The sequence below is a fragment of the Garra rufa genome, chromosome 2, assembly GCF_049309525.1.
Source record: "Garra rufa chromosome 2, GarRuf1.0, whole genome shotgun sequence".
In the NCBI taxonomy this organism is placed as follows: domain Eukaryota; kingdom Metazoa; phylum Chordata; class Actinopteri; order Cypriniformes; family Cyprinidae; genus Garra; species Garra rufa.
The window spans coordinates 54,037,497-54,109,585 of record NC_133362.1 but is presented as its reverse complement, the minus strand read 5'-3'; the positions used below and the strand labels follow the sequence as shown (position 1 = coordinate 54,109,585).

Sequence of the window (72,089 nt, the reverse complement as noted above, 5' to 3'; positions counted from 1 at the left end):
CCGGCTCCTCGGCGCCAAGGAGTGGCTCGCGTCGGGAGCCGCTCGCAGGGGAGGGGCTCTGTCACCGATCGTGCCTCTGTGGCCCTCTCCGAACGATCTCAGCGGGAACCTTCGCCCGAGTTTTAGTTCCTACCCGGACTCTTTTAACTCACGTACCTCGGACAGTTCCGCCACAGCTGTTTGGCATTACACGCTTGATTATGTCGGCTATTTTAGGCGCAAACTTTCCTGCAGTCATCGCAAAGTCTTATCGTTCTTTATGGAGGTATTTCTGAGCGTTTTCTACTGTGTTGGATTTCCTGTGTATGACCCTGGACTGTTTACTACGTTTCTGATTACTGCTGCCTGCCTTTGTGAACATTGCTTGTGTGTTGGTTTACCCATTGGATTGTCTACTTTGCTCCCGTTTACTGGTGATTACCCTTGCTTGTCAACTACTCTTAATAAAGCCCTGCAAATGGATCCGAACGTCTCTGACCCAATGTTATACATGGTTTTTTTAAACCAAAAAACTGCACCAAAAAAACGTGGTTACTACAGTCATGGTTAACTACAGTTTTACTATAGTATTACTACAATATAACAGTAGTAAAACCATGGTATCAGAACCATGGTTTTTTAAAACCAAAAAACCGCACCAAAAAAACGTGGTTACTACAGTCATGGTTAACTACAGTTTTACTATAGTAAAACCATGGTTAATTTTCGTAAGGGTATGCGGAGGGCTTTGGCTTTTGGTGAGATGGGGTGACTGCATGTTTCCAGATGGGAGGAGGATTACCATCCTCCACCATGACTTGGAATGGGGAATCACATAAATCGAGAACAAAGTTGACAAAATCTGCTACGGGACGATAGCAATCATTAGGAGTAATCTTTTGAAACAAAAAACATCTTTGAGTCCCATCTGGAAGCATGCGTTTATCATTTTGTCACTCCATCTCACCAGATGGTAAACACTCAAAAACTCCTCCACATATTCCTCCAGCGAACGCTCACCTTGTTGAATGTTCAGGAGGAGGTCCTCAGCCCAGGTCATGTTGTTCAGGTCAGTCGATCTGTCACGATGTGCGGGGGAGACGAGGAGCCAGGAGAACAAACGCAGGAGAAGGAAATCCAATAAACACTATTTATTTACAAAACTATAAACAAAAAAATAGGGAACAAAACCATTACAAAACAAAACCCGAGGAGCAGAACAAACACCATGAGACGTTATCGACTGACATTGAAACTGAGGAAACAAACAACTTAAATAGGAGTGGCAGGGGGTGTAACAAATTACAGACAGGTGAACAAAATCAAAGCTAATAGGGACAAACCAAATGACACAGAGTAACAGGGGAAGACAAAGGGAAAAACCAACTGAAGTTCAAGTGAGGGGGGAAACACTAGGAAACACTGAACAGAACAGGCACAATCCTGACAACTGCAAAGATATAATCAATTATGTACAAGTAAGTGAACTTTGGAATCCTGTTCTTTCTTTCTTTGGAATGTTGTTGTCGTTACTCCACATCCTCCACAACATCGCTCACAGACAGTGAACACCAGAAAGCTCTCCTGTTTGGGGGCATAAAAGGACATTTTTATTATGTCATTCTTCTTTGCCTCTTCAATTCCACGGTCATGTGGTCTCAGGACAGAAGGCTCCTTCAGCTCAAACTTAGCCCGGAGGAAGTCCAGCTCGGTAAAGTGAGCATCTGCATGGGTCAGTTTGAAGAACAGGCTCCTGGAGCCACGTCACAGAATGACTGCCATCTTGCTCAGATTTGGTGCCTTCTTGGTCTTAACATTGGAGTGGCTATCCTTCCAGTTCAGCACATCAGAGTTTTTCATCTCGACCACTTCCACCTTCTTGGAGTTTGAGCTTGACACAACACTCACAAAATCCTCAGTCATACACCAATCCTCCAGGACGATTTCTCATCTCCTGCTCAACACCATGGTGAAAACTGTCAGCACTCATGAAAGTGTGTCCCTTCTCAAAGTATTTTAGAGTTATATCCTCCATGGAGGTGGTATCACCATTAACAATGCAGACCAGGGATGATAGCAGGCACCAATTCTTGTTTTGGGCTGAACAGTTATCCACCCAGAAGATGCTGTGGAACATGTCCCTTTTTTTCTTTAGTACAGTCACATAGGCCGAGGTGATCTCTGCTGCATTTCGTCCAGCCGTGCCCTCATGCCAGACCACAGATATGGTGTATTTTTTTATTTTTCTTCTTGCCTACAGAGGCAAAGGTCTCATGGAATGCCACAATACGCTTTGTGAAGATTGTTGTTTTCAAGCTAGGCATACGAGGCAACATGATTACTTTTTGAAGGTCCACACTCTTCAATAATGTGTCCTCTGGCCAGTCCTTCTCTGCATCAGCCTGGTATATTATCCTGCTCTGTATGGCAGACTCTTTATGCGCACACCACCTCTGGCATTGCAAGCAGTCCATAACATGGCCATCCCCATTATGGTGATTTTTCATGTGCTGATCCTGCAGTAGGCACTCCTCACATTCCTCCTCTCCAAGCTTTGTAAAGCTGATGTTCTTATGCTATACAGCTTTGCGGTAGCTTTCACATGAGCAGCTGTTGCCTTTTTCGAAATGATCAGCATACATGAGCTTGATGTTTATGTCGCTAAGGAGGTAACAACGATGTAGGGCATGCTCCCTTTAATAGTGGCTCACTAATGGATGGAAGGAATCAATATGGTCATACACAAGCTGCATGTCCAGCTTGTTGGCCGGTGTATGTCTTCCTCTTTGGTCTCTTGGGATCACCTCATTTCCTATCTCCTTCCCCATTACAGAAAGGACCAGGCTGTCATTCGCAGAGTGATACCTTAAAGTGGCCAAGAAGAAAGTTTTACAGATCTGCTGTGGGACCTGATCTTCATTCTTTAACCTGTAAATGAAGGACCTGCCACGACGACTTGTCTTTCCATCCACACAAAATTTTGTTGGTAGCTGGCTGACACTATGGAATATGAATGCACATCAGTCTGTATGTTCCATGTCCCAGTACCTGTTTTCGCCTCTCTTCATTAAATTTGTCTGTGCATTTTCTTCTGCATTTCTGGCCACATGGATCTCATTGGTGGAGCTTTGGAGGAAGTGAGGGTGTGCTCTGGTGCTGGCAGTAGTGTTGTGGCTGGAGTGAGGGGAAACTTCGTAAGAGAAACATGGGTGGAATCAGGTGTGCTGCAGAATAGCTCATCAGAATCAAACGCTGGGAAACTAATATCCAGGCAACTATCAAGAATCGTCCATGTTTTTGTTGTGAGTGCTGGATCACAATCAATATCCCCACAAGTAACTGGAAAGAATAGAACAGATTTACAGTTGGAGACATGCATTGGAAAATGGAACATGACAATTAAATATTTAAACAATATTAATATTATTAATAATATTGTTAATATTAATAATTCATATTAATGTTATCAAATTTGGGAAATGCCTACCACCGTCCAGAACGATCTTTTTTTTTTTTTTTGGGGAGGGGGGGGGGTGCTTCTGGACCACAAGGAATATCTCCACAAGGAACTGAAAGGAATTAGAGCAAATAATAATCAGTGTTGGATTATTAAGTTACTTCCAAAATGTAATACAAAATATATTACTAGTCACTGTAATTTGAAAGTAATTTGTTTACAATATTGAAATATTTTTGTGTTTAAATTGTAATGTCTTACACTACTTCTGTGTTACTTTTGAGTTAATTTTGAGATTGCTGTTTGTAATAACAGTAGATATAATAGGTGTGGTCTAGTAATCTAAACTGTATATCAGTACCTCTCTTTCACACAATTTTGACCATTAAGGGACAGTATTTGCCATTTAAATATATTTTCCAATGAATTGTTTTTACCTGTTTGAATACATTTTAAAAATAAATAATATTTTAAATAAAAAGGCTCAAAAGAGAACTATGCTATGATGATAAAAAAATGAAGTGATCCTTTTAATTGTTAAACTCAGTGACTTAGCACCACCTACTGGCAGTCTGGTTTGAGTGAGACGTCAAATCATTTTTTAACAAAGCCAATCGCAGTATTTATGAATCACTAATTGAATCATTGACTCACGATTCGTTCAGAGCCACAGATTCATTCACAAAAATAGCCTAGCCTAAAGGAAGTCTTGATTGATGTGAACGCCAGCAGACAGGAATAATGCCTCAGAATTCTTGTGGATTGTTGTGGATTAAACATCTCTGATGACATTCATTGCCATGGATTTTATTTGGTTACAAGAAAAGGTAGGTTATGGATTTAATTGCGAAGTGTACTGATTTTATGTGATCATGCTACATGCTATGCTGTCACGGCATTCGTGTCGACTAACGTTAGTTGGTAGCCCTAGACTGTTGAATGAAAATTAATTATGAAAAAAAAAAAAATAGAGATTACGATTACTTATTGCTGGCAATTTATCTGGTCTTTGCTTGTTAACAGTGCTTTATATGGTGCAGATTGGTAGCATATATTTATGCTATAGGCGGCTAGCTAGCTGAAGTACATTGCAATCTAATTCTTTTGTCTAATGCATCTTTTGCGTTATACAATTTCTTACCTTGAGCTTGATGTCTGCGTTTCAAAGCCATCTCAACCTGAGTTGCCTACCGAAACTTAATTAGAGCATTTCAAAACAAAGCCAAAGAGTGCTAACATGTGTTACGGTGTTATAACTTCGTTTCTCTAGGATTTTTTGAAGTTACTGTTAAGACAACGCATTATTTTCTCAAAAAAACAATGAAACTGATTCAAGATACTTATCCACATGATAAAGGAGGTGTTGAATATTCTAAAAATATCAATAACTAATTTTCGACCAAAATCGAAGTTAAGGTCTTTTGCCTTTGCACGGCAGTACAGCGCTCGCAATCCTGCTGGGTTTTAGAGCAGTGTCTGTAAAGAGTTGCAAGTGCGGAATACATTGACAAAAATCGCCAGAAAATTGTTCAGGCATGCCTACTTCAATTCAAGGTAATTTATCCATTTTATAGATTGGAAAGTGTCTCTACAAAGTGTCCTTCTTTAGTTTACAATTTTTACTGACTTTAAAATTTAAGCTATTGCTAGGTAACAGATTAACGTGAACTATACAAATTAATTCATTTGACATGCATTTTTCTTTTGATATTTTTCAAACAATTACAAATACTCCAATTCACCAGAACTATCAAGGTTATATTTAATGAAGTAATATTTGCATTCACTAATGATTGTATTATTTGTTAGCCGATATTATCATAGCTGTTGATTCCAATGTGAGTATCTTTTTTGTTTGTTTTCTGGCATTTTGCTTCTCATATCATTATGCTCAACCATTAATGCCAAATGTAAATGGTATTGCCTGTGCAATTCTTAGCATTTTTGGGGAAACTAGATATTTACTGATTTTTATTTTTTTTTTCAAACAATTTTCAAATACTTAGGACGGTCATTTGTCTCCATATGCCGTAAAGAAGAGCTTGAATGTCCATCTTTGAATCTGGTGACTTTTTATCTTCAATTTGCTTGCCATTTGGTGTGTAACACAGACTTTGTTTCAGAAATACCCCACCCTCTCTTTCTTTCCAGGATGTGCAGGACACAAAGGCTGACAGTGATGCAGACTCCTGTCCTATGACAGATAACTTGGAATCAAATTGTGCTTCTGTACGTGAAAAGTTTAACCATACTTGTTCTATTAAATGTAACAAATAACAAAATAAGAATACAAAAGCATTAAAGCAAAAATGTCAGCTTGTTTGGAGCAAGCCGTTTATCCATTGCATAGGGAATATTTTGTAGAATAATGTTTTCATGGCTACTGGAGAAAAAAAAAATCTTTCTTGTTTGAATATAATTACTGCAATGTAGCCTGTGGTAGCATTCACTGGGAACTTTCATTTAACTTTTTAACACATAGCCAGTTACTTATCTCTGTCCACGGAGGCCTTAATGTTCCAACTTGCATTAATTGAATTTTTAATTTGTGGAGTTATGCTGTTACAAGACATTTGTGAAATTAATATAGAAGTACACCTAATAAACAGGGAAAACGTAAAGACATAAAGTAAAGGATAGTTGTGAGTAAACAGGTGTAGGGTTAAGATATTACAAACATGTAGCCTATATCTACTAATCTGTAAATGTTTTTCCTTTTATGTATTCCAGACACCTGACAAGGATATAGACAAAAATAAATCACCATGCATCTCTGCACAGAGCAGTGAGGAAGAAATTAGATTCTTCACATGTTCTTTGCCACGTCAGCCATGTTTCTTTTTTATTGAAAGCAAAGACTGGCAAGTGCTAAGACAACACCAGAAAGGCAGACTTTTTCAAGGACTCCAGTGGACAAATGTAATTGCCAGTGGAATCAAATTAATTCATCCATACTGCAGCTTTGCTTTTAAGCGACACAGAAGACTACGTCGAATAGTCTGTACTGCTTAACGAAACATTGGTACAACCCTCCCTACCCTTCAAGATCTCTACTTATCCAGAGTACGAAAAAGGGCTGCCAAAATTACTCTGGACCCCTCACATCCAGCACACTCGCTTTTTGAACTGTTACCATCTGGTCGGCGCTACAGAGCACTGAGCACTAGAACGACCAGACACCGAAACAGTTTCTTTCCTCAGGCAATCCATATCATGAACACTTGATCGTGGAACATACAACACTATACACTCTTTATTAATTTTTCCGTTATTTATTTAAAGCACATACTTACTTCCATTCAAATGTCTTTGCTATTTTTGCATTGTCTGTCTTGTATACTTGTATATTGTTCTTTTTATAATATGTATCGTTTTGTCACTGTCATTCTGTAGCACTGTGGAGCTTCTGTCACAAAAACAAATTCCTAGTATGTGTAAACATACCTGGCAATAAAGCTCATTCTGATTCTGATTCTAATTTTACATGTGAGGGGTACTGTCGTTTTGAACACTGCCCAGTAGAAGTAAAAGTGGAAGTTGCTGATGAGAGCTCCCTGAAAGCAGCAGTGGTTTTTGCTGGAGGCGATGTTTGCCACAACAGCAAACAACTGCAAAGAAGGCCAGTGTGTGCAGCTGCACGACAGACAACTGCAGAAGTCCTAGAAACCAAATTACCACGGAGTTTTTAAAAGTCCATGCAAAAGATTAAACCAGTGGTCATCGATTCAGGGTGCAGGGATGATGCCCCAACTGCAAACGTGCTAAAAAACATCTCATGGAGTGAAAAGAAAAAAGCCCGATCTCATGCTGATGAGCTTCTAAGTTTAAAAGCACTGACTGATAAACAATGTGGCACAGACAATGATGTCCTGCAGAAAGTAATGATGCACCCCAAAGGAGTTATGCTGTGGTCAAATATGACACTTTCTGTCTTCTACAAAAGTTGCAAGAATGACATAGTGTACTTGGATGCGACAGGGAGTGTAATTAAAAAAAAAACAGTAGAAAGTCCATACTATGTTTATGAGATCTTTCTTAGAAATCCATCCAGGGGTGCATCACCTTTACCTAAGGCAACTTATGTTACATGCGACCACACCACAGCGTCTGTGACATATTTCTTGCAGGCTTTTCAGACTGTTGTCATAAGGATGTATGGAAATGTGGCAATCAAAAGACCTCTAATGATAATATGCGATGGATCCCTTGTGCTTATGCAGTCAGTTTCCATTACATTCTGTAGAACAGGCCTGGAGGATCTGCTGCAGAAATACTTTCTGTTAATCACTGGACAGCATCCAACAGAAACATTTGACCTCCCCATCCTTCACAGATGTTTGAGTCACATCATGAGGAATACCAAGGCTCTTTGCAAAAAACACTGTATTTATGGGGTTTGACATTAAATGCACAATAATAATAATTGTGTTGTTCTTGGCTTTTTTGTAGAATTCCCAAACACTACACACTGGCAATGCACATCTTTGGCCTCCTTGCATGTTGTTCAATGCTGAAAGATATGGATGAGGTGCTTTCTAGTTCAACAGTACTATTTTGCAGTCCATGCAGTGGACCAAATGTAGCAAAGCACTACAATAACCTGCATTTGCTTATGCAACAAAGGGGTACCTTTGAACTAATTACAAAAATGTTGCTGCTGAAGAGTACAAGGTATGAAATAATGCACATTGCCTCACAGCTATAACACAGTACACTGTAAAGTCAAAACCAACCAGACCTGCTTGCCATTGGTGAACCCACTGCAGAGTAGGGTTAATGTTTAAAATCTATTTATTAGTTTTCAAATAAGCTCATGCAGTCATAGTTGAGCCAGATTACTGTTAAATAGAATAAATGATAAATAATTAATTATGTATATCCATTTCAAATATAATAAATAATAATAATGACATGTTTTTCAGCATGATGTCAGGAACATACCAATCATGGATCATTTCACACACACACACACACACACACACACACACACACACGCACACGCACACGCACACGCACACACACACACAGATGACCCAGTTGAAACCTCTAAAGAGGAAGATTTTACAGAGGCTGACCTAAGCTTCATGGAGGCTGACACAGAGGATAAGGATTCAGAGGAGGAAGGTGGTCCTGAGAGAGAAGGCCCTGAAACCTACCGCTCCAAAAACAGGGAGATACTGTGGTGTTCAATTACACCTCCACAGACACTACACCTACACCTCTGCACGGGCAGGGGAGATCAGAAGAAATAGCCCTGGACCCACAATGTATGCCTGTGTCAGAGCTGAAGATATCAAATCCACTTTTGAGCTATTTTTTCCAAGCTCCATGCAAAAACTGCTTCTCGAGATGACAAATTTAGAGGGGCACCGAGTGTTTGGTGACGAATGGTGCAATGTTGATTGGGATGAAATCCAGGCATTTTTTGGCCTTCTTATTCTTGCTGGGGTTTTAAAATCTGAATCCGCATCCAAAAGAAAAAGATGCACAATGTGCTTGCCAAAAGATTTCAAAACAAGCATCATTTGCTCAAAGTGCAATATTGCAGTTTGTAAGGGGCACTGTGATCTGTCCCAACTGTGATCTGTAATCACAATTAGTATGTAAAAAATGTGTATATATAGTTAGGACGATATTTAAAACACTTTTTTCATTTCTCTATTTTCCATTTACTGTTTGATAATTATACTTTTGCTGTTATTTTGTTGCCAGTGCTGTTGCTATTCATAATTGCTGTGCTAAATTAGAGTTATTGTTCATTGAATTTAACAAAAAATAATTTTAATGAAAATGTAAATTATAAAAATTGTTAAGACTGAAAGAATTGCATTTTTATTCAGTTAGAATTAAAACAATGGGTAACAAAATGCTTTCCATTGTTTCTCTTTCTAATGCAATGTTCAGGTTTGACTGTATTATAAAGTAAAACTGGCGCTTAAAATTACCAGTTAAACAAAAAACAAACAAACAAAAAACTTGGCAAAAAAAAAAAAGTCTTTGATAATCTCATATTATATATTAAAATCCACAACCTGGGGTCCGTTCTTCGTACCTCGCTTACTACATCCAAATCAAATGACACATCTAAGATCAAATCATCGCGCTAACTATGAGCTCGCTATTCCGGTTCTCCGAACGCACCTGTTGTTGATGATTAGTATAGCTGGATGAAGTAATCTGAGATCACTGGGTGGCTTAAAAGGGGCTACGTATCGATAGTAGAAACATTGATCTGCAACTCTTTGATTGGTCGGCGAACATGTTGAAGGAGACAAATTAAACTCGTAAGTTATTATATTATATTATATTATATTATATTATATTATATTCGCTCTTCCCTTTTTTGGGTTGCTGTTATAAACAAACAAACAAACTGATTATTTCAGAGTCTCTTTTCAAGAGACTAAAATTATATTATTTTAAAGGGGATTATATTATATTACAGGGAAGAGAAAAGGGAGTCCTCTTTCACATTAGAGTCACAACAGGACCCACTAGAATATAGGAACAAGTAAAAGTGAAATATAGGTGGTGGTCCTGCACCTCCTCATACCCCGACAGAGTAGCTGGTCCTAGGGTTGAATGCCACTAGACCCATTGTTGAGGGCATCCCTGGGGGCAGCTCTTCCTTAGACCAGCAGCACCTTCATAACTGGTAAATGAGCTTATAATTCTATTTGTACAATGTAAAATATTTGGTTGTTGCCTTAATTAAAATGATTTTTGTACTTTAACATTTATTTATTTATTTATTTTTGTGTGTAGTTTTGCATAACATTCCATGACTTTTAACTGTTCCTACTGTGTGACTGAAGTATGCACAGTAAGTTGTGATTATATATATATATATTTATATATATTATATATATTTGCTTACTCTGAAGTTCAATACTGCCTATTGATATAAATAATTAAAAAAAGTGTGTGTGTGGGCAGTACCACATCCCTTTGTAACACCATTTTGTTTCCATTGCACAGGACAGTGAAGCAACCCTGTCAGATGACTGTGGTTTGGAGGAAGTACCTGTAAGTGCATGCATAATTTGGCCTGAATTTGTATCTACTTGTGTACTTCTATTTCTGACTGCAGTGTGAGTTGCAGGCAGAGAGGCCTGATACAGAGGTGGACAGTCTTGTAATTAATTTTACTTCCTTTATGACATGTATTGACCATTAAATGTTGTCTCTACAAATGAAACAGGGAGACATCCATTTGCTCTATAAGAGTAGTCTCCAGCAAAAAACAGAGTATACTGAGCTAAAGAAACAAAAGCTTCTAGGTAAATCCACCTTCGCTTTTATAGCCGTGGTCTCTCATCTTGATTCCACAAAGTAATTTACTATTACTACTCTGAAATATAAATTAAATGTGAAATAATCAAATGAAATAGAATGATTAATAGTAAATTTCCCTTTTTTAGAAAATGACCTGTATGTATCTGTATGAAATCAATAAGAGAATCAAATACTGCATTATCTTTAGTTACACTGATAATATTTATTTATGGAAAAGCAGTGTTACACAAACTACACAAACTATGTTTAAGTGACATTTGCACTTTTCAAACGACAGACTGCATTTTTTTAATATAAATTACCCTGCATCACATATATTTGCGGTCATCTTTGACTTGTAATATATTAGTACAAATTAATTGGGCAAATATCGCTGTTGCTTTCGTATAAATGAAGCGGACATAACTGAGTGGCCGCGATCTAATCCTGTTTACATAAAGTAAGCCTGCTCCAGAGCAGGTTTACGCTTACGGATCTGTTGCTATGACAGCAAGTCCCGGATGAGCGTCGAAGAACCGAACGATCCAAGATCACGCAAAATCGTCAACAATCAAATCCAGCTAACTTAGTTAGCGAGGTACGAAGAACGGACCCCAGCGCAAAACTAGAATAATATTTCCATGCGTCTCCTGATAAAGTCCATAAAAGCTTATTTTTTCAATTCAATCTTGAACAAAGAAAACAGACAGTCTTATATTTGCACGATTGTTCACTTGTATCTGTAAGTGTGATGGAAAACAATGTATTAGTACTTTGACTGCAATTGAATGTCTTAAAAAAGGAATGTTTATATCAGTGGTTCTCAACTCCAGTCCTCAAGGCCCACTGCTCTGCACATTTTGTATGTTTCTGAATCTGACACACTCAGTTCAGTTCATGGATCTTTGTCCTAATGACCTGATGATCTGAATCAGGTGTGTTAAATGAATGAGTCACACAAAATGTGCAGAGCAGTGGGCCTCGAGGATTGGAGTTGAGAATCACTGGTGTATATGATGGTAGAAATTGTTTTTTCTAAACCTCTTCTTGCACTGAAGAAAATGGCAGTTTCTTCCCAGAATGAGTTTGCAAATGACGTATCAGGTTGCTTTGATAAGTGAAACTTTTCTCACACTGAAGACACTTGTACGGTTTCTCTCCAGTGTGAACTGTCATGTGAACCTTAAGGTTTCCTTTATACGTGAAACTCTTTCCACACTGTTTGCAGATGAAAGGCTTCTCTCCAGTGTGAATTTTCATGTGGATAATAAGGTTTTTTTTCTGCGCAACACTCTTTCCACACTGAGGGCAGGCAAAAGGCTTCTCTCCGGTGTGAATTCTCCTGTGGGCAGAAAGGTTTTTTTCCTGCGTAAAACTCTTCCCACACAGTTTGCAGATGAAAGGTTTCTCTCCAGTGTGAATTCGCATGTGGGCATTAAGGGTTTTTTTCTGTGTAAAACTCTTTCCACACTGAGGACATATGAACGGCTTCTTTTCGGAGTGAATTATCATGTGAGTCTTAAGAACTCCTTTTCGTGAGAAACTCTTCCCACACTGTTTGCAGATGAAAGGCTTTTCTCCAGTGTGAACTCTCATGTGGACAGTAAAGTTAGTTTTGTGTGTAAAACTCTTTCCACACTGAGGGCATATTAACGGCTTCTTTTCAATGTGAATTTTCATGTGACTTTTAAGATGTCCTCTTGAGATGAAACTCTTTCCACACTGTTGGCAGCTGTAAGGTCTTTCTCCAGTCTGAATTCTCATGTTAGAATAAAGATTTGTACTTTGTGTTTTTTTATTTTTTTCTGGTGAGGAAGTCTTTTTATTCTGTGAGCAACTAATTGATTTTTCTTCAGTTTTGAAATCATGTTTCTCATTTTGATCTTTCTGTTCTGTTTCGTTGAGTTCTTGACTCTCCTCTTTCAGTGCCATCAGGTCTGAGGTGAAATAAGAAAAATGTAAGTTAACAGCAGTTTAATGGCACGAAGCAACCGACATCAAAACACTTAGACTAACGCTGTCAATTAATTAAAAAACTAACTATTTGACAATAAACAATTTCACATTAAATCCCCAAATTAAACAATGTAAATGGAATGTAAAACAACATAAAGATTGTACATTTAAAATATGTGGCTTATTGTCATCTTTTTACCAAGAAGCCTATTGTTAATGAAGACCAGTCTCACTGATACAAATACTGCTACTGATCTGTCTCTATTAAATACATTTCCTTCCAATTTTAGCCATTAATTATAGCCATAATTAAAAACAATTATTTGCAACATATTGTTGTGCTTTTATCACAACTACCATATAATTATGAAAAACAAATTACTACCTCCTTTAAAAAACACATCATCTGCCATGTTTATCTTCACACTAGATAATTTAAAAGCAGCATTTAAGTAAGAAATATTTTCTAATTAAACCCAGAGAAGTAATGATGAGTGAGTTTCCAGAGTTGGAGAGTAACAAAGTACATGTAACATCATTTCATATTTAAAATACAAGATGAGTAACTATTACGGTAAACTATTACAGAACATGTTAGCTGTTTCTGATGCAGAAATGTCAGTTGATGCATTCATGACGTCTAGACTGGACTATTGTAATGCACTACTGGTGGCTGTCCTGCATCTTCAATTTACAAGCTGGTGTTTCTGAAATATGATTATTTATTGCTTGTTTTAATGAACATTCACTGCTATTTACATCTCAGTATCACACTTTTGATGATAGCAGAAAAAAATCACTTAAAGTTAAAACAAATTTCAAGTTAAAAACTGAAGTATCATTGTTTGCTTCAAGCTAAATAAAGTAACTGTCAGATACCGCTTCATTGTTTTCTAAATCAAACTATACTGTGTTTAATGTTACACAAAATGTTTTTTTTTTCTGTAGAGCTGTACATTTTAATAAGGATCAAATAAGTGAGTTCAGCTTTGAGAATAAAAACCAACCTGTTTGTTCCTCAGTATCTTCATTCTTGACTCTGAATGTTTCTTCAATCTTCATGTCTTCACTCTCCTCTTTAATAAATGCCATCTTTATAATAGTGTTTCACGTTGATCTCAGTTGATTCAGCAGGAGTTTTTCTGTGTTTGGAAGAAAGAAAAATAAATGTACACTAAAACTCTGGGTGTGTCTCAATTAGTTTAGCAGTCATTTAACAGATTCCACTTTCATGAAAACATTTGCTGTTTGTAGTCGTTGTCATTTCAAGTGTTTGTTGTCCTCGTTGTATTTCCAGTGTTTTGAGCAGCAGATGTCGTCAGTGAGCGGCGATTCAAATCAGTGAATCATTTGTGAATCGATTGATTCAGTTGACTCGGAATTTCCAAAAGATCCGTTTCTATCAACACTACTGACGGTGACCGAATTCGTTAAGAAAAAATACTCACTATATAGGGACTACACTAAAGTGTCACGAAATAAAGCATAACAGTGTTGTATTGGCTAACAAATCATTTCACAGTTTTATATGCAATTCTCTAAACGATTTGGCTTGATTCAAACACTTTCAGTTGTTAAAAGCACACACCTTTCTCCTTTTGAATCCCAAAAGCAGGAGCGCGCGCTGCAGCCTTATGACGTCACATCTCCAGAACAAAATAAAAGTCTTGAAATCAATATAAGTTTTATATTATAAAACAAGTATAATACTGTAAAGCTGTACCTAGTATGTAGGATGAATTGAAGGGACAAACTGCAGATCTGTCAAAAGTCCAAAGCTAATTATGTAATTTTATATCTAGTACATTATGACATTTGTGATATTCTCAACAAGAGTGATATTCTCAACAAGTCCAGTATTTCGATATTCAAATTACAGGACTGAAAAAAAAAGAATATTGATATTTCAAGAGATGTTTTTTAAAATCACAATTAAATTTGTGTTTGCAGATAGATTGAACGATTATTAACTGAAATTGGATACTTATGACTATGTATTCATGTGATCTATGACTGCAAAGGATTATATTATATTAAGGATTTTATTATTATATAAAGTATTAAGTATAATAACCTGTGCTAAAATGAGATTATAACAGTTATCTATCACTTGAGTAATATCTCTGCCTGAAAAATATGTATTACATTTCATATCAGTGTTCTCAGACTTCATCTCAGATCAGAAATTATCATTTTATCAATTAAATAAAAGTTTAAAAAAATGTTTTTACAGAACATCAGAGTGAATTCATTGTATGCCTGGTAAGTCAACAACCGTTTATGAATTAGGTGCCTTATAAGCATCAGAAAATCAAGACATTGTTATTTTAGTAAGATGAAAAACAAAACGATTATAAATAAAATCTTACCTGCTGCAGTATTTGATGTGTCGCTGCCGTGTGTGATTGGTTGTCGCCTAATGCTCAATGTATGCCAGAACACTTAATTTATTTTCACATTTCACTTTGAGATAGTGACAGTCGTAAAGTATTTATTTTGATTCTGTAGAGGGGATTTAATTTTTTTTACCCACATGTCTTGAATTTTTGTCCATTTTGGAAAGAGCAGGGCAAATTGTGTCTCATAATAGCAATTTAATTTACTTATTATCTTCACATGGTTACTGTACAACGCATATCCAGGGCCAGATTAGCTGTTCTCAAAATATAAATGTCCTACTTTTACTAGTTGTTGCAATAAATAAATGTTATGATGAAGATTTTAAAATGTGCTCATATAAACAAACCCTTTGTTATTACTGTTTAAATTACAGTTCAAAGTTGGGATTTAGAAAAGTTTTTTGTTATTGGTGTTAATATTAGAAAGACATACGGATGGATGGATAGTTTAGTTAGAAATAAATTAGAAAGAATTAGGAAAAAGAAACAGTTTAATTAGAAAAAGAAAGAAGGAAAGAAACAGATTAGTTAGAAAGAAAGAAAGATTAGAAACAAAAAGATTAGTTAGAAAGAAATAAAGATAGATTAGTTAGAAAGAAAAAAAGGTTTGAAAGAAAAGATTAGTTAGAAACAGGGCTTAAAAACGGAAAAAAAATCCATTCGGTTCACTCCGAGCAGAATCGATATTATAACGTTTCTGTTCTTGCGTTCCTCATTAGAACAATACGTTCCGAGAACGGTTTTCTAGAAAAAATACCGGTTAATAACGTTATTTTATTGCACAGCACGATAGATAGATAGATAGATAGATAGATAGATAGATAGATAGATAGATAGATAGATAGATAGATAGTGTGCCTTTTAATAACATGTTTGGCATTATGTTTACAAATGATTAAACCAAATTCCGTGTTCGTGTCATTTGAACTTCTTGTCTTTAAAACCGAAAGTAAACGAGTTCACAACCAGGGTTTGAAAATTAGCGCGGTCCGAAGTAAGGTGTTAAAAAAATTGTGCTATATTAACACCCTCAAATGCACTACATATAGCCTAGCGTCAGAAGATTTTATTTTATGAAAGTACAATGTTGCCAGATATTGCTACGAAAAACAAGCAATTACAAAAAGAGAGAAAAAGATATCCGAAATAAGCTCAAAGCTTGTGTTTTTTAAACAAGATTAATATATCAGTAACACTAACGTTCAACTTTCCACTTTATAAACGTCCCAAAGTGTCACACTAAATTGGAAAAATACACGTATAATAGGTGGATCTGGCAACAAACGGAGGCTGCACACGCTCTCTCACTCAACGCGCTCTCAAGCCCCGTTCACTGCGCTAGCTTCTCGCATCAACATGAATTGCAAACACTCATGCGATATGAGGTGGTTTAAACGGCTTAATAATCATTCAGAGAGCTTGGCATTTTATTTTTGAATATACAAAAATGACCAAGGGCCGGACCTCGGTGACCTCATAGCTGGCTACGGCCGTGCCTGGAAACGCGTTACAAATGAGCTAATAATTTTTTTTAAACAATTTTCTTGTTTGGTAATACTATAGCGAAATAAGCCCCTTCAAGACCATCCGCTTCACATTCTGACCACACGGCTTAATCTGCGATAAAAACCTGTTGACTTAATTATTCCTTACCTAATATGCATAGCCTATTATAGGCTATTTTCACTCAAACAAAAGAGAACTAAAAACAATAGACAATTTTAACTACAAGTTTTAATTAGGCTACAATAACTTAAACCTAAACATACCTTTGCACATGAAACAGCAGGTGCTCGTCGCATCAGAAAGGGCTCTGCTTATGACGTCTGCTTCGCGGGCATTTCACGGTGTATGCGTCACCGTTGCATTTGCGCACACAATTTGAATTCATGTTTTTGGTCTGCCAAATTGATATAATAAAGAGAACGATAAAAATACCGTTATTAACCGGTTAATTTGGAATTTCTGTTTCTGTTTCTGTTCAGAACGATTAAAATTGATTTTGTTTTCGTTTTTGTTCCTGTTCCTGTTTAATGTCATTTGTTTTCGTTTTTCGTTTTCGTTCCTTGAACCGGTTCAGAGCCCTGGTTAGAAAGAAAAATAGATAAGTTAGAAATAGGAAGATAGAAAGATAGATAAAAATAGTTTGAATGTCTTATATCTATCTATTCACATTCAAACTATTTATATCTTCTAACTATTTATATCTATAAATCTATCTATTTTCAAACTATTTATATCTATCTAGCCTATCTATCTTCAAACTTTATCAATCAAACTAAAACTATTTCAAACTGAAAACCTTTAAACTTTCTTTAAACTAAAAGCTTTTAAAACTACTTAAAACTTACTGGCTAGGCTTTCTCAAGTCAACTTAAAGTTTGTCTAACACACTTTTTATCTAGTTCCATTTTCAAATCTTTTTATGCTACTCTGTATCCATCTGAAGCTCCATCTGATCCACATGTTATGTCTTCTTTTTTTACATAATTTAAAAGTCACAACAGTTGATTCAGTTGATGCCACAATTCTTGATGCCCCTTTAGACATTAAATTAATTATTGAGGCAATTAAAACTATGCGCTGCAATAAGGCTTCCAGTCGAATTTAAGAAATTTCAGAGTAAATTGACCCCCCTAAATTTTTATCAGTGTACATGGAGTCCTTAGAGCATGGTTCCCTACCAGAGACACTTACACAAGCATTCATAATTCTCCTTTAAAAAAAAGATAAGAATCCTAAGTTATGCAGTTCCTGTAGGCCTCTTTCATTGCAAAATGTAGATGCCAAGATACTGGCCAAAGTATTAGCTTCTCGCCTTGAAAACATACTTCCAAAAATTATATCGGAGGAACAAACTGTTTTTTATTAAAGGTAGACAATTATTTTTTAATGTTCCTACACTATTAAACGCAATTTATTCTAAATACTCCTCAAAAACACCTGAGGTTGTGATTTCATTGATGGTGAAAAGGCATTTGATCATGTGGAGTGGGGGTACATGTTTGCAGTGCTTAAAAATTTGGGATTAGGGACAATTTCATTAAATGGATACATCTTTTATATGATTCTCCTCAGGCAAGTGTGCATACCAATAATATTAGGTCCAGTTATTTTCGATTGGGACAGGGCACACAACAGGGGTGCCCACTTTCCCCTTTGTTTTTTGCCTTGATCATAGAACCTTTGTCAATAGTTTTGAGGTCCTCCCCTTTGCTTCATGGTGTGGTGCGATGAGGTATTGAAATTAAATTGTCATTATACGCAGATGATTTATTATAATATATTTCTGGCCATATTCCAAGATTCCCAAAAATCGTATCCAAATTAGAAAAATTTGGCTTATTCTCTGGCTATAAAATAAATATATTTTTTTTTTGTCAAATATCTTTATTGAACATTTTTCAACTTTAACAAAACACAAAACAAAAATATACATAACAGGTCACAAAAAAGGAAAAACATTTTTTAAGATATTCAGAATACATAAATTAATAAAAAGAGTAAATGGATAAATAAAAATAAAATAATAAAAATAAAATAGGTAAAGCATAATGGTAGCACAATACCAATTCAAAATCCTATGCACTCACTTGAGGTACCTGGAGAGGAAAACCTTTCCACAGAATAGTTGACAAATGTCATGATCTGGGCTGTGGGGTTTCCCTCAGCCACCTGAGGTCGCTGTTTTCCCTTCCCTCCACAGCACTTCCCCAAATTGTACACTCCTGTCTTGTCATTAGCACTGATTACACTCACACCTGCTCACAATTATCTGGTCTATAAGAACTCTCATTTCCCACTACTCATTCTGGCTGCATTGTCTTCTGTCGTGTGTTATGTTGTGTGTTTCTGTCCTTCGAGGCGGCGTCGGCCGCTCGTTTTGAGTGCATCTACGCCTGCCTGGCGGCGATGGATGCCCGTAGCGCAGAGGCTGCGCGGATGCGCCCCTGCTTTGCGGCGGGGATAGAGACGCTGTTTCGCGGGAAGGTGGCGGCGTCCACTTTCTCGATCCCCAAAGCGGCGGCGATCGCTATTCCTGCTCCTAATGCGGCGGCGTCCGCTGTTAATGTTCCCAAGACGGCGGCGGTGACCGCGCTCTCTGTTCCGGACGCGGCGGTGACCGCGCTCTCTGTTCCGGACGCGGCGGTGACCGCGCTCTCTGTTCCTGACGCGGCGGTGACTGCGCTGCACGGGCCTGGCCCGCCGTCCCTCCCCCTGATTTGCCTTCCCCCGTTCCTCCACCCTCCAGACTTGTGGAACGTCTGGGAGCCGTTCCGTGGGGAGGGGGTACTGTCATGATCTGGGCTGTGGGGTTTCCCTCAGCCACCTGAGGTCGCTGTTTTCCCTTCCCTCCACAGCACTTCCCCAAATTGTACACTCCTGTCTTGTCATTAGCACTGATTACACTCACACCTGCTCACAATTATCTGGTCTATAAGAACTCTCATTTCCCACTACTCATTCTGGCTGCATTGTCTTCTGTCGTGTGTTATGTTGTGTGTTTCTGATCCCGGCTCTAGACCTTGTTCTTGTTTTGTTCTATTGAGTTTAAGTTGTGTGTGCCGTGTTGGCCTTTGGTTTTGGTTTTGTTTGTGTCTTGTTAATTAAAATATTCTTTCCCTGCAATTGGACCCAGACCCTTATTCCCACCGTGACAACAAATCAGTCTCTAAATTGCTAATATAAGGCTTCCAAACATTATAGAACTGACCTGGTCGGCCATTAACTAAGCATGTTAAATATTCCAGCGGGATTAGTTCCATTAAAATCTTGTGCCATCCCGAAATAGTCGGAGTCTTATCGCTTATCCATCTCAATAATATATTTTTCCTGGCTGCAAACGTAAGAAGATTGTAAAGTCTCTTTTCATTGGATAAAATCAAAGATTGATCCGGTAGACCAAGGATCAAAAATACAGGATCCATAGCCAACTCCTTGTCAAAAAAAATGCACATTTCAGAAACAATCTTGGCCCAGTATATTTGTAACTGATTACATGGCCAGAGACAATGAGTGAGAGTGCCAATTTGTGTTTTGCACTTAAGGCATAGAGGTGAAAGGGCATTGTTAAATGTATGTCTACGGTTTGGCGAGATATGCAACCTGTGCACAATTTTGAATTGTATTGCTTTGGCGCGGTTACATACTGAGATAGATTTGGCATATTTCCAGATATCATCCCATTCTTCCTCACTTATAGAGACTGAAAGTTCCCTTTCCCAAGCAGATCTAGTATTCAAAACCACTTGTTTCTCAAATGTACCACTAAGTACCTTATATAACAAACTCACAGACTTCTTTCCGGGTATTTGAAAAATACACTTTTCTGTAGGAGACAGACTTCTATTAGTACACAACAAGGTATCCTTCAAAATGTAACTCCTAATTTGTAAAAAACGAAAGAAGTCCTGTTGTGATAATTGATATTTTTGTCTCAAATCCTCAAAAGACATTAGGCCTTCTTCACCAAACACGTCCTGAAGCCGAGAAATACCTTGGTTTTCCCAAAATCTAAACCTCCCGTCAGATCTGCCTGGAGGGAAGTTGGGATTATTCACAATTGGCGTGAGGGCAGAAGTTATTTTCATTCTTCCCTCAAAACGATTAATGGCCTTCCATGCCTTAAGTGCAATTACAGTTACAGGGTTTTCACAGTTCTCCAATAAAAATTTAGTTTTTTTAAAAAACAGTAGATCTTTTAGGGGAATTTTTGACAGTGATTGCTCAAGGTCCAACCAGGTAGAAGAATTATCGAGATCAACCCAGTCAGAAATATATCTTAAATGTGCAGACCATTGATATAGCTTTATATTTGGTAAGTCCATTCCTCCGATTGAACCTGGTAATTGCAGTGCAGAAAACTTTAATTTTGGTCTGCGCTTGCTCCAAATAAAAGAGGAAAGCCAGCCATTTACATCTTTTAAAACTTTTTTAGAAAACAGAATAGGTATCATTTGAATTGGGTACAAAAGCTTGGGAAGGACAGTCATTTTTATTAGAGCCACTCTACCCAACCACGAAATAGGTAGTGTGTGCCATCAGTTTAAATCCTCTCTAATTTTACTAAACAATGGGGAGAAATTATCTTTGAATAAATTTTTACACATAGGGCTAACGAAAATACCCAAATACATAAATCCTCCAGGAGACCACCTAAATGGAAATGAGGGACTAATATTTGGCATTGCCTTCATGGTACCAACAGGCATAGCCTCTGACTTACTAAGATTAATTTTGTATCCTGAAAACGTGCTGAACGTATTAATGATATTGAGAAGAGATGGTACTGAAGAGTCAGGTTTTGAAAGGAAAATGACCACATCATCTGCATAAAGTGCTAACTTATGGTGCCTTCCTTTAGTCTGCAAGCCTTCAATTAAGGGCTCAGTTCTGATTGCTTCAGCTAGGGGCTCAATAGCCAGCGTGTCATGATCGGGGCTGTGGGTTTTCCCTCAGCCACCTGAGGTCGCTGTTTGCACTGCACTCTGATTCATCACGTCTGTTTTGTCATTACCACTGATTCACACACAGCTGTTCACTATCTGGACTCTGTATAAGAACACTCACACTTCATTCCGTTTTCAGGTCTGCATTGTCTTATGTCTTCTGTCAACTCTCCGTCTGCTCTACGTTCCTGTATCCTGGCTCTGGTTTTGTTATTTAGTATTTGAGTTTATGTTTAAGTTGTGCCGTGTTGGCCTTTTGTTTGTTTATTTTGTTATTTGTCTCATTAAAAAATCCTTTCCCTGCATTTGGACCCAGACCTCCCTTATCTCACGTGACAGAATGCAGACCTCAATAATGGGTCCAGCAGGGAGGAATTTTTTTTTTGAGGCGGCGACCATTCCCTCTGCTCCCATGACGGAGGGGATGTCATTTGAGGCGGCATCGGCAGCGCGCTTTGAGTACATCTACGCCTGCCTGGCGGTGGATGCTCGTATCGCCGAGGCTATGCGGAAGCGCCCCTGCTTTGCGGTGGGGGTGGAGACGACTGCGCTCTCTGTTCCGGACACGGCGGTGACCACTCTCTCTGTTCCGGACGCGGCGGTGACCGCTCTCTCTGTTCCGGACGCGGCGGTGACCGCGCTCTCTGTTCCGGACGCGGCGGTGACCGCTCTCTCTGTTTCTGAAGCGGCGGTGACCGCGCTCTCTGTTCCGGACGCGGCGGTGACCGCTCTCTCTGCTCCGGACGCGGCGGTGACCGCTCTCTCTGTTCCGGACGCAGCGGTGACCGTGCTCTCTGTTCCGGACGCGGCGGTGACCGCTCTCTCTGTTCCGGACGCAGCGGTGACCGTGCTCTCTGTTCCGGACGCGGCGGTGACCGTGCTCTCTGTTCCGGACGCGGCGGTGACCGCTCTCTCTGTTCCGGACGCGGCGGTGACCGCTCTCTCTGTTCCGGACGCGGCGGTGACCGCTCTCTCTGTTTCTGACGCGGCGGTGACCGCTCTCTCTGTTCCGGACGCGGCGGTGACCGCTCTCTCTGTTTCTGACGCGGCGGTGACCGCGCTCTCTGCTCCGGACGCGGCGGTGACCGCTCTCTCTGTTCCGGACGCAGCGGTGACCGTGCTCTCTGTTCCGGACGCGGCGGTGACCGCTCTCTCTGTTCCGGACGCGGCGGTGACCGCGCTCTCTGTTCCGGACGCGGCGGTGACCGCGCTCTCTGTTCCGGACGCGGCGGTGACCGCTCTCTCTGTTCCGGACGCGGCGGTGACCGCTGACGTTCCTCTAGCGGCGAGGCAAGCTCGCATTCCTCTGGCGGCGAGGCCAGTTCACGTTCCTCTGACTGCGTTGCCCGCGGACGTTCCACTGGTGGCGAGACCAGCTCACGTTCCTCTGGCGGTGGTGTCCGCTCACGTTCCTCCGCTGCACGGGCCTGGCCCGCCATCCCTCCCCCTGATGCACCTTCCACCGTTCCTCCTCCCTCCAGAATTTTTGTTTTGGGAACGTCTGGTAGCCGTTTCCTAGAGAGGGGGTACTGTCATGATCGGGGCTGTGGGTTTTCCCTCAGCCACCTGAGGTCGCTGTTTGCACTCACTCCTCTGATTCTTCACGTCTGTTTTGTCATTTGCACTGATCACCCACATCTGTTAACAATTATCTTTGGACTATAAGAACTCTTTCTGCTCACTCTGGATTCAGGTCTGCATTGTCTTTTGTCCTCTGTGTTTTTTGTGTTCCAGTTCTACTCATGACCTTGCTCTTGTTTTGTTCAGTTTATGTTGAGTCTACCGTGTTGGCTTTTTGGTTTTGTTTTTGTGTTTATTAAATATATTCTTTCTCTCCCTGCATTTGGACCCAGACCTCATCTATCTCACCGTGACACAGCGCAAAAAGCAGGGGTGAAAGTGGGCACCCTTGTCTAGTTCCTCTATATAATGAAAAACTTGCTGATCTGAAACCATTTGTAAGAACAAAAGCTTTAGGCTCATCATATACAGATCTGGCCATTTAAAATGCGCGCGGGAAGTAAAGTGGTCTCGCGTGACGCCGGTGTATTCCAAGGGAACACGGAAAATACAATGACATAGGAAAGACATGATCAGTAGGGGGCAGTCATGTAACGCACTGGACTGGAGCAGGCTGAAAACATTGCTGCAAACTAAAGGGTACGGTAACCTGGAGGGGACACCTCCAAGTAGGGCTCGCTGCAGCCTGCGGTGGACATCCAACCCCGCCCACATCCATGTGTGACGTCAGACACCACGCCCCCGTCAATGCGTCATCGTGTGACTCCCCTCTCCATCAGTAGTTTTAAAGCGGTGCATTTCAAAAAAATTCACGAAATTTATCCATGTAAAGTAGCTCTTTCTAAATTCATGGACATTGATAACACCTGCAGTTTCTGTAACACACATGAGGAAGACTTGTGTCATTTGTTTTATAATATAAAACCTTTCTATTTCTGCAAAGAAATGTTAATTATATGCTTTCTTTAAAAGATGTTATCTGTACTATTCTTACTCATAAAAGTAAAATGATTGAGTATGTTGTTAACTTTTACATTTTACAAAAGTCTTTAAAACAAATGAATACATTTGTTGTCACATTTCACGGAGAACTTTTTTTCTGGTTATGCTCCCACAATATAATTTTTGTATATGTAAGGGAAAAGGAAGAACATTTGAACTATTGTTTAGTTGTTTCTAGGTTTTAATTTATTTTTTGTTTATTTATTTACTTTTTATTTATACGTTTATTTATTATTTTTTCTCTCTCTATGGTATTAGTTTATTTTTATTTTTTTATTATTATTTTTCCCCCTCTTATTACATATTGTATTACTGTATACAGATTAAGCTTGTATTTTGTGTATCCGGATTTCTATTTCAATATTTTTGTAATGTCCAATTATTCTTTAATAAAATAATTTAAAAAAAAGAATCCCGATGTTGTACACATGTGCAAGAATGGCGGAAGTATGTTGTATCGGGGATGTAAACAAAACAGTTTGTATTAAATAATACAAATTAAACATAGGTCATCTTTCATATGGAACTAATTACATTCGAACAGCCGGTAAAACGCTTGCTTTGGTTGATTAAAGTTAGGAAAATGGTAATTGGTAATAAAACATTTAAACCTTACCCTATTTGTTTGTGTAATGACATAAATTCACGTTTATTATAATCGATTTTGACATAGCTTAGACAAGATCAGATTTAGACGGACAATTAAGTTTTGTTATTGTAAAAGTAACACTTAGCATATTTTCATTTTCATCTAATTCTCTAAAGATATGTCCACAAATGTGAACATTGCTAATCATATTATCACTATTTTAATATGTGTTAATACTATTTAATATGTTGGATGTGTGACGTGTTTAAACATGGACGTGGCGTCTGGCGTCACACTTGGATGTGGGCGGGGTTGGATGTCCACCGCAGGCTGCAGCGAGACGCTACTCGACACCTTCGGTTCACTTATGTTTGTCGTGGCCACACAAATGAATTCGTAGGAACGTCATATTACTTTTTGTTCATTTATTGTGTAAAAACATTAAATAAAAGGCACCAGACTACAGAAAATGGCATATACTAAAGTATTTTTTTCTGTTTTTACATTTTTACATTTATTTTGCTTCCGACGCCCATGCTTGATGATGAAGTATAGTATAGGATATAACAAAGTGCTTTTCCAGTCCCGATTCGAGGAGGTTTTATTCCGCATACTTCATATGCTGATATTAATTTACTTCCCTAATATTTCTCTTCTGCAAAATAAAAAGAAACGTATTTTGTGTAGGCTAAGGGTTTTTGAAAGTCGGTTCTTGAAATAAAGCTCTTCATTTTTATTGATGGCTGTAGTGTTATTAGGGGTTAAGAAAGACTTAATTATTTCAGGTGGTCTTAAACTGAAAGGCAAGAATTGCGATGGAACTTTATAAGGTTATCCATTGAATAAATATGAGCGCTGCGCGTTTCAAAGTCAGCTGCGGCGCTGCTTTGTGTATCATTCTGATAGCGCCTCCTGCTGGAAGACAATGATCTGACATTTTTAATCAGCTCGTGTCTACTGTTGTCAAAAGACCAATGTAAACAAATCAGTCCATGGTTTAAGCACCAAACACGTAGAGTTGTAAATGTTATCTGATGGATCGACAAGATCATGTGTTATACAAATTTAAACAATTAAGGCAATAAAATATATGTTAATTAATATAATACTTGATTGACAATAATTGTTTAAATTAATATAAGAATTGATACTTTTGACTCTTGGGGGGGGGGGGTTGTCTTAGTATATTTTCCTGCTTTTTTGTCCTTAACCAATCACATGCCTGATGATGATAAATTCTATTTTCTTAATTATAAAGTGTAGTGCTGTTTTTAAACTTGTAGTCAATCTATAATGTATTTGTCAATCATTGATTAAAAATAAGTTGGTTCATTCTGCACTTTTCTCCTGTTTTTAGAGGTCCAAGGTGTCCTAATAGAATTTAGAAATTGTGTAAATAAATTTAATTAAAAATGTATCTATCTAATCTTGATGTCAGGCAGTGTTAGGTTTGATATGAGGCTCAGGCGTGATCTGAACCGCTTCATTAGACCAGTTCAAAAACATCTTAAAATACTCCACCGATAATGCTCATAGAGACTGGAGTCTGAGGTTTATCTGTAGTGATGCTCCGATTGATCGGCCACCGATCATGATCGGCCGATATTGGCTAAAAATAGGTTGATCGGTGAACCCCAAAAGCGCCGATCAAAAAAGCCGATCACTTGAGGCAAATTACTCGCGCAACTTTTACACACTAGCTATGCCTATTAGAAGCTAAGAACGCACTGATTCAAATGTTATGTTTTTACAATGCATCACACAAACAACTTAGACACTATGACCAAAAATCTCATCTTTAAAAAAATTTCTTTTTTACCAAGAAAATGATTTTGGGTAGAAGGAATGATCACATGTGACTGATTTCTTCCAGGAAGTATGAGGGGCCAATAAAGCATGTGCAGTATGAATATCATCTCTGTATCTTATTCCTGCTTGAAGAAATAAGCAATGTTGCAACTGTCCCCACTCTCCCCTAATCCTTACATCATCTTAAAAAGCAGCTACAAATAACAAGCAAAGAACATTTACAATATCAAAGAACTTCATCACTAACTAGTGTAGCCTAGTCTAGTGCGAGGTGCACTTTTTTTTTCAACAAAGTTAATTTAGAGTTTGTTTCATTTCTACAAATGGTGCAAACTCTGCTAGATTATAGATAAAAGATTCCCATTCCCCTGCCATTCTGTGATCGGCAGCGATCGGCAATCGTCAGATCATGATCTTGGTGATCGGTAATCGGCCCCAAAAATGCTGATCGGAGCATCTCTATTTATCTGTGTACACTCACAATAAAAACTAAAATAGTGTTAGTAAAAAAAGCAGCTAGCACTTTTTGCTGTCTCTCCTCTTCTTCTGTGAACTTATTTGTGCTGGAGAGAGCGTTGTAAATATAAATCAAAACTATATAGGCTGAACACTGTTTTATTTCATTTGTTAATCTGTTACTTGAGTAAAATATATCTCATGTATTTTTGTGATTTTGTGCATGAAGTCTGTTTACAGAAAGTCTGCTCTTTAAGGATTGTTAATCACTCAGTGCTTCAGTAGTGAACATCCCACAATCCCTGAGCATCACAGTTTGTAAGAAGTCCTCCTCACCAAAGAAGAGGAAAAGAGTGGCTGAGCTTTTCTCTCCTCAGAAAGCCATTGAGAGATGCAGTGAAGATGAGGGTTCAGATGCAGCAGGTGAGTTGGTGTATCTGATGAAGTCCAGGTAACCATAAACACTAGGGGTGGGACCAGACGAGCAGTTTCCTATCGGAGATGCGTTGCGCCGTATCATACCACTATTGGGAGGATATCGCCAAGTTCTTGCAAGACACATCGCATCTGGTGAGAACTTGGCGATATCCTCGCGATAGTGGTATGATTCGGCGCAACAAATCTCCGACAGGAAACTGCTGACAGGAATTTCAAATGGTTTTCAACGGTCGCTTTATCGCGTCCAGTGTAGGGCAGACTTAAGGCCGCGTCCACACAGCTTTCAAAGTAAACTCAATCACGGATTAGTGCGGACGGACGAGCTCGATACGTGTGCAGTGCTACCGATTGACTTGCCCTCTTTCAGCATTCTTCTCGCGCATACACCGGACAGTCCGTGCGGTCTCAAAAACTTGCCTGCACGCAGACAGGGTGCGCGGGGGTCTGCAAGCCCTCCTGATGATGAAAATGACGTAATGCAGACGGCCGAAGTATACTTTGGTCTTTAAGCTGGTGCACCGTTTGCTGTAGGCAAGTTTGTTTAGGTATTCGGCCCGACTCTGTTTTCTGAAGCTTTTTTTTTTTTTAAATCACTTGTTATTTGTTTTTATTTATACTATTATTTATTGTTAATTACTTGCCTGTCAGTTTGTGGCAAAATATTTTGCAGTGTTCACTTGTTGTTTATTACTGCATGTAATTTATTAAAATGGTTTAATTTCAAAAAGTTGATTTCAAAATGCACCTACATTTTTTTTTTGAATGTTTTTGTTGAATAATATAAAAATGTTCCCAATATATTTTATCATTGAGGCTTTATTTGAAAAAAGTCTAAAAAAAATCTTGTCTCGTCTCGTGGGATAAGTGTCTAGTCACACCCCTAATAAACACTTGAGTGTTGTCAGCTTTCACTATCAGTGCTTCAGTAGTGAACATCCCACAATCCCTGAGCTTCACAGCTGGTCTGACACTAACAGGAGCTTCACTGTTTGTCTGTTTCGAATCAAGAGCAGGCCAAGAAGTCCTCCTCACCAAAGAAGAAAAGAGAGGGAAAAAGGGCTAAAGGGAAAGCTAAGGGTACGTTTTTACTAAATCTTTGCACCTAATAATTTTGATAACTGATGGATCTAAAGATTATTAGAACAATTATTTGTCTTTACAGCACCCCTGCCCTCCACATTTATCATTTATCACATGTATCTCTTCCTTAACAGATACACCCAATTCAGGTCTTGCAGTCTCTACTAATGAGGTGATGAGTTAATGATTCGTAATGATGCATTGATTATAAAAGTGTTGACCACTTCCATAATGTCTTTTCATGGCAGGCTTTTCATTTTACTTGGAGTTTAAAACTATTAAAATTGGCCCACAGTTTGTGTATTTTCTTCAAAATAATCTATAGTTTAAATGTATTATTTTAATTGTTTTTATTACTAATAACATTTAGTTCAACCAAAAAGCAAGACACTCCTAAAGTGTCATGTTTATAAAAAAAACAAAAACAAACAAAAAAAAACAACAATGAATATGACTAGTCTACAGCAGTGTTTCTCAACTGGTGGGTCGTGGAGTGTACAGTCCAAAAAAAAAAGAACATCAACAAGAAAAACGTAAACGTTGTTTTTAATACACTCATGGTGGACTTACAAATTTTCCAATGCAGTGTTTTGTGAGTACATCCCCTATTTACACTACTGTAGAAGTTTGGTAAGATTACGTCCACGTTTAGTGGTGCAATTTAGGAGATACATCACATGTACCATGTACAGCTGTAGCAAGCCATTCGACAAGCTTGAATATCTCCGTCAATGTTCGACTAAGGAAAAAAAAAACTTCGGATGGGGCATTTAGCTTCGGAGTGCATAGCAATGTAGTCAAATCTACTCTGAACCATCGCTTTAACAGTTATAGGCCTACTCCCCATGATAACGGTTGTTTATGTAACAAAAAAAATAAATTTCACTTTGTGTCATTTTTGTATATGTTTTGGTGGCTCATACCAACTTAATTGTATTAACATAAACTAGTTTGGGACTGCTATTTAATAGCTTTATTGAAAAGCTACTAGTCACATCATTTACAGTCTTAACTTAATTTCCGTGAAATCAGAAATGTAACAAATCAGAAATATATCAAATTTTTATCTATCTATATATCTATCTATATATCTATATATCTATCTATATATCTATATATCTATCTATATATCTATATCTATATATCTATATATATCTATATATCTATATCTATCTATATATATATATATATTAGGGGTGGGCATAGATTAATTTTTTTAATCTAGATTAATCTAGATTAAATCTTGGAATTAATCTAGATTAATCTAGATTAAAATGGCTAATTTGAATTCTGCTGAAGGCATTCAGAATATGTGTGCTACCCAAATAATGACTAAAAGTAAGTCTTCGAGAACGGGCCAGGTGGCGCATTAGATCAGGCGCTCATCTCCTGTTTCCAAAATGCATCACAAACTGCTTGACAATTGCATTTACAACATAATTACCTATACAAACTTGTGTAACCAAGTACTTCTGCGCAAAAGGCTGCACGACGTGCGCGTGCTGCACAGACGCGCACCGGCATGGATATCTGCGTGCATAGTCTTGGGTTAAACTGCGTTGCTTTTAGAAGCGTCAATTCAGTTGTTGCATATAGTTTAATGTATTTATTTCGGGATTATCAAAGTAAATTATAACTCACGTGCCCCAGTAAAAAGGGTCTAGCAACGCACCTGCCCTGAAGCGGCTTCATAACTGCATCATTGTCAGCACGTCTCGTTTGATGTGGTAATTTCACAGAAGTTGAAGACTCGTTCTCGCCCCCTACAGTGCAATTCGACTAGGTATACGTCATCCGCGCTAAAATATCAAGGTGAAAGTCATCATATCTTGCGTAGTTTAGACCCAGCTCCCAACCCAACTTTGAGAATAGATTAACGGCGATATTTTTTTTATCGCCCGATAAGAGTCTCACGTTAACGCAGCACGTTAACGCCGATATATATATAAAATACACATACTGTATAGTGGGTCGCAGCTTGGTGACCATGGGAAAACGTGGGTCCCGGGGCCAATCCAGTTGAGAACCACTGCTCTATAGTATTCCTGAACTGCAATCATTAAGTTTGCCATTTTTCAGTGTTTCTCCAAAAATCAAGATGACTGATAATAGGCTAGTTTTATGTTGATTTAGTTTCATTTTTTTTTTTATGGTTCAGCAATTTTAAGTTCAATTCTTAGGTGACTTTTTTTTTTCATTATTTATTTATTTTTTTTTTTTGCAAAATATTCAAAAGTACAAACCTCTTTACTTATTTATGACCATTTGTTCACTTCATATTTGTTAATGTTTATGACTAATCCTGTTAATCTACATGTGCGTTAATTATTTATTATTGTTATCATGTGGATTGCTGGCATGTGGGGTGTGCGTGCCATTTAAAATCTCCCCAGGTCAGCAGTCCCTGGTGTCCAGTGTAGGCAGAAGAGACTGAACGCCAGTGGGCGGGGCCTGTGGTGCGGTGATTTATAGCTATTGGTTGATGTCTTGCTCTAGAGGCGGTCATGTGCAGATATATTTGCCCATGTAATGTCATCAATGCCAAAATATCCAAACAAGCTGCTTTTGGAGCTTGATTAATTAAATGCTTTTGTTTGTAATGAGGAGGGCATCTTAAGCTATGAAACTTGCAGAATGTTTTAATGGTACAAAGACCTTTTTTGTTTTGTTAGTACTGATGTATACTTAAATTGAATGAATTGAAACAAATATTATTCTGAGGATAAAATTAGGACAAAATACATTCTGTGACTGTGGACAAGTAAAAGCAGTTAAAGAAAGTTACATTTTGGTCTGTTTTTATAGTTCTGCAATCTGTATTGTCTTTGTCATTTGTAGAGATATCCGGAATAACACTGAGGAGACCATGGAGTGAAGCAGAGAGAAGGGCGGTAAACAAACATCTAGCAAGGTTTGTGGCAGAACAAAGAGTTCCTGGAAAAGCAGACTGCATGAAGTGCCTAGAAGAAGAGAAGGTCCTGAAGGAACGATCTTGGAGAGATGTTAAGAACTTTGTTTACAACACAATTGTTACGGTGAAACGGAGGTCTGCTTCACGAATCCTTATGTTTTAAAAACTTTAAATCATGTCTGTGTTCATTTCAATGTTCATTTCTGTGTTAAATGAACAAAACAGAGCAGTTCACTCTGGTTCATCTGTTTCGGCAAATGACACAAATAAAACAGTCTAACAAACGTTTAAGTAGACTGTTTTTTTTTTTAAATCAATTTTTTTTTGCATTCCTCTAGTAGCTTTATGGTGACCAACAGTAAAATGCTTAATAACTTTTATTTATATAGCGCTTTAAACAATGCAGATTGTAGCAAAGCACTGAACATTATCAAATAGGAGATTAGAGTGACGGTAATGTATAATAACCAGATTAAACAATTTCTATATTAAAAAATCTTAATGCAAATAGAAATTAAAAATATGCTCTGTGTCATTACTGAACTCATGTTTGTTCAGTTAAGTTCAATAATAACTTGGAGGTGTTCATACTAAAACAAATAAATAGATAAAAATAATGTACTTAAAATAACTAAATCAGAAACGGACTCAATAGCGCCCCCATGAAAATGTCCTCACTGGGCTGGTAAAAAACTGCTTCTTTTCCTTTGTTTTTTAAAGAATTTGAGGTGATAATGTGAATCACAGAGACATCTAGTGTTGAAATCTAGTAAACATTTACCTGTAGATGCAGCAGAAATGGTGGTCCTCAGTTTACAGGTTAATTTACCCGGACCTCACTATGACTGTCAAACAGGAATGTGTGTGTGTGTGTGTGTGTGTGGGAGCGAGAGTATGTGCGTGTGAGTTAATTTGTGAAAGTGTAAACTGGTCACAATGGATGGACTTACTGTTAGATTTTGCACCGCCATGGGGACCTGCACATGATTGTAGACCAGGACCGCCTCACAGTAATAACGGTACACGGTCTTGTCTCTTTGCGAAATACTGCAGCCCAACTCCAGGTCCCCATGTATTCTATCCGTGTCCTCTTTGGCCACCCGCAAAATGGTCTTACATTGATAAAGACAGCCAGTAGTACGCCTGTTTGGATGAAATGGGTCAAAACAGACAGGATACTTAAGACTCCACCCTTAAGATTACGTGAGACAAGACAGGTGCATGCCGATGATAATGTTGCTATTACCAAGCTTTATTTTGACACGATAAAGTCGCACTGCAAACGATGCTTTGCTGCACTTACTTTTTGCACTGACAAGATTGGACGACAGCAGCGGTGGAGGTGGAAGGGCCGGCAGATGAAGAAGGAGCTGAGGAGCTTCACTGAGGTCCGGCTGGTTCCTGATGAGGAAGCCTAGCCGAAGAAGCTCCTTCACCATTGCCACCTGATAACCTCTGTCCGGCAGTAGCCGACATAAATGTTGGAAGTCCCAAACCCGGGCGTTCCGCGCCCAGTCTCTGGCGGAAGCCTGGGCTTGATCCGCCGCCGCAGCCCTTTCAGCGGGTGTGCCGTCAGTCAGACAAACACTGGCCAGATGCTCGTGGATGTCGTCCTGCGGCTCCTTACACACCAGGCAGTGGACAACCAACCTTTGAGAGAAAAAAACGATACAATACATTACAAAAATTCAAAACAAAAAAACTAAAATATAGAAAGAACGATACTCTCAATAAATCGGTTCAATTAGATATTAAACATCCAAAATAAAAGAAAACTGTTCACACTTTACGGTTTACTGTTTACGGAAATGTAAAATAAATGAAATCATGTTTACATTACACCGTTTTAGAAACGTTGCTCTGTTTACTTATATTTATTGTGTTAGCTGATGTAGTAACTAATGTTTCATAAATGAACCTGATTGAAAAGTGTTAACAATGAATGTTATTTTTGTGACTGTCTATGTCATTCATAATAAACTAAAGTTCTAAACACTTGATTATAGACTGATGGATTTATTGTTTGTTTATGATTACATTTAGTTTGGGGAAAACCTCAAAATGTAACGTTATAAATTAAAAGTACACATTTTTAAAAATGACAAATGTTTAAAATGCATGAATGTTATACGTGTGACATTTATGGTTATGCATATAACATGTATGATTATCTCTACAGCCTTTACAAAGAATTCATGTCATAAATGCTCATTTATTGAGTTATTCACACAGAAAAAAAGGATTCACACAGGTAATCAACAGGTTTATTTGCAGAAGGATGTCCATCGCAACGATGCCAGCAGGTGAGTGTGATGATACCTGTCTTGTGCTCTCCTTGGCTGCGTTCGAAACCGCATACTTCCATACTATATAGTAGGCAAAAAGCAGTAGGCGAGTGAATAAGTCTGTTTGAATCTTAAGTATTCATAAAAGAGTAGGCGAGAATGAGTAGGCGAATGCACTAATTCCCGCGAGATTCGGACGAACGTCTACTTAAAGTGTGTTCGAATATGCCTACGTACCTACTAAATAGTACACTGTAAAAAATTGCTGTAAAAATACAGGAATTTTCCTACAGTAAGGTACCGTTTTACGTAAATACAGTGGTATACTGTGAATGAGGATAAATTTGAGGGACAATTTATTAATTGCAAGCTACTGTTAAATTTTACGGTATACAGCAGTATTTTTTAAATTTAGTCACATGGGCGAAGCTGTTGCTCGGCTCAGAACTCCTCAGAGCAAAACAACGACACATCATCATTTTGTTCTCTGTCTGAGCAAAATCACAACGGATCAAGTTTCATCAGCAGTAAGATTGCAGGTGTAAAGAGCAACAGAAGAGTTCAAGAAGACGATTCATTACGACTATGTGCTGCCGGCAACAACAAACTGAATGATACATTCTTACATGGTGTTTTCCTCATCGTCTACTTTAGGTAAATACAATTTAATTATTGTCAGTGTTACCCTGTTTATAGTATTTACAAAACCTACATCAGCACGGAATATCAGTCCCTCTGTTCTTTCATCAAAATAGGCCATCAGCAGCTGGGTGCTAACAAGCTAACGTTAGCTAACTAACTTTGCTGTTTCAGTAGACATAAAAAATCAAACAAATCGACTTGTTATTAGCAAATAAAATAACAAAGTTTGCTAATAACAAGTCGATTTGTTTGATTTTTTTTATGTCTACTGAAACAGCAAAGTTAGTTAGCTAACGTTACCTTGTTAGCACCCAGCTGCTGATGGCCTATTTTGATGAAAGAACAGAGGGACTGATATTCCGTGCTGATGTAGGTTTTGTTTATTTATTTATTTATTTATATTTGCTATAACTGAGCACATATTTTCATTCAGGATTTGTACATTAGTGTCTATGTTCTACAGATGTCAGCCACTGCAGCAGATGTTGAGCACATCCTGACCCTCCCCAATGGACATGATGGTACGTAATTGATAATATAATTTTTATTTTGGTGAACTAACCCTTTAATTATAATAGTTTGTCAATATTGAATTCAAATCTTGTTTATTTGTATAGTGCTGTAACTTATTCTTTTACAATTAGTGATCTGTTATCAGTGGTGACTGTGTCAAAGTAATTTTTGGAAGAAATTTAACTTACAGTTCTAAGGTAATAAAAATCATGCATTTAGTTAACACAATGTGTTCAGTTAATCTAAAACCTGTTAAATTAATATTTACATGTTGTTATCATAATTATATAAAGAACATTTAGCAGTTTTGTACATTGATTCAGAGTTGGCATCATTTTCCTCACAAAAGTCCTCACAGGGTACTGTAGGTGTCAGTCCTTCACAGGTATTGGGGTAATCTGAAATAAGCTAATTCTCTCATAATTATGAAACACAGTGATCATGTGTAATCATGAGTAAATCTTAGAGTAGTCTTAAGTGCAGTTATTTTTTACTTTTATTTTAGTTTTACCAAGCCTAATATCTTATATTTCTTTATTGTTTTTCAGATGCTTCATTGGTTTGAACCCTGAGAGAGGGACAAAGGCCAGCCAGGTGAAGGTGGTATCCAAGAAGACGGGCAAACTTCCAACTGTGAATCCTCATGTGGCCACCCTAATGAAGAACCTTTTGGATTTCGAGTGAGGCTTTGTTCAGTAATGCATAGTGAGAGTGTTGTGTTTTGTACCTCTGCTAGATGTTCATGTAAACTCCACATCTTCTACAACCACATCTTTGTGCAAACTTACAGCATTCTGTTCTGCAACTACAGGTATGTGCCAAAAAAATCTGAATATTTAGGGAAAGTCCATTTATTTCAATAATTTGTTTCAAAAAGTGAAACTTGTATATTACATTAGTTCACTACACACAAAGTGAAATATTTTGAGGCTTTATTTGTTTCAATTTTAATGATTATGGATTAAAGATACCCCCCCCCCAAATCCAGTATTTTCGAAAATTAGAATATTTCATGTGACCAATAAAAAAGGATCTTAAACACATTTTGGCCTTCTGAAAAGTGTGTTAATGTACTGTATTATGTCCTCAGTACTTTGTTGGGCCTCCTTTTGCACTAATTCCAGCATCAAGGTGGCGTGGCATGGAGGCAATCAGCCTTTGACACAGTTGAGGTGTTATGGTAACAAGTTGCTTTGATATTGGCCTTCAGCTCGTCTGTATTTCAGGGTCTCTGTTCCCTGATCAAAAATGTGGCCGGAAAAGGTGCACAAGTGACAGGGATGACAGTAGCCTTGAGAGGATTGTCAAGCAAGCAAGGCTCAGAAATCTGGGGAAGCTTCATAAGGAGACTTGTGTCAGTGCATCAAGAGCCACTATATACAGACGTTTGCATGACATTAGCTACAGCTGGAGAATTCCATACGTCAAGCCACTCCTGAACCAAAAACAACGTCAGAAGAGTCTGTGCTGGGCTAAGGAGAAAAAGTACTGGTCTTTTGCACAGTGGTCCCAAATCCTGTATTCAGATGAAAGTAAATTTTGCATTTCATTTGGAAATCAAGGTCCCAGAGTATGGAGGAAGAGCGGAGAGGCACAAAAGTCAAGCTGCTTAAAGTCTAGTGTGAAGTTTCCACAGTCAGTGATGGTTTGGGGAGCATGTCATCTGCTGGTGTGGGTCCATTGTCTTTTATCAAGTCCACAGTCAACGCAGCTGTCTACCAGGAAACTTTACAGCAATTCATGCTTCCTGCTGCCGACAAGCTTTTTGGAGATGATGATTTTTATTTTCCAGCAGGATTTGGCACCTGCCCACAAAGCCAAAACTAGCAGTACCTGGTTTAATAGCTATGGAATAACTGTCCTTGATTGGCCGGCAAACTCGCCTGACTTAAACCCCATTGAAAATCTGTGGGGTATTGTCAAAAGGAAGATGAGGGAACAGAGACCCCGAAATGCAGACGAGCTGAAGGCCAATATCAAAGCAACTTGGGCTCCATAACACCTCAGCTGTGTCAAAGACTGATCATCTCCATGCCACGCCGCTTTGATGCTGTAATTAGTGCAAAAGGAGGCCCAATGAAGTACTGAGGACATAATACAGTACATTAACACACTTTTCAGAAGTCCAACATGTGTTTAAGATACTTTTTTTACTGGACACATGAAATATTCTAATTTTGTGAAATACTGTTTTGTTTTTTTGTTTTTTTGTTTTTTTTTGTCTTTAATCCATAATCATCAAAACTGAAACAAATAAAGGCTTGAAATATTTCACTTTGTGTGTAGTGAACTAATATAACATACAAGTTTCACTACTTGAAACAAATTATTGAAATAAATGGACTTCGATATTCAATTTTTTTGGCACTTGTAAATGTTCATGTAAAGTCATCACAGTGTTCTTCAAACCTTTGCTCATGTGAAGTCACAGCACTTTGTTCTGCAACCACATCTTTATGTAAACTCAGCATTGTGTGTTTTGCAACTACATCTTCATGCGAAGCCATAGCATTGTGTTCTGCAATCACATATTTGTGAAAATTTTGCATTCTGTTTGCAACCAAATGTTCATGTGTAATCAAAGTATTGTGTTCTTTTCAATGGCAATGGTGAAGTGGAAACTGTTAATGAATGCATTTTGGCTTTAATAAAAGCCTAAAGTTTTAAAGCCATCTTTTGTCCGAGCCATTTGTATTCAATTTATTTTAGAATGCTTATTTTAAATAATAAATAGAGATCACACAAGATCAGCATTTAAATACATTTTACAATAATAAAGTGTATGAGATTACAGTAAGAAAACTAAAACAGTATAATGAAAAACAAACACAGTTTTATACTGTATCTTATATTTTCTACAGCACAGTACTGTAAAATGTTTTACGGTAATCAACTGTTGTTCCATGTTACAGCAGGTGCACTGTAGAATTACAGCTTTATGCTGGCAAATCTAGCTGCCAGTATTTTACTGTAAATTAACAGGATTTTTTTTTACAGTGCAGGTAGTTCCAGGTCAGTTTAATCACCGTTCTATATTAATGCGCTGCTTTAATTGATGCGCAGTAACAGAGAGAGAGCGAGAGAATCGTAGAATGCGCAACCCTCAAACATTAGTAACCATAGTAATTCAGTGACCGTTGTACACCGATTGTAAACATTTCGTATTTTATTAGCCAAAATGGGTGATTTTTGCATGTCATTTAACTTGTACGGTGAATATGGTAATTTTGATAAATGGGCAGATGCCCAGGATAAACTTGACGACCTGGATAAGACGTCAAAAAAGGAAAGTAGCGAAAAGCGGTACAAGGAATTAACACTAGAACAGCTCAAGCAGATTGAAGAGGACAAAGATGAGATTAACACAAAAAAAAAACAACTAAATGGGCAATTAACACTTTCTCAGACTTTCTGTCTCAGAGACAAAAAAATGCTGATTTTGAGACCTACTCTGCTTCTCTTCTCAACGAGACACTGCGGGAGTTTTATGCCTCTGTGCAGACCACCACCGGCCACGAATACAGTGTAGCAAGTCTGATGTGTCTTAGAGCAGGTATTAACCGCCACATCAAAAATCACAACATAATAAGTGACAATGACTTCAAGTCAAGCAATACCGTCTTTAAATCGGTTATAAAGCACTACAGAAAAAAAGGAAAAGACACCAGCATTCATCACCCGCGTATCACCGAGTCCGACCTGCAGAAAATTAAAAATTCACCTGCACTCTCCCCCTTCTCACCCATCGGGCTTGTGAGAAAGGTTTGGTTCGACATACAGCTGTGTTTTGCGCGGAGGGGGAGGGAGGGTAACCGTAACCTATCAAAGGAGTCTTTCGTTCTCCGGAAAGACGAGAATGGGATGGAGTACCTGACCCTGGCGCATAATCCTGAAACGAAAAATCCCACTGCATCAGACAGAGAAAATTTGCGCGAATTTATGTTTGCGAGCCCCGGCGACCCACTTTGTCCCGTGGACAGCTTTAAAAAATATCTGTCAAAGTGTCCAGAAGATTCCGGGGCCTTCTATCTGCATCCGAGACGCATTCCTCTGTGTAATCTCGAAGTCACCGACGTGTGGTTCACCAGGGAGCCGATGGGGATCAACTACCTCGGCAATATGCTAAAAAATATTTGCGAAGAGGTAGCTAACACATTTTATTAATTAAATAGTTTTCCAGTCTATTAATTATTATTATTATTATTATTTTATTTTGTTTTTATATATTTTTTAAATCTAAATTGCATGCTTGAAATTCATTTTTCAGGTAGAAGGTATCGCTAACATTTACACAAACCATAGTCTACGGAGCACTGCTGTTGGTCGCCTATCTGACGCAGGACTGGAAAGTCGGCAGATCATGTCAGTGACCGGCCACCGATGCGAGGCTAGTTTGCGGACTTACTGGGCCCCATCGTTGTCTGACAGGAGAGCATGGAGCGACATTCTGACATCTCGAGCCTCAACAAGCAAGGGAAAACAATGTGTGCTTACACATCCGTCCTCCTCCAAGCTTAAACCTGAAACAACTCTACCCTTTTCCATGTCTAATTTTACTATCAATGGAAATGTGGAGTTCAACATTCATTAGCCTTTAACATACATTAAATAGGTAAAGAAAACTTTTTATTTGATTTATTTACTTGCATTTTAATAGGCTAGGCTAAGTTTAAATTATAGCACTATTTCTGTGTCTTTATTTACAAGTAGGCTGTATATATTTTAAGTAAACTGTGACTAAGGTGCCCGAAGCATATCACCCACATGTTCTCTCTCTCTCCGTCATAGAAAAAAATCTCAAACTGTTAAAACTATTTTTTTCTGATTTTATCTGTATTAATACATTTCAATAAATATAATGTTAAAGCACTACTTAATTTCCGTGTCTATATTTATACGTGAAGTGAACTTAACTTCGGCTATTTGATGCCGTGCCATAGGTCTATATCACACGATCTTTCTCTCTCTCTCTCGGTCGATAATTAATTTAAATAAATGCTATAATTCATTCAAATAAATGTGATCTTACCGCACTATTTCATCTCTGTGTCTGATTTGAAGTGGCCAGAATGCAAGAGTTAACGAACCGTAACTGACGAAAATAACTGTCATTTTTACACAGTCCTCAAATATTGCGCCGCAAAGAGCAATACTAGTTTTAACTTGTCTATAACTTAGCAAATGACCATGGAATAAGCGGGATAATCAACGGCTTGCCGTGCGTTAAATGACTGAAAATGCACTTCGCGGAGGCAACCACCCTCCGCTTCGCGTCGGCGATTTAAAATCCTTTAACGCACGGCAAACCGTTGATTATCCCTTACATATTTCTTTACATTGCCAAAAAAAAAAAAAAAGCATTTAAAACCAAATCACCATAAAAAAACATTACCATTGAAATAGAAAAGATCAAATACAGACCATATTATCTTTCCATCCAATCCTTACAGAAGATTTGTTCATTTTCAGTCTGGATCTGTTATTAATGACTTTTGTTTGTAAATGCATTTCCAAAACTGAAATCTTAATATGTTACTTGTTTATATTGTAATCATATTTTATCACAGATTATATACAAATTTAAAAAAGTAATAATACTATGGGGAAATCTAAGTCATATTTCATTATAAATAAACTTATGTAGTGGTAAATAGAAACTGACACATTTGCTTCAATAGCAAAATAAAAATAAAAACCCTGACAGTGTTTCAGCAACTTTCCAAAAGGAACAAACAAACAAACAAACAAACAAAATAACAAGAGATTGATTACAATAGTCAAAAAAGTGCTAGATCAAATTTGCCATCACACCCTCTTTGCAACAGTTACACAGCAGCCTTAACTAGATTAATGTGAATTTAATGGCAAGGTATATCAACATAAAAGTAAGTGTTATAAATGTACATAAAAATAGAGAATAATATTAATAGATTCACGATGTTTGTAACTTTAGAAAAGCATCATCATATGAGTATGAAATTCTATTGTATATACAACATTTCTATGATATATTTGTGATTCTAGAGAGCAGTGCACCAATGGGACTTTTATTTTGCTCTGGTGATGTGACGTCATAAAGATGTGCCGCGCTCCTCATCTGTTGTGAGTCGCCTGAAGAAAGGTTTGTGGTTTTGAAGTTTTTAAACCAATGGATATTGTTGCATCAATAAAGCGTTTTTTACAAGCCATGTAAAGTAAATGCATCATTATTAAATATAACGTTGTAATGCTTTAGAGTTACTGAAGACGTTAGCCTTTAGTAACAGAAAATGTGTGTCTCAGTTCGCTCTCTATATCATGAATCAATCGTGTGATGATAAAGTGATGAGAGAAACTGAGAATCGAATCATTTGAATCAAATCATTTGTGAAACGATTCAGCGGCACGCGGACTACAAACGACAACAACAAACACAAACGAGTGAATCACAACCGAGAATGATTTCATGAGAGTGTAATATATTAGATATGAACAAATAATTGAATACCAAATGTAAATTAGAAATAGCCCGCCTAAATATAATCCTTTTTGGTAATTTGTATATTTTATACATTTTATATATAAGTCTGTTAACTCTCTGACTGTCTCACTAGTGCACTGACTACTGAACTAGGAGCTGATTGAGTTTGCATTGATTTTTCTTTCTATTAATTACTGTCATCTTAAACAGGACAAAGTGTACAAACACACAGAAAAACTCCTGGAGAATCATCAGAGATCCATGTGACATGAAGATGCATGAAGAAACATTGAAACATGAAGATATTGAGGAACAAACAAAGATGTGGTTTATTAAAGAGGAGAATGAAGACATGAAGATTGAAGAAACATTCAGAGTCAAACATGAAGATATTGAGGAACAAACAAAGATGTGGTTTATTAAAGAGGAAAGTGAAGACATGAAGATTGAAGAAACATTCAGAGTCAAACATGAAGATACTGAGGAACAAACAGGTTGGTTTTCATTCTTAAAGATAAATAAAAGATATTAATGAATAATGTGTGTAGACATCATGCATTTGGTTCAGTTGTAACAATAATATGGAATTAGCCTAATATATATATATGGTAGAGTGGTGGAAAATGTCCCCTTAAGGAAAATGTGACATTACAGTGAAACAAAACATAAATGTGACTAGAATTGCCATCCCGGTTTAGAGTGACTATGAGAGTAGTTATTCACCAAATATTAAAATTGCTCAGCCTTCATTATTAATTAGTATTTTGACTGAACATATTTTTGTACAAAGGGGGCGTTTTGCCCCAGCAGTTGGGTAAAATTCCTCCTTTCTTACCAACCAGTTCGCTTCATAGATCAACAGCAAAATGAACAGACTCCAGTTTATAATCTCTAAAAGTAAAAGGCAAGTAATGTATCAACATGTATATATAAATATTTATTTGAGGAATGTCCAAAATATCCAGATTTTTTAACATTGATGTATTTGTTCACCACTATCACCAAGACAAACAGAAAACCCTAAATAAATATTAAACTTATAAATCTGTATATTTATGTAGTGAAATATATATTCAATAAATGCATTAAAAGCCACTATGTTTTATCAACTGTGCTATCAAGCTAAAGCCTAAAGCTCACTTGGGGCAATTTTTTTTATTTTGTTCAAATATTTTGATTTTACCACCTAGTTATACTGCATTAAGTGTAAAACAAAGGATTTGATAGACAGAAATATGTTATTATAGTAATTATGATAGAGAGAAGGGGGGGGGGGGTCTTTTTTTCTTTCTATTGTCTTTTTTAAAAAACTGTAATTTTTAAAATACAATTATATTCCTTATAAATAACATATCTTTTCAAACTACAGACTTCACTATTCTTCTATCATACATCACTGTGATATCCTACAGAACAATATTCTCTTAAACACTTGCTTACTAATATCTGAAAATTATAGCATTTACCATGTAATCCTCTTCTCGTAAAACACGTAGCTGGTGTCAACAAGGAGATTTGTTTATCCCCGTTGCCAACGTAGTGCATAGCAACAGTGAAAATGTATCTTTAGTGGTTATTTTGGGAAAAAACAGGTGGGGGGCATTTTCCCCCACTCTACCCTATATATATATATATGTATATATGTATGTATTAGGGGTGGAGCCGAACCCGAATACGGTATTCGGAAAGGCACAAATAGCGTGTTTTTTATAAATACTTATTTCGAACAAATACTTATTCGCCTGAAAAAAATATTTTTATTCGGGAACAAGAAAAACTTTATATCAAAAAGCTGCATTTCCTCATGAGATCGCAGTGCATGCCCGCATGAGTGAGTGAGTGAGTTTACAATGTCTCCCACGAAAACGTGGACTGGTTCGCGGACTCGTTCATAGAAAAACGGAATCTACTATAGCGCGGAATGCCACGGAATTCATTGATTTTTGGATTAATAATTCAAATCGCGATATGGACTAGTGTCTGTGAAAACTGAAATGCAAAAAGACTGTTTTAATATGAATCCTGCATGTTCTGTTTGCCTCTGTATGTATGAATGGTGGAGACGCATTATTTATTTTTTTACTACACGCATCCTGAGGCACACATGATGCTCCCGCTAATTTTTGGCATTTGCATCTCACATGAACAGATAAACTCAATCTCCAAAGCTTCTGTGAGTGTTAACTTTCACCGTTTCATTTGAGAAAACTAGCAGCATATCATACTGTACACACAGAAACTTCACGGCAACCTGTCAAAATAAAAGTACGGTTTAACATCAAACAGAACAATATTAGTCTTGTATTACTTTTGTACAGAATAATGTGTTTATATATTCCTATTTAAATAATTGACAAAACAATATATATGATAAAAATAAATATTACAACAAGATTAACCGCTTAATTGTAAAAAAAAAATATTACAATTATTATTTAAACGTTTTAAATGAATATAATTTTTCTTCCATGTATTGATTTTAACAGTAAACCCAAAAATTAAAATTATGCTTTAATTTGATTATCAGAAAAATTAAAAAGCACAAGAAAAAAAAAAAAAAAAGCAAAAGATTGTAGAGCCCTATTGTTCAAAGTGTTAAAATAGAGAGTTTTGGACTTATTTTTTCAATGAAATAAATGTTTTCATTATTACACAAAGTAGGCTAAAGTACCGGGAAAAAAGTAACTTTTGTTCTGCCAGATCTCCCAGTCAGGGGTTTATAAAGTTTAGTTCTTGGAATTCTGTGCATTAGAAAGAAGTTCTTTCAGAAGAAGAACAGTTCTTTGAAGTATTATTTGTTTTTATTCTGTCTGTTCAGCATCCTCCAACAAGGATGGGTGGTGGTGGGATTCATAATGTTCACAATGGTATTCTGTTAGTTGTTGGTTTAACCATGGATGAGGTAATGGCTGTTATGTTATTTTCTTTTCAATGATGTTCCTTGTTACATGTTCAAAGACACTAACCAATATTGCATATCCATTATTATTATAATGGATATAATTAAAGAATACTTACACTATAACTTAAATTAGAAGTGTAATGCAAAAAAACCTGTTTTGAATTTTACTCGAATACAAATACTTTTACCCCCTCAACAAATATAAATACAGATACAAATACCGGCTGCTGTGCACACCCCTAATATGTATATATACTTATTTCGAACAAGTACTTTAATATAATGTTGACAGACTGTATAGAGCGACTGATTTAAGAAACTCTCTTCGATACAGAAACATACTGTGTGACTTACTGTTTTTCATCTTTAAAATATGAGCAAGTGTGCAATTTTCTCTGAATATTCAAATGATTTCAAATGTTGATTTTATAAGTTAAACAAAAAGGTAATATTAAGTGAACATTTTACATTTTAAACGTAGCCTACATTTTAAACACTGCACTGTCAATATTGTCAGATTTTACAACAAAGCAATAATAGATCCAACGAAATCCACAACAGAACTGTGTGAGTCTCCAAGAAACGGCAGCATTTCATTAGTGATCGAATCTACAGCTTGCAAGTTTTTAATGTCATTTTCATTTTGTCTGCATGTAATGCCTGATAAAGCTACTAGTTTCGGATGTAGCATGTGAGTTCTCTCAATCTGAGAGCTAAGGACTTTTCTCCATGAGCTCTGTGTGCAGTCATATTAGGTTCTTTTTCCCCTTCCCTGTTATTCTGCTCCTGTCTTTGAACTTGGCAGTGCTCCCTTCACTCTAGAGCGAGGACTGGAGTTGGGAAACGCTGTTCTAGAGCAGAGAGAACAAACTCCGGTCCTGGAGAGCCTCCGTCCTACAGAATTCAGCTCCAACCCTAATTAAAACTCACCTGCCTGTAGCTTTCTAGTAACCCTTCAGATCTTGATTATGTTGTTCAGGTGTGTTTGATTAAGGGTTGAAGGAAAACTCTGTGAGGCTGTGGCTCTCCAGAGCAGATGTTCGCCACCCTGCTCTTGAGGGTCTCCAATTAGCACATCGCTCCCAAAGAAAACATCTGGGCCCCCCTCTCATCTATGAGAATGAAGTCCTCTGCTCCATGGAACTTCGTGAGGCAATCATACCAGATGTCTTATGCTTCTGCATGCTTCTCCCAGGAGCTCCCATCATGTGACTGCCCTTATGGCTTAGTTGGCAGTGCTATCCTAACCCTAACTCAATTTAGAGGGTTGCTTATGATCATGTCACTCCCAAGGTGAGCCTCTAAGTTCTCCTTTGATTTCTGAGAGTTGAGTCTGCTCTCTCATGTTCCGTGAGGCACCAAAAATTGTTAGTCCACCTTTGCCTCTCTTAGGTGGCTATTATGGTTGAGCACAGCAGTGCTCCCCTCACTCTCAAGGGTCGCCGATGAGTACAGTGTTCCCAAGGGGAGCATCAGAGTTCCCTTTTCGTATCTTAGAGTTGAGTCCTCTGTTCCCTGAAGCTGGAGCTCAGGGGTGGACTGGGACAAAATTTCAGACTGGGAAGTCTCACACTCATCCAGGTCATCCCATATACCCACAACAATCTCTGAAACATGGACAACCCTATTTTTGTATGGTCAAAACTTAAAAAAAGGTTTAAATCGTTAGACTATGCAACATGTAAAATAATTCAAAGTCCTCTCCTGAACTGCACCTTCACTTCCATTTTACTTTTCAGTCCCTTTATTTTGTCCTGATCTCTCACATGACTTTAATACTCAAAATTCAGCATACTATGCTTACTAAATAGCCTAAAAGTTCAAATTACAACAGTGGGAAAAATAATTATTTGATCCCCTGCTGATTTTGAATAACAACAACAGCAAAAAAGCAGAAAAACGCATTTCAAAAAAGTTATAATTGATTTGCATTTTAATGAGTAAAAAAGTATTTCACCCCTTAGAGAAACATGACTTGGTATTTGCTGGCAAAACCCTTTTTGGCAATCAAAGAGGTCAGACGTTTCTTGTAGTTGGCCATCAGGTTTGCAAACATCTCGAGGGATTTTGTTCCACTCCTCTTTGCAGATCCTCTCCAAGACATTAGGGTTTTGGGGCTGACGTTTGGCAACTTAAACCTTCAGCTCCCTCCACAGATTTTCTATTGGATTAAGGATTAAGCATAATATTTTCACCTCCATGTTTAACTCCAAGGGTGTTTGGGGATGCTAGAACAAAGCAGGTTATCATGCATACTTCTGGTTTAAATATCCAGGATGGTTTATTTCATTGTTTATTTTTCTTTCATGACAGCGTCTTAGTAATCGATTCAATGTGGCAAATACCACAGATATGCTTATTTATGTTTGAGCTTATATAACTGTATTGTTGCTTATGAATAAATTAACAACAAATGGTGGAAATAATCGTACATATAACAAACATTTACTTGAATGAATCTATGATTGATTTAGTGTTATGTCAAGCTCTGGGGGAAAGACTAAGAAAAGTCAAAACCTGACTTGAGATAAGATAACAAATCAATCTGGGTTAAAGTGGATCCATAAATGACCACTTGGATGGATTTATTGCAGAGCACAAATTCACCATCTTCACATCTTACTTCACTTTCAATTGGTGTAAAAATGTTGCCTGTTCTCTTTTAAAGGATATGTTCTGTGATGTGTTTGTTTGTTTGTTTGCTTTTTACAGTAAGTTTTTGGGCATTTTCCATTCAATAGGTCATTGTAACAGACCAGTAGTTCCAACCATGTTCCTGGAGGCACCCAACATTGCATATTTTGCATCGCTTCTTTGTCTGACCATTTGTCATCCATTTTAGGTCTTGGTGCAGGGGTGCCCAACCCTGTGCCTAAAGATTTACCATCCTTCAAAGTTTAGGTCCAAACCAGATCAAACACACCTGAACCAGTTAATTAATCACTTAATTGGATAAACATGAAAAACATGCAACATGCAACATTGCCCATTAATAAAACCTCAGAAAGAATTATTGTGTGATAAATTGTTCATCTGATGGTTGAGTGGGGAGTTTGTCCATTTTCCTAGCCTTTCTTATTTTTGTTGCATTTGATCCCCTAGAAGACATTAAAAAAATGCTACATCATAATTGAGATCAATCTTTATCTAGGTTTCCTAAACTATTATTAGATTGAATAAACTGTATAAGAGCCAGCTTAAACTCTACAGGACACCAGACTATGATCAGGTTTGGACACCATGACATGCAATCTAGCATACATGCATTACAAATCTACATTATTGGTGTAACCTGCTTTGTGGCATTAAACTGGGGTTAACTTTTATTTCTTTGTTTTCCCACCTTAGGCCCAACCGCACTGAAAGAGAAGGAAGTACTGAATGAAACTGAAGAGAAAGATCAGTTTGAGAATCATGTTTTCATAACTGGAAAAAAATCATTTTGTTGCTTACAATCAGAAAATACATCTACACAAAAAAGAGCTCAAAAGGCAAGAACTAGGAGTTTTTTCACTTGCTTTCAGTGTGGAAAGAGTTTCAGTGAACAAGGAGAATTTAAAGTCCACAAGAAAATTCACACCAGAGAGAGGCATTTCATCTGCCAACAGTGTGGAAAGACTTTCAGTCACAAAGGAAACTTTAAGGTCCACAAGAAAATTCACACCGGAGAGAGGCGTTTCATCTGCCAACAGTGTGGAAAGAGTTTCACTCGAAGAGAAACCCTTAAAGACCACATGAAAATTCACACAGGAGAGAAACCTTTCATCTGTCAACAGTGTGGAAAGAGTTTCAGTCAAAATAGAAACCTTAAAACACACATGAGAATTCACACAGGAGAGAAGCCTTTCATCTGCCAACAGTGTGGAAAGAGTTTCAATCAAAATACAAACCTTAAAGTCCACATGAAAATTCACACTGGAGAGAAGCCTTTCAAGTGCCGTCAGTGTGGAAAGAGTTTCAGTCAACAAGGAGAATTTAAAGTCCACATGAAAATTCACACTGGGGAGAAGCCTTTCATCTGCCAACAGTGTGGAAAGAGTTTCAGTCAAAATACAAACCTTAAAGTCCACATGAAAATTCACACAAGAGAGAAGTCTTTCATCTGCCAACAGTGTGGAAAGAGTTTCAGTCACAAAGGAAACTTTAAGGTCCACAAGAAAATTCACACCGGAGAGAGGCGTTTCAACTGCCAACAGTGTGGAAAGAGTTTCACTCGAAGAGAAACCCTTAAAGACCACATGAAAATTCACACAGGAGAGAAACCTTTCATCTGTCAACAGTGTGGAAAGAGTTTCAGTCAAAATAGAAACCTTAAAACACACATGAGAATTCACACAGGAGAGAAGCCTTTCATCTGCCAACAGTGTGGAAAGAGTTTCAATCAAAATACAAACCTTAAAGTCCACATGAAAATTCACACAGGAGAAAAGTCTTTCAAGTGCCGTCAGTGTGGAAAGAGTTTCAGTCAACAAGGAGAATTTAAAGTCCATATGAAAATTCACACTGGGGAGAAGCCTTTCATCTGCCAGTGTGGAAAGAGTTTCAGTCAAAATACAAACCTTAAAGTCCACATGAAAATTCACACAAGAGAGAAGTCTTTCATCTGCCAACAGTGTGGAAAGAGTTTCACTCAAAATAAAAGCCTTAAAGTCCACATGAAAATTCACACTGGGGAGAAGCCTTTCATCTGCCAGTGTGGAAAGAGTTTCAGTCAAATACAAAACCTTAAAGTCCACATGAAAATTCACACAGGAGAGAAGTCTTTCATCTGCCAACAGTGTGGAAAGAGTTTCATTCAAAAAGCATCCCTTAAAGTCCACATGAAAATTCACACAGAAGAGAGGCGTTTCATCTGCCAACAGTGTGGAAAGAGTTTCAGTGAAAATAGACAGCTTAAAAGGCACATGAGAACTCATACAGAAGAGGAGTGTTTCATCTGCCAACAGTGTGGAAAGAGTTTCTCTAGTAGAAGATACCTTAACATTCACATGAGAATTCACACTGGAGAGAAGCCTTACACATGCAAACAGTGTGGAAAGAGTTTCAGTCAACAAGGATACCTTTACAAGCACATGAAGATCCACAATAGAGAGAAGGCTGACAGATCCCCTCAGTGTGGAAAGAGTTTCAACCAAAATGTATAAAAATTCTGATTGGTTGAGCTACATCTGAATCTGTTGTAAATTACTCTACAAACCGTCATTATTTGTTGCCTATGTGTTACTCGGAAAAAAAAAAAACAATGTAGGGTCTGGACCAATCAGACACAGTTCATTAGATTTACCAAATAATAAATTTTTCATTAGATTAAGAAATGATCACAGACCCCCTCACCCAATCCACAACACTGGCAGCCATGATAAATGGTCTTACTATGGCATCCAGGACTCCTCTGCCAGACCAGATAATCTTTACGACTCAAAAGTATGAATTTTATTGAATTTTAATAATTCCAACTAATACTCAAAAAAAGGACACATACTGCCATAGGAACTGACTTTTATTAATTCTTGGAAAAAAACTTACTGTGAACACACATATCCTTAGATCATTGTGTATTTTATTACTGTTCATTTCTTTTGTATTGTGTAATGTTTTTATTAATGTGTTATGATAGATCACTATGTAGTATAACCACACATATAACACATTTGGTCTCATTGAATTTGTATTTTGATGATCTAAAACATGCTATATGTTATCTTTTGATACCATTGCAACATATTAGTGTTTTAAGAATCATAAACTTTCCCTCCAAAAGCAAAAAAGTCACCACTGGCTCTCTAGCCTTCCAATTATCAATTACCCTGGCCTCCCAATTACCTTTATCTCCTAACAGTGACCCCCATAGAAGATAAAGGCTTCACATAGTGACTTGCCTCAGTTCTCAAGGCTTTTTTCAGTTCTTTTAGTCCCATGTCTCATCACCTTGCCATCTTCTGGTTGACAAGTCCCAGAGCCGATGCTTCTGCACCTGGCAGGCCTTGAACTCCTAGGAAGATGAGCTATAACTCTCCAGAACCCTAAGCCTGTGCCAGGCCCTCTCTCAGCTTATAATTCTTCTTCACTTTCCACCTTTGAAGAAACTCCCAATCACCACAGAGTCAGGACACCTTTGGAATGCATCGCTCTTCAAACACGGAAAAACGAGATCCCAATTCCAAAACCTTGAAACCATCAAGACTTTCATCCGAGACTGCATCCAAACACTTGTCAATGACCAAGGCAATGCAAGTATCATAAATTTAACTAGAGGTTTAGTTAAATTTGTAAACCCCGTTGTAAAAGGGCACTGATGGTTTCATTTAGTTGGTCAAGTCTTTTCATAGTCATTTTTCTTGTTTCTCTAATGGCTCCATTTATCCAATCTAACTTGCCCTTCCTTCATGTATGAGTGATTTTATGTTTGTTTATTTAGATTAGTCATGTGTTAGTCCTTAATTAATAAAACTCTTGTGCACAAATTACATGAGTCTCTGATTCTGCATTGTAAATTAATGTCCCTTTACGATTCTGATCAAGCTACATGCTCTAATGCATTATTACTGTAAGAATGTTATTTTTTTGCGGCCAAGAAAATATCATTGTTTAGAGTTGTTGTGAAATTACCCTGAATGTTTGCTGGACGAACAGATTAGTCGATGGTGATATTTAAATCTGCTTCAGTTAATACTGGTAGCTGATATACATTCACGAATTCGCCCTTACATCTAATCTGCTTGAGCAAGTAAAAAGTATATTTTGGTGTGCTGTCCTGGGGGAGGGCTCAAGGCCCGGAATACAGTCCGAACCCAGAGAACTCCCCCATCCCTAGTATGGGATAAAAAGAGATTAGAAGTGGGGAGTTGGGGTGGAGGAGGGATGCCAAGAAAGGGTCGCTGGACGGAGGTAAGATGGCTGTCTATATATGCATGTTGTGCTAATAGGATGATTGGCTAAACGAGTTACACCTGTGTCAAATTAATTGATTGTCTGATCGTGCTCCTCCCAAACCTTGTTAATAAAACATCATTTCAGGAGTTCGCCCTTACATACAGGCTGAACTCAGAGAACACCACAAAATAAGCTTTTATGCATAGGACAGGCACCTTGGAGCAAAATTTTTTTGGTGGTGATTAATGTGAATAAGGCGATTGATGGAGGGACTCTCGCTGCTTCTGAAGGGAGCTGCAGCTCTGCTGCACCGGTAGGGATAGTCCCCCTTGCGGGTGCGCATAGGATGGAGGGCTCACACTGTGACCAAAGGGAGCCGTGACTCTGCTGCATGGTAGGGAGAGCCCATCTGCTGTTGAATATGCAGCGTAACTCGGATGACAGATGGAGGGCTCACGCTGCAACCGAAGAGAGCCGGGGCCCTGCTGCACCAGAGGGGAGAGCCCAGTCCGATGCTGAATAGGCAATAAGATAAGACAATTGATGGAGGGACTCTCACTGCTTCCGAAGGGAGCTGCGGCTCTGCTTCACTGGAAGGGAGAGTCCCCTTTGTGAGGTTTGGTGCATCGGATGGAGGGCCCTCACTGTTACTGAAGGGAGCCGTGACTCTGCTGCACCAGTAGGGAGAGTCCATCCGCTGTCGAGTACACAGCATAAATCAGGTGACAGACGGAAGGCTCATCCTGCGACCCTGCTGCACCAGAAGGGAGAGCCCAGTCCGATGCTGAATAGCCAAAAAATTAAGGCAATTAATGGAGAGACCCTCGCTGCTACGGCTCTGCTGCACTGGAAGGGAGAGTCCCCCTTGCGACTGAATGCAAGGCGGGGTTTGGTAAGTCGGATGGGGGGCCCTCACTGCAACCGAAGGGAGCCGTGACTCTGCTGCACCGAAAAGGAGAGCCTATCTGCTGCAGAGTACGCAGCGTAACTCATAAAACAGACGGCAGTGGCGGAGCCAGAGGGGTGTCCGGGGTGGCACTGGACACCCCTGACATCCGATTGGCCACCCCGGGTGCCACCCCAAAGTTTTATTTGCTGCTGGCAGTACCTGATGCTGATTGACATCTCATTTGTCTAAAGAAGTTTTAGAATTTTGCCGGTAACGCGCATATGCCAAAGACATGAGCATGGTTTCAAGGTAAGACGAATAATAAAACATATTTGAAATACGTTTTATAGTTTATCATAAGGTTTGTTTGCTGAGTAACATTTATTATCCGTTGTGTAATTTAACTAGGCGCCGACGACATCAGTTAACTTAATGAGATTAGAGAGATCAATTCACACTTTAGACAGTTAACGCTGTACTTCATCTCTGCTAGTATTACATGTACATACCATGTATGTACAGCTATGTATATACCATGTATGTACAGGGCTCGAAATTGCGACCGTTTTGTTGCATATGCTCCCAAAATTGAATTATATTTTATGCAAGAGCGAGAAATTGTTGTGGTGCGACTTGGTTTCATTTCTTTACAAAACTTTTGCTAGCAGCCTAACTACTGCACAGACTGCTGTGAGCTGATGCAGTGACAGGTCGCTGTTCGCTCCAACATTACATAACCATTTGAACTTTTTTACATTTAAAGTCTCAGTCTCAATATAGGCTACTGTACAACTCGGCAGACATTCACATCAGGTGATAACTCAGCGGGAGACTTGCATTCACGCAAGGGCGTAATTTTCACTGGGGACACGTTTTTCAAAATCACGTTGGTGTCCTCCCACTTTCAAAAGGTTTTGTTAAAGTAATCTCTTGTATTGTAGAATGCAGGCTCAGCGCTGCTGAGAGTTTCGCGCGATCATTAAAACGAAACCAAAATTAAAACGCACACCGCATTCAAAAGCAATTTTAATAGCCCACGTTTAGAGATCGACTCCCCAATGCGCGAGAATTAGGCTACATAAATTATAGAAGCCGTTATTAAATATTAGTATGTGGGCTATAATAAATTGTATAGTTGTCTATAGCTCTGTATCATGCTTGAAAGATTCGGTCTCTATTTGCACACTGAATATTGAAAGAGTAGCCTACCGGTACTTTGATTATGGCTGCATTTATTGTCTACATGACTAAGAAAGAACTGTGTCGTTTATTTTTTGTTATTTATAACATATTTTATACATTATTTATGTAGGTTGTTTAAAAATGCAGTGGTTGCCTCTAATTTAAATGGCTGTACCTATAATAGAGAAAATAAACATCTTGTTCATGTACTCATATTATCATTCATTCTTGTCCCTTGCTTAAGGCATAAAATAAATATGTAAAAAAGGCTTTCAGAATCAGCCCATTTGCTTGTAAAACATCAGAAATCAGAATAGAGCATGAAGAATCAATATTGGTGCATTACTAAAAAAGAAATTGGGTGCTCCTACATTTCTTTGGTAAAAAGTAAAAAGGATAATTTTGTGCCCTGTATGTAAGTTATTATATTTAATTAACAATTTTATTTGGACTTTGTAAAATTTCTCGTTACACCAGTGAGCAATGCAACTTGCGAGAGAAGCTTCTCTGTGTTAAAACTTATTAAAACCCACCTTAAGACGACAATGTCTGATGACAGGTTAAGTCACCTATAGGGATTCATGGAGGGCACGCTCCCTCAACATGGATGAATTCGTGAAACGTTTTGCCAGTTCTCATCAGAACCGCAGAATTATGTTGTTTTTTAAACATACCTAGGATAAGTTTGTAACTGATGACTAAAATTGTGTTTTTGTTTTTCTTTTCAAATCCGGGTTTGATGTCTGCTATGTCTAATTGCAGTATTTTTTGTTTGGTTGTTTTTTCTTTATGCTAATGTTTTTGTAAATAAAACTTTAGAATTCCTTAATTTATTATTTCAACTTTATGAGTACAGTGCATGTGTGTGGACCCCCTGAAATAGCAGTGGCCACCCCATGTAAAAAATTCTAGCTCCGCCACTGACAGACGGGGCTCACACTGCGACCAAAGAGAGCTGCGACTCTGCTGCACCGGAAGGGAGAGCCTTGTCCACTGCTGAATGAGAAATTATTAAACTAAATTTCGAAGGCTGGGGGTTATGGTGAGTAGGGTTGGGCGATGTCGACCAATTTGGCATCGTACGATGTCTAATGTGAAACATCGCGATGGACGATGGCATCGTCTGCGGGGGGCGGGGGTTAGGGATGGTTGTTGTTAAATTATTTATTCATAACGAATTAATTAATTGTAGCCTACCGTGTCCACCAGTGCTTAATTTGAGCCCGATCCTGTTCTGGAAAATGTCCGATTTTGGATTTTTGTGTTCCGGTATTTGTTTTTAAAGATCCGGCATTAACAAGTGCATTAGATTGTGACAGTGCGTGCGTGCAGACGAGACAAGAGCAAGCGCGGGTTTATATAGATGCATTTGGAGGATGTGTGTCCTTAACATATTTTCGACCAGTCAGCTTTTTTAAGTTCAATAACGCTCTCATTGTTTGCTTACTGCTTAACCCACTCTCTCCAAACGCATTTACTGAGCAGCAGAATGTTTAGAGAGAAAGGGTAATATCAGAAATAATACCAAATCAAGGGAAATATTATGTATTAACATTATAAACACTATAAACATAGCTATAAGTTAGTTACCCTGACTCCAAAACGAATGATTTATTTATTTATTTATTTTTTTTATTTATTTATTTGGAGTGCAAAAACATACATGGTAAATGCAGAAACAGAAACAACAACAACAGAAACAATACCAACAAAAAACAAACAAAATCTATACTAACAACAACAAAAAACAAAAAAAAAAAAAACAACAACAATGATAATAAATGAGAAATGAGAACAAGACAATCTGAATAATAATAATGTATAAGTAGTAGTAGCAGTATAGGTAGTATTAGCATGTTCAAAAATAATAGAAATGGCCATAAATCGGAGTAACAACTATAATACCAAAGGTAGTGATGATACGGTTAATATTTTGTGATGACAGTAACAGTAATATCAATAATAATCATAATAATAATAATAATAACAGCAATAATCCCAAGGATGGTGATTACAGTATGATGTTGTGATGATGGTAACAGTAATATCAATAATTATAATAATAAAATAATAATAATAATAATAATAAATAATAATAAAAATAAATAAATAAATAATAATAATAATAATAATAATAATAATAATAATAATAGTAGTAGTATTAATAACAATAGTAAAGTTTGAGTTGTAACAATGATATTTTGTGACGATGTTTTGTGATGAAGGCAACAGTACTATTACTATTAATAATAATAATAATAATAATGATGATAATAATAATGATATAATCACAATAGTAGTTATCTAAATATATGTATGCAGGAAAATATACTAATGAACTATACCCAACACATACCACACCTATCCGAGCTTCTGTGTCAGTGTGCATGTTTTTTTTTTTTTTTTTTCCCTCCTTCCTCCTCTCCATTCAAGGCAACATTGTAGACATCATATGATGTATGTAAGTTTGAATTCAAGTGGTGCATTAAAAGAAGAGTGCGGTGCATTAAAATCAATATGTGGTGCATTAAAAACATGGGTGGTATTTGTTGGGTACAGTTTTAATTTATTTATAAATTTTTAATTATGTATATTTAATGATGTAATCTTCAGAAAACTGTTACCGTCCATCAAAACATCATCCCATCAATTTATTACTTTTCAATGTTTCTCTGATATAGTGATACAATAAATGAAAACAACAACAACAACAATAATAATAATAATAATAATAATAATAATAATATTAATATTAATAATAATAAAAATAATAATAATGAAAACACTCATGTTACTAATACCTTATATAAATATGAATAATATTTTGTGAATACTTAAAGATAAGTGTGTCAGATTTGTAAGAGTTGACTGAGGTCTGATGTTGGATGTTGCGATTCTGATGTATATGGAGATGAAAAATATTCTAGGGAGATGTATTCTGTAAGCAAATTTTTCCAGTGTGTTATGTGAATGGTGTTTCGGGATTTCCAGTTCAAGAAGATAGTTTTCTTGGCAATGGCTAGAGCTATGAGGAGTATCCTTTTGTTTGTTATTTCCTGATTAAGTGTTGATAGATCGCCCAGTAGACAGAGTGAAGGGGATAATGGGATGTGACAACCCAGGAGGTGGGATAGGGATTCGGTGACATCTTCCCAGAATTGTTTAATGGGTGGGCAGTGCCATGTGGCGTGGATATATGTGTCCGGGCTATTTTGTGAGCAGTGCACGCAAGTTTCTGATGTGAATCCCATTTTAAACAGCCTTTCCCCAGTGTAGTGTGTTCTATGAAGGGTCTTGTACTGTATGAGCTGAAGGTTGGCGTTTTTAGTCATGGAATAAATATTATTACAAATTTGAGTCCAGAAGTCGGTATCAGGAGCAATAGAAAGGTCTTTTTCCCATTTGGTTATTGGTAAACTTAAGGTTTTATTTGAATTGGTTATCATTTTGTATAATTTAGAAAGTAATTTCTTGGGGGACGATATATTAACTAAATCTGCTACTGCGGAAGGAAGGTGAAGATTGATGGTTCTGTTATTGATTTTAGATAAGACAGCTGATTTGAGTTGCAAATAAGTCAAGAATTGATTGCTCCCAATACCGTACTTCTGGACTAGGTAGGAAAATGGAACCAGTTTGTTTGACTGAAAAATGTGATTAAAATGTGTGATACCCTTATCTGCCCATTTATGAAAATTTAGTATTTTTTTGTTACTTGTGAAGTCAGGGTTATTCCAGAGTGGGGTGAAGTTAGATGGAGCCAGATTGGAGTTTGTGATTTGATAATATTTCCACCAGGCCGTCAGAGCTGAAGCTATTGTCAAGGCTTTGAAGCATGAGTGATGTTTAATGGACTGACTAAGAAATGGAATGTCTGATATGTGTATGTTTTTGCAAAGTGATTGTTCTATATCTAGCCAAATGGTGTCTGCCTGAGTGGGGTGAGTCCATTTATATATGTATTGGAGTTGGTTTGCTAGCGAGTAATGGTAAAAATGTGGTGCTTCTAAGCCTCCTAAAGATTTGGGTTTTTGTAAAGTGCTTAATTTTATCCTTGGTGGTTTATTTTTCCAGTAGAATCGGTTGATGATGGAGTCTAGAGATTTGAACCAATTGAGAGTAGGCTGTGTTGGGATCATTGAAAATAGGTAGTTTATTTTAGGGAGTACTGTCATTTTGATTATTGATATTCTTCCCTGGATTGAGATTGGTAAATTGTGCCAGCGATTGAGGTCATCTTCTACTGTTTTTAATAAAGGAGTGAAATTGAGTCCATTCAGCTCTGACAGCCTGGAGGAAACCCTAACGCCTAAGTAAGTGATGTGACCTGTGCATACAGGAATGGGTGATACCTGGGCTGCCACATCCCATTTAGATTGATGTAGTGGAAGGATTAAATATTTATTCCCGTTTATTGCATAATCGGAAATTTTAGAGTATGAATCAATGGTTTTAGTTATTTCTTGTAGAGATGACTGAGGATTTTGTAAAAAGAGTAAGATATCATCGGCATATAAACTAATCTTATGTTGGGTTTGGGGTGTGTGAATTCCTTTGATGAGTGGATTCTGGCGGATGACTGCTGCTAAGGGTTCAATGAAGATGGTAAATAAAGATGGAGAGAGTGGACATCCCTGCCTAGTCCCCCTGTGCAGTGTGAAGCTTTGTGATGTTAGTCCATTGGTGTTGACTGTGGCTGAAGGTGTTGTGTATAAAATCTTAATCCAGTTAATAAACGACTCCCCAAAGCCAAATTTTTGTAGTGTGGTGAAAAGAAAGTTCCAGTTGACTCTGTCGAAAGCTTTTTCTGCATCTAAAGTGACTATGAGGGTGTCTTTCTGCTGTAGTGATGAATAATGGATTAAATCATATAGTCTGCGTGTGTTATTGGATGCATGCCTACCTTTGATGAAACCTGTCTGATCTGGGTGGATTATAAATGGGATAATTTTTTCAATTCTATGTGCCAGAGCTTTGCTGAGTATTTTGATGTCTACGTTGATAAGTGATATAGGACGGTAATTTGACGGAAGGGTTGGATCTTTATTAGGTTTGGGGATGAGTGAAATAGTTGCTGTGTTCATGTGTACTGGTAATCTTGAGTTCTCTTTAATTTCGGTTATTGCTCTGATGAATAATGGGGATAAAATGGACCAGAAGTGTTTATAAAACTCAGCTGGGAAGCCGTCGGGTCCTGGTGCTTTATTGTTCGGCATTTGATTTAGGGCGATATGAAGTTCTTTTTCTATGATTGGTTTGTCCAGTGCACTGATTTGTTCTGTGTTAAGTTTGGGGAGTTCAATATTATTAAGAAATGAATTAATATCCTCTTGTCTTGTGTTATTATCAGATGAATAAAGTTTAGCATAGAAGTTTCGAAATATTGTATTTATTTCTTGTGGAGAGTTGGTAGGCTTCCCTGCTGAGTCTTTAATAGTTGCAATTGTTGTTTTTTCTCTATTTCTTTTGATTTGATTGGCCAAATATTTACTGGATTTGTTGCTATGATGGAAGGTCTCTTGACGGAGTCTATGAATTAGAAATTGAGTTCTTTTATTAATGATTTCATTTAGCCGGAATTTTTGTTTTCTTAGTTCATTATATATTTCTTCAGTTGGGTTTTTTGCATGTAAAATTTCCAGTTCTTTTATTTTCTTTTCTAATCTGATTTCTTCTTGTTTTTCTACTTTCGTTTTATGCACAGAGAATGATATGATTTTACCTCTTAGTACTGCTTTGCCCGTTTCCCAAATTAATGAAGCTGGTAACTTTGGAGAGTCGTTTATTTCTAGGAAGGATGTCCACTCTCTTTTAAGATAACTGTCAAACTCTGGGTCTTTGAGGAGAGATATGTTAAAGCGCCATCTACTGATTTGTTTATGTGAATTAGCTGGGTTCCATATGAGTGTTACCGGAGCATGGTCACTGATGCTGATGGGGTGGATTTTGTGTTCAGAGATATTTGGTATGATTGAATTACTAGTTAGGAAAAAATCTATGCGTGAGTAACTATGATGAACCGGCGAGTAAAATGTGTATTCTCTGTCAGTTGGGTGTTGTAGTCTCCAACCATCACCAAGTCCAAAATCTTTCATGAACTGTATTATTGTGCCAGTTGATTGCCAGATTCTTTTATTATTTGTGGATCTGTCGAGTGATGGTTCAATTACAGTGTTAAAATCGCCTCCTATAATTACCGGACAGTTAGAGAAATTTGAAATTGAGGAAACTAAAGAGTGGAAAAAGGTAGGGTCATCTGAGTTTGGGCCGTACACATTGACAATTGTTACCGGGTTATTGTTTATTGATATGTTTATGATAATAAAACGTCCTTCTGGGTCTGAAACAGTTGTGTTATGAACAAATTGAATTCTTTTGCTTATCAGAATACATACTCCTCTTTGTTTTGAATTATAAGTTGCTGAAAATGAGTGAATGAATTGTGTTGATCTTAGGGTGTTTTGTTTTGAGTCTGAAAGGTGTGTTTCTTGTAGTAAACATATATCTGCCTGTAAATTTTCCAAATAGTTGAGAATTTTAATTTTTTTTGTCTGAGAGCTAATGCCACGGATGTTCCAGGTTATAAATTTGAGTTGCATGTTAAGTTAATATTTCTATACTGACATGTGTGTGTTTGGCAAACATCAAATACAGAACAATAAGACATAATAACACTAGACAGACCTAAGCATTTACAACAAAACAAGTAATAAAACAAACAAACCAAAAAACACAGAGTTTGAAAAATTATGTGCATACTTGTGTGGTGCATTGAGACATGGGTGCATTATATTATAAATGTAATGAGAAAAGAAAAAAAGAGAGAAAAAAAAAAAGAAAGCAGAGGGGAAAAAATTATATATTATATGTAAAAAAACAAAAACAAAACAAAAACAAAAAAAACAATGGTGTTTAATGAATGCAGGTTAATGAAAACATATTATGGCTGGGATGATATTGTTGAGGGAAAGGGTGTTAGTAGAGCCAGGGAGTAATTGCCTTGTCTTTAAATAACTGTCCATCAATGTACAATTTGTCCACGGTAAGTATTGCTCTTTTTCCTTCTTTTATCATTTGTTTGCGGATGGGGATTAGCTGTTTACGTCTGTGGATGATTTCTTGTGGAAACTGGTCGTTAAGTCCGTAATGGGTGTCCTTTAACTGTCTGCCCTGTCGTTGAACCAGTTCTTTTTGCTTGAAATGTTCGAATTTGGCAATAATTGGGCGGGGTCTGGTGGCGTTATTGAGTTTTGGACCTAGGCGGTGAACACGGTGAAAAGTGATGTTGTTAACAGTTTCCGATGGAAGTTTGAGCTGTTTAACCATAAAGTCCTTGACTGCTTTCTCGGGTTCGTCAGTGGGTGATTCGGAGATGCCGGTGAAAATCAGGTTGTCCCTCATGCTGCGTGCTTGTAAGTCCAAAATTGTTTCTTTCATCGTTTTGTTTTCGGAGGTGATGGAAGCGAGCTGGGTGGTAACATTAGATAGTTGCGTTGTGAGGGTTGTAACGGAGTTGTGCAGCGAACTGTTTTCTTGTGTGAGCGTGTCGATTTGTTGTTGGCTGTATTCCAGGCTGTGGCGGAGTTGTTGAAATTCTTTCTGCAGTACTTCTATTAGGGCTACTCTTGCGTCCAGTCCGGATAGTTTATTGTCTATGGATGTAAGTATGTCGCTTACCTCGGGACAGCACGGGGGATGAGACAATGTAGGTGAAGGAGATGAATTGGATGAAGCTGGTGAGTCCGCCATGCGTGGTTTTTTGGCTTTTTGTGAGCGTCCCATGGTGCAGAGTCTATTGTAGTATTCGTCGATGTAGTCTTCTAGGTGATCCAGGTCCGAATTATAATCCAGTTTATTGTATTTGTGGGAAGTGATGTAAGAGAGAGAGAAAAAACAAAAAACAAGGTGTGCAAAAAAGTTTGTCTGCTTCTAGCAGCGCGCCGCCGCCATGTTAGATCACGCACCGTCTCGCGAGAGTCTAGCGTTCACAGAACCATCGCTCCAATGATTTAAATGTAGAGGTATTTAGAACAGAAATGAAACAAAATATATGAAGTTAAAAAACTAAAATATATGAAGTTAAGAAACTAAAACAAAGCGAAACTAAAAATAGCGCGTTGGGCTCACGCACCTCTGTTTTTCGGCACAAATCCAAGTGTTTCCATATTCCCAATGTATTTGAATGATAAAGTGTTATTTATAATGTATACTAGGCTTTGTATTGTACATTCGTATTTCGATGGAAAAAAAGATATACTCTTGTTTTTGTTCCAAGCTCTGTTCATTATGGTAAAACCATGAAAAGGGCATATTTGGTGTAGTTTATTTAATCTAATTTAATTAAAATTATTTAGATTTTTTTCTGCTGTTTTTGTATGCCTCATTTATTAATGTAAACGAACTTTCATGTAATTCGTTAGGAGTTCACTGTAATTTGTATTGTGATCACTAACAACTTCCTTGTTATAATTTCCTCATAATAATAATAATAATAAAATAAGTAAAGATGCAGAAATTGAAAGCATGCATTTCATTTGGCTATATAGTGATTAAGTGTGTGTTTTTCGTGAGCGGGTTGCTGCTGCGGCGGGGGCGGGGCGGGGCGGAGGATCGCGATGCCGGCTCAGCATCGTGATGTCTATTGGCCATCGGCGATGGACGATGGCATCGTCTATCGACCCAACCCTAGTGTACTCTACAGCTACAAATTCCTCTCTCACATGTGTTCAGTAGTTTTGCACCTAAAATACCTCCATACAGCCCCTCCTAACTTTACTTTCATGAGTGTCTGCAGAGCTGTTAGGAGAGGTGGTGGTGTAGCAGCTCTTTTTAAAGATGTCTATCAATGCAAGCAAATGTCATTTGGTCAGTATGTCTTTTGAATATCTAGGGATTATGCTGAAAGGTGCTCCACGCATTCTATTTATCATTATTTACAGGCCACCAAAATACTCTCCAGTCTTTGTTGAAGATTTCACAGAACTGCTATCAATGATTTGTTCAGAGTTTGACTGTTTTGCTATTGCAGGGGATTTAAATGTTCACATAGAAAATGCAGAAATCAAAACCACAAAAGAAATTAATCGGTTTGAACACGTTTGACCTGATTCAGCATGTGCATGGGCCTACACACAATCGTGGACACTCTTGATTTACTCATCAGTAAGGGTCTAAACATTTCATCCACTGTTATCAAGGATGTAGCACTATCTGATCACTTCTGTATTTTCTTCTCTGCTCCTAATGAATCTAGATCTGTCTCTGTCAGAAAGAGATTCATTAACGATAACACTAGCGTGCTATTTATGAAGGCTATATCTTCAATGCCAAGCATTTCTGCAGACTCTGTTGATCTTCTCCTGGAGTCCTTTGACTCAAAAGTTAAGAATGTCATTGATGACATTGCACCTGTGAAAATCAGAATTTCTGGTGAACAGAAATCGCCGTGGAGAAAATCAACAGCAGTACAGAGTATGAAAAGACAATGCAGGAAAGCTGAGCGGATGTGGCGGAAGACGAAACTCGAAATTCACTATAGCATCTATAAAGACAGCCTTCATGCTTTCAATGCTGAACTAGGTAAAGCTAGACAAATGTTCTTTTCAAACCTTATGAACAGGAACTTAAACAACACTCGCACTCTTTTTGCTACCGTTGAGAGACTAACAAACCCCCCTAGTCAGATCCCTAGTGAACTGCTCTCCGACAGCAAGTGTGATGAGTTTCCTTCCTTCTTTTCTGAGAAGATCAATAATATCAGAAAGACAATTAGCACACCCTCAAGTTATGCAGAGGTCAGACAGATTCGACCGCAATTTCAAAAAGAAGTGATTATGTCTACTTTTGAAGAAATCGATAGCAACATTTTGGAAGAAACAGTACAGCACCTCAAATCGTCAACCTGCTACCTTGACACACTTCCCACATCTTTTTTCAAAAGTGTGCTTGACTGTTTAGAAGCAGATATTTTAGAAGTGGTGAACACCTCACTTCTTTCTGGAACTTTTCCAAACTCCCTGAAAACTGCAGTTGTTAAGCCCCTTTTGAAAAAGAGCAATCTTGATAACACCATACTGAGCAACTATAGACCAATATCAATTCTTCCTTTTGTAGGCAAGATTATTGAAAAGGTTGTTTTTAATCAGCTGAATCACTACATAAACTCAAATGGATACCTGGACCATTTCCAATCTGGTTTCAGACCACATCACAGCGCAGAGACAGCGCTCATAAAGATAATAAATGATATTCGCCTAAATTCTAATTTTTGCAAAATATCAGTGCTGGTACTACTAGATCTCAGTGCTGCGTTTGACACTGTCGATCATAACATTCTTTTAGATAGACTGGAAAACTGGGTCGGGCTTTCTGGGATGGTTCTCAAATGGTTCAGGTCATACTTAGAAGGGAGAGGTTATTATGTGAGTATAGGAGAACATAAGTCTAAATTGACGTCCAGGACATGCGGAGTCCCACAAGGCTCAATTATAGCGCCGCTGTTGTTCAGCCTGTATATGCTCCCACTAAGTCAAATAATGAGAAAGAACCAAATTTTTGTCTTTATTGTTGTGATTATTATTTTAAATTTTTATGATCTATATGCTATTATAATTTTAATTCCTTTTATGTACAGCACATTAAATTACCTTTGTGTATGAAATGTGCTATATAAATAAACTTGCCTTGCCTATTAAGAATGTCATCTAAGTTGCTTGTTTTGCCTCTGAAAGACAGGTTTTTTGAGGCCATGTGTAGGGTAACATCTAAAAGTCTCTCCAGGATGGCCCTATTTTTCTCAGTTTCTGTTTGGAACTCCCTGTTTAACAGAGAGTCTATACCTTTATCTTCTAAAACAGATCTTTGCAGTTTTTCCATCTTAAGTAGCAGTCTCTGTGTGCATCACTCCTCTCATGGATTGGGAGTTTATTGTACATGTGACGCCACATCACATGACACATTTTAAAACCATTTTGACTAGCCAGTGCACTACAGGAAGGCTTTTTCTGTATATTTGACAAAACTGACTCTGTATAATTCAAGTATTCAGGGAACGGCTTCCCCCTGATTCGCATGGCATTTTCACTATCTTTACTCTCAATTTTCTGACCTTGTCCTCCCTATCCTGATCAGTACAAACTGCTTGTCACAAACCAGGGTCGTTTGTCACAAGATTTTCTTCCCTTTCAAATCCCTCAACATTCAGTCCATCATCGGCATCTAAATTCTCATATCCATCTTCACTCTCTGCTATCTGTGTCTCACTTGCATCTGTACCCTCTTCCATCTCTTCCTCCACTTCCTCAGTTGTCCTTGACAAACAGGAAGACGGTCCTGGAACTATGGAAGTATATAGCATTTCCTATAGCCAATCTTTTCCACTCTACAGATGGCTCTTATATTTTGTGTGTATCACTTTCAGACATTAAAGGTTGTATCTGCGATTTCTAGCCTGAAACATAAAGTGTCAAATTTAGCTGACCTCACGATCCGCTCGCTGCCTGCCCCATAAATTGTCTGTGAAAAAACCGCGTGTCTCTGGTCAGCCTAGGGTCCGAGATATGCCGAAAAAACAATCGGCACTACCAACCTTTCCACAGATAAACAAACTGTGTTCCAACAAATCAGTGTCAGGGGTTTGGTGTTGTGGACTTTCGCTCCGCCTCCCTCTCATCCCAGCACCAGTAGGAAATTTTATGTTTTAGGCTAGAAACACTTTATGTTTTAGGCTAGAAATCGCTGATACAACCTTTAATGTGTTGCCATTAACCCAATACTAATAGCCGCTTACCTTCTTCTTTTTCATGTGGGAGCGCAGGGGCTGATTCAGGGGATGCAGGAGTTAGGGGTTGGGAGACAGCCGGACCAGTTGCTGCTGCTGGTTCATTTGACTCTGTTTGGAACGAGGCATGATTTTGACAACGCACCCGCTGCACCCTGCTCTATCGAAACGTGCTAACTTGTCGAAAAATGGTACCATAGAGACCTTGGTCCTCATGAACAAAGCGTGTGTACACACAGAAAAGTGACGTAGGCTACAATCATTGTCACGGGCAGTCCACTAACAATTTAGGCCTACTTACAAAACCACCTTTTCTTGTGAAATATTGGGTAACATACTGTCGACCCTTTGCCTCTTTCACTACACTTATTATCGTTTTTGACTTCCAGATTTTTGAGGCATTTTCACTTCTTCCATCAAGCTGATATTCTGTCAATGCTATAAAGTGAAGTCAAGCTGTTTGTGTTGCCTGGATATAATTTGGGCGGATTGAACCATTTTATGATAATTGAGAGGGGGAGAGGGACCCACGTACGTTTGTGTTTCTTAAACAAATACATTTTTTTGACACCAGGAAACAGCAAATAGAATAATTTAAAGTTAAAATTTTTTACTATCAAATATTTTTTTAGCACCATAATTTTATTGGGGGATTCTCTGGGCCCCCTCTCAGTCATGGGCCCCGAGAATTGTCATCGTTTATATTTTTATTGGGGGCTTCTCTGGGCCCCCTCTCAGTCATGGGCCCCGAGAATTGTCATCGTTTACCCCCCCTCCCCCTTTACAGTGCCCCAGCTTGCGTAATTATAAAGTTAGGGTCACTTGTTATTATAAAGTTAAACACTTACCAAACAATGACTGCTGTTGCAGGTTTTTGGATAGAAGCAAACCCAATCAGATTTTGATAATTTAAATTTTTCCCTTCTTTTCTGTAACTTTGCCTTGTAAGGCTGACCAGTCTTGCATGCAGGACATGTTTTGAAGGCCACATTTATAATGGCCTTACAACAAGGACATGTCTTTTTTGCGCTCCCGGGCATTCCTGGAAAAATAAAAAACCTTAGCAGTAGTACTGTACCTTTAAAAAAGCATTTCCCTTACCCTGCAAATTAGCATTTGGTGGTCACTGCAGTCCCCCGGATCAAATCCGTACCCAGCCCAGATGGTGGATCAGCACCCAGAGACAACTTCTACAGCCCTGAATGTCAGCAGAAAGCACGTCAACTAGATAAGCCCCAGAGACTTCATCAGTGAAGACCTCATCACCTAGATGGCCATTGACGCAAGACTGTGGGAACCAGAGTCCTCTCCAATCTGACTTTGTGTCAACATGGAACTTTTGCATTATTGACACACTATTGTCCTATTTTAATACTGTAAGGATGCTTTGACACAACTTGTATTGTAAAAAGGGCTGTATAAATAATCTTGACTTGACAGATGCTAGATGAAGGCCATCATGTCGCAACATCTCTAATAAAGATAGACATTGACATGGTTGGTAGTTTTCTGCATGACTACATGCACCTGGTTTGTCTCTGGATAATGCGGAGACTTTCGGATCTTTTTACTTTATGGCCGCTCTGCATTAATTTATCTTCTTAGCTGTGTCAGGTCATATCAGGTTCTCTTGAAGGGTTGAGATTTTACATTCCTTTGCACATAAACCAACACCACTAGCCCATAGACTGAAGTGGAAAGCTACGGAACTCAGGCTGTTCTTGTTATACACTGGTCCTTTGTAATGTACTGGCCCCACCAGTGTACAGTCATGTTATGCTTTTATCAGTTGCAATTCATATTCTTCATAAATACTGCTTTGTGTTGAATGGCTTTGCTCACACATCTTTTGTTGAACATTGGATTAGTGCACCTCTTTGAGGATGTAAAGCAGCATGGGAATTTAGATGAATTTTCTGCTTTTCCACTTGAAAATAATTTGGGCTCTCTTAAAAAGCTTGTGAGAAGACCTTGAAATCCTTTGGCTCAAGTCATTCGAAGACTATCAGAAATAAATGTCCAGGACAATACAGTACACGAGAGCATCAGTAGCCTCAGACGTGAACACAATGATGGCCCTGTTCCACTGAAATTTTCAAAATCAGTTAGTCAGTTACATGAGGTCATTCTTGATGGTTTAGTCATCAAAAACAACAGATGGAGACAACTGTGTTAAAATACAGAACTGGTTGCCATTGTTGTGAACATTATAACATATTATTAAGAATATTAATATTAAGAAGTATGTTAGGTTGCCTCTCCAAGACAGTTTTAATTGTTTTACCACTACTACACACTACACAGACTGCAGAAGATTAAATGTGGCGTATGTGGCGATAAACCAGTAGAAACTCTGATGTTGGTAAGTATGTTTCCAAATTATATTTTTATTTATTTCCACAGTGCCAGTTCACTTGAGTGTCTGCAGCCAATAAAACCTGTTTTTATTTCAAGAAAAGCAGCAGTGGACGCTTGTAGGCCATTTTCTAGAAAAAAGTAAGTGCAAACTGTGCAAAACTTTTACTTTTGTGTCCAAAATTGTTGTTTTGAAGGATCAGTTTACTTCTAGAACAAACATTTACAGATAATTTACCTCAGCATTTTGTCATCCAAGATGTTCATGTCTTTCTTTCTTTGAGGAAAACATTGCAGGAATTTGTCCATATAGTGGACTTCTATGGAGCTTGTGAGTTTCAACTTCCATAATGCAGTTTAAATGCAGCTATGAGGGTCTTGTCCATTGAAACGACTGGTCATAAATAAATACGTTCCTTAAATAAATTAACATTTAAGTCGGCGCCATTGCGCTTCAGGCGCCTCGTGTTCGAATCCCAACTCGAGGACCTTTCCTGATCCCGTCCCCTATCTCTCTCCCATTTCGCTTCCTGTCAATTCTGATCTGTCCTATCACAATAAAGGCAAAAATGCCAAAAATAAATCTTAAAAAAAAAAGTGTACTCTGTGCATGTAGAAAAACTCCGATCTCATTTTCTCCTCCAACTTCAAAAGCATCCTACATCGCTGCAGAAGTACCAATTTTGTACTGGGATTAGTAGTTATTTTGAAATTGGTGGGGGAAATGAGATGAGAGTTTTTCCCACATACCCTAACTGTATTGAACCGGAGCACACAGAGTACTTATGCCTACTGCAGAGCTAGACAAGATGAGCATCTGTGGTTTAAAAAATGTATAAATGTTAATTTAAGAAACTGAAAGATCATTTCACTAGATAAAGACCCATATTCATCGACTGGGGTCGTTTAGAGAAAATTGGAGAAATGTAGAAAATTCTTGAAATGTTTTCCTCAAAACACAACTTCTTTATGACTGAAGAAAGAAAGACATGAACATATTGGATGAAAAAGGTAAAGTGACTGGACATCTTGTAGTCTATTTTAGTCGTAGTCTCCTAGTCTTGTAATCTATGATATAAACAAAAGTGTTATGTTCTTTTTTTTCTTCATTTGTGTGTGTGTTCATTAGGCATGTTTCATATTGTTGCATTTGTGGAGACTAATGAGGTGAAGGTGGTGCCTAGTAGCTGGTTACACGATGAGCAGTGTGTCTGGCCAAATCTGAAAGGAGCACAAATAAAGAGTTAAGCTTCTCTACACAAAAGGCTCTGGTATTCAGTTTTTAGGTTAAATCGATTAAAAAATACAAGTCACTTCAACTCGCGACAATAAAATTAGACATTTTTGTAAATAAATGTTGCAGTGCTGCAAATCTTTCTACCACAGTAAGAATAGCAATGTATATGCAATGCAAGATTTACTTAGCTACTTTTTCAAGAGTGGATTTGGACAATATTGACAGTTAATACAACACCCTGACTCTGATGAACTTTTCAGTGTGCACTTTGTTTTTTTTTATATTTTATGAAGATACTCCTGTTAGCTTCTACATTTACACAAACATTTGGATGTTGGCAAAAAAAAAAAAAAAAAAGAGTAAAAGATCTGGGAGCAAAACTACTTAAGAATGTCTGAACTGGGGACCACGTTCATTTGTGTGGATCTTGTTCTGCTTTAACATTAACATTTTCCTGCTCTGAACTTTTTATTCAGTTCAAGGTACATTATACTCTTAAAATTATTGAGAATCTCCATACTCTAAAATATCAAATAACAAAAAGAAACACTGGAAAACACTATGCCAGTGATATACTCCGGCATCTAAAAATAGTTTTTGACAGTTTAGTCGATGCCTTATTAGAAAAATGTATGCGTATATTAGAAAAAACAATAACATATTTTCAAATGCTTCTGCATTATGCAGATTAATGTAAACTAATTACAAAAAAGTTAACTTCATCAGCTTGCACATTTTAGATATACATTTTTAAACAAGCTTTCAGCCTCCTTTGCTTCCTCTGATGGACCCTCTCTGGGTGTACACCCAATTGTACAAATAATAATAATTTCTCAAACTAAAGCAACCAGTTTTTCGGCTTTCATGTGTTTACTTAACTCAAATCTTTCTTCTTACTGTTTCACAGATCACTGTTGCAAACAACCATTGAGATTTACACCATTACCAATCCAAGAATGAGGAAAGGAAGTGAAGTGAGGCCAAGTATGGTGACCCATACTAGGAATTTGGGCTCTGCATTTAACCCATCCAAGTGCACACACACAGTAGTGAACACACACACACACACACACCGTGAACACACACCCGGAGCAGTGGGCAGCCATTGCTGCGGCGCCCGGGGAGCAGGTGGGGGATCGGTGCCTTACTCAAGGGACTCACCTCAGTCGTGGTATTGAGGGTGGAGAGAGTGCTGTACATTCACTCCCCCCACCTACAATCCCTGCCGGACCTGAGACTCGAACCTGCAATCTTTGGGTTACAAGTCAGACTCTCTAACCATTAGGCCACGGCTGCCCCCGAGCATGTCAACCATGAGCATGTCAACCATCCCTAAAGAACCCTTCATCTCCACTGATGAGCTCATTACAGCCCTCGTCACTGGGCGTTGGTGGGCGATAATGGAGGTTGAAGACATTTTACACTTCAACTGAAAAGGGTGAGTATTTGCATTTCCCTTTATATTATATGTTTTTGTATTAGCCAGTGTTGGTTAATAGTGAAAGAAGCACCTTCCCTAAGGAAGCACCTGCTCTGGCCAGGTCCCCTGAGGGAGCACCTGTTCCCTCTGTATTCCCTGAGGGAGTCTCTGTTTCAACTGTGTCCCCTGAGGAAGCATATGCTCCAGCCAGGTCCTCTGAAGGTGCCTGTTCTTACCACTGCCTCCAAGGAAAAACCTGCTCCGCCCAGGTCTCCTGAGGGAGTACCTGTTTCTACTGCATTCTCAGAGGAAACACCTTGTCCAGGTAGGGACACACAGAGAAGAAAATAATGGTCCTTGAAAATATGAGGCTGTACCTGAAAAGGGATGTTATTTCAACATCTTTGCCCTTAAGGCCTCCAATGAGACCAGCTCCACCTTCCAGGGCCCCTGTTCCTACCACTTCCTCTGAGGGAGCACCTGTTCCCACTGTGTTTGGTGTTGTGGACTTTCCTACTGGTGCTGGGATGTGAGGGAGGCGGAGCGAAAGTCCACAACACCAAACCCCTGACGCTGATTGGTTGGAACACTGTTTGTTTATCTGTGGAAAGGTTGGTAGTGCCGTTTGTTTTTTTGGCATATCTCGGACCCTAGGCTGACCAGAGAGACGTGTTTTTTTCACAGACAATTTATGGGGCAGGCAGCGAGCGGATCGTGATGAAAGGTCAGCTGAATTTGACACTTTATGTTTCAGGCTAGAAATCGCTGATACAACCTTTAAGTACCTTTTTTAAGGCCTGAACAAAAAATAAATAAATAAATTTAAAAAATAAATAATTATAATGACTGTAAAAAGCATGATTTACAATTCAGATGCAGGTTTCACAAAACAAAAAAATATTTCTTAAATTATAAACTTCACATTCCAGCCTTCAAGAGTCAAAAGTATCAATTCTTATGTTAATTTAAACAATTATTGTCAATCAAGTATTTCATTATTTTGCTGCCTTAATTGTTTAAATTTGTATAACACATGATCTTGTCGATCCATCAGTTCACATTTACAACTCTAGGTGTTTGCTGTTTAAAACATGGATTGATTTTTTTTTACATTGACAGCAGACAAACGAGCTGATTAAAAATGTCAGATCATTGTCTTCCAGCAGGAGGCGCTATCAGAATGGTACACAAAGCAGCACCGCAGCTGACTTTGAAACGTGCAGCGCTCATATTTATTCAATGGATAGCCTTATAAACTTTCATCGCAATTCTTACCTATTAGTCCCCACATTTAAGACAACCTGAAATCATAAGAGGCTGGTCGACATGACATTTTCTAAAGACAACCAGTTGGGCCACTATTATATGATGAATGAACCCAATATAACATTGCATGGATATTAGCTACCCTGTAGTAAAACTGAATGTTGACATGAAAGACAGCCCCCCATGCTCTCAATGTTGTTGTAAAATACTTTTGTGGATGTGCACAATTTTCCTGTTCCATAAGAATTATATTTGTCTAATAGTGAGAAAAAGGTTTTGTCAAAAATATAGGTATGCATTGGAAAATATATAGGAATCTGGGTAGAATACTCATTTTATAGTATTTCTTATGCCTCCTAATGATAATGGGCTCCAACATTCAAAGTATATATTTTTTTTTGAACCAGTACGTTTATTTATGTTGTAAGCTTTACAATATATATTATTACATCTCCATATAAATGTTACATTCAAAGCTTTCCACATTCGTACCAAATATTGATATAATAAAAAAAAACAAAAATAGAATAAAATCAAATAAAGCAGAACAGTAAACAGAGAACAATTCGGCAAACTATTGTCATATACATCTTAAATCGAAATCCTCCACAGCGGAAAGAGTGAGAGTAGTAATAATCGTAATAATACCTCTCTGTACCTTTATACATAAATACTGCCTTACAATGTTAATTTCAAGTAGTTAATCAAAGGGATCCACCTTTTTTTGAATAGAGTAGTATTTAAATTAAGCATAGCTGTAATTTTTTCCATTGTATACACCTCTAAAAGTTTTTCCTTCCATTTACTAACAGTAGGCGGCAGCGGTTTATACCAAGATATGGTTATCATCTTCTTTGCCACTAATACAAGTACTCTTAGAAGATACTTTTTTTCTTCATTCAATATATTTGGAGGGAGCACTCCGAAGATGAAGATCAGCGGATCCCATATTATGTAAGTTTGCA

General features: G+C 37.9%; 1 protein-coding gene across 1 annotated transcript; it reads left to right on the top strand.

Moving 5' to 3' along the window:
- Positions 1 to 41,437: 41,437 nt before the first annotated feature.
- Positions 41,438 to 50,590, top strand: LOC141325615 (uncharacterized). The gene is made up of 3 exons (XM_073834392.1): positions 41,438 to 41,715; positions 43,226 to 43,228; positions 47,499 to 50,590. The coding sequence occupies exons 1-3, from the start codon at positions 41,490 to 41,492 to the stop codon at positions 49,265 to 49,267; spliced, it is 1,998 nt and encodes a 665-aa protein (XP_073690493.1). The 5' UTR covers positions 41,438 to 41,489; the 3' UTR covers positions 49,268 to 50,590.
- Positions 50,591 to 72,089: the final 21,499 nt, after the last annotated feature.

Excerpts from the sequence above, each read along its gene's own strand:
- LOC141325615 (XM_073834392.1), top strand. The coding sequence starts at position 41,490 with ATGAAGATGCATGAAGAAACATTGAAACATGAAGATATTGAGGAACAA.